Below are 72,089 nucleotides of genomic sequence, written 5' to 3'. Positions count from 1 at the left end.
TTCAGGTAGGCCTAGGCAGACTGAGCGGGGGTGTTCAGCAAAACAATCGCCAAGCCTTCTGAGCTTACAGGAAACGTCATCCATTCCTCCACTCCAGAGATGCTGCCTGTCCCGCTGAGTTACTCCAGCACTTTGTGTCCATCTTCGGTGTAAACCAGCATCTGCAGTTACTTCCTACACACCCTTGTTTCTCCACCAGGTGGAGCAAGCTGACTGCACTCATCTCATGATCAATTTCTAAATAATGCAAGTCGTTACTGAACAAGTAAGAAACAGTTGATTTTTTTAACAGTGGAAATGAGGCCACGTTGATGGCGGGGGAATAAAATACATGTATGTACCCCCTTGTGAAGCTGACCCAAGCTTCAGACTGTATCCCAAGGCAATGACTGTTTGGGACACATTTATTTGTACTGATCTCTGCGGCCACTCCTTCAAGATTGAGTAAAAGGAACATCAGCTCGGGTGACCTTATTCAATATTTGTTTGACCAAACCTGTTGCCTTTGGCAGATTTTGATTATTTGAAGGTACACAAAAATGCTGGAGAAACTCAGCGGGTGCAGCAGCATCTATGGAGCGAAGGAGATAGGCAACGTTTCGGGCCGAAACCCTTCTTCAGACATCTTTGATTATTTGAAATGTTTTGAGTAACCACAGCTATGAAGTGCCCAGCACTTTGTGTTTCACTTCTCAGTATTTACGTGGCACATGGGCAGAGTTGCTGCCTTACAGCATCAGAGACCCGGGTTCGGTCCTGACTACGGATGCTGTCTGTACGGAGTTTGTACGTTCTCCCTGTGACCTGCACGGGTTTCCCCCGGATGCTCCGGTTTCCTCCCGCACCCCAAAGATGGGAGGTTGCAGGTTAATTGGCTTCTGTAAATTGTCCCTAGTGTGTACGATAGAAAAAGTGTGTCGGCACAGACTCGGTGGGCTGAAGGGCCTGTTTCCACACTAAAAACTACAAACTAAACGACTTTCGTATTAAATGGCTTACTTTCTCTCTTTCTTTGAATGCATCATTGCTGACACATTTGCCCGCAGGCTTTATTATGGTGGCACGGCGGCGCAGTGGTAGAGTTGCTCCCTTACAGCCTTTTACAGCACCAGAAACCCGGGTTTGGCCCTGCCTAGGGATGCTGTCTGTACGGAGTTTGTACGTTCCTCCCGTGACGGTGTGGGTTTTCTCCGGGTGCTCCGGTTTTCCTCCCACATTCTAATGACGTGCAGGTTTGTAGCTTCGATAAATTGGCTTCGGTAAAAATTGAAAATTGTCCTTGGTGTGTAATGTGTGCTAGTGTATGGGGATCGCTGGTCGGTGCGGACTCGGTGGGCCGAAAGGCCTGTTTCTGTGCTGTTTCACTGAACTGAACCATATTACTAAATCTAGGAATGAGAATATCGTGCCCAAGGAGATCTTCAAAGGAGACTTTAAACTGGGACCTCATCTGCCCTTGCATATAGTTCCCATGGCACTGACAAAGAGCAGGATCATCCTCCCTATCTCCAGGAATAAGTTAATCCCTCAACTAATACACTGAAACAGTTTGTTTAAGAAGGAACTGCAGATGCTGAAAATCGAAGGTAGACAAAAATGCTGGAGAAACTCAGCGGGTCTGGCAGCATCTATGGAGAAAATACATAGGATTTTGGGTCAGGACCCTTCCTCAGACTGATTGTAGTGCGGGGTGGGGTGGGGTGGGGGGGGGGGGGATGAGGGGGGAGAAACTGGAAGCAAGATAAGACCACTAACAGTCGCTTACAACCCAGTGGTATGAATGTTGAATTCTATAATTTTAAGTAACTGCTACAAACACTCCCGCCCCTCCCTCTTCGCCCCACTTGCCCCCATTCCCCACTAAGGTTCGGTTAACCAGTTCCACGGTCGCAATGATACATCCCTCTTGGGATCACACTGTCTGGAACCAACAATTGGCCTATCAGGGAACCTCCCTGCCTGAGGTCATCTGTTGTTGGCCCTGATTTGCTCTGGTCTTTCCTTTCTTCCAATCCGCACCCCCCCCCCCCCACAATCAATCTGAATAAGGCTCCCAGCCCGAAACGTCACCTATGCATTTTCTCCAAAGATGCAGCCTGACCTACTGAGTTACTCCAGCATTTTGTGTCTATCTTTGTTACAAGCCAGTACCTGCAGGTCCTTTTTATTACATGTCACTGAAACAGAGCTTGAACGGAAGGTCATTGACCGGAGACATTACTACATTCACTCTCAACTATTTTCTGTCCTGCTGAGTTACTCCACTATTTTATATTTTTATTTTAGAATTCCAGAAGCAATTTTTTCCTGAAACAGATTGACTGAACAAGATCACATTTTTGTATCCATATGTTAACTCCTTTCATCAATAAACTGTTTCAAGATAATTTTAAATGCAATGATTTCCTTATTACTGTTTTTTAATGCCTGCTATGATATACTCTTTCACTTTCAATTTGCCTCACAGTTTTCTTTTCTATTTCTCTTCATTACATTTCGAATGTTAATAGTTCCTTCGGTGACTGGCACCTTTCCCAAGTAAACATAGGATTCGTCGATTGATCCACAACATACCTTTGCCTCTCTGAAAGCTAAGATACTAAAGAGCCTATCGCACGAGCATGCGACTGCATGCGGCAAGCGTGACTTAACGTGGTCGCTTGAGCCGTACGGCCTCGCGGGGCCGGTCCCACTTCGATCGCCGGAGCCGTATGGAGTTGTGCGGAGCTGGCCCCGACATCGCGCGGGGCTCCGAAAAACTGACACTGTCCAAAAATTCCGCGCGGCAACGGCCTGCCGGCCCGCAGCCGCATTGAGGCCGTACTCACCGCCTCGACGGGCGTGCGCAGCATCTCAACGCCGTACGCAGCGTCTTGATGCCGTACGCAGCGTCTTGATGCCGTACGCAGCGTATTGAGGCCGTACGTCACGCGCGAACTTCCCGCGGACTTCGCTCGAACTTCACGTCAACTCGTACCTCCGCGCAGCCCCCGCTTCCGGTTTGGTCGCGCTCGCTGCCTGCAGGTCGCATGCTGGTGGGACAGGCCCTGTACGGGGATATCTTGACCTCCGAGCGGCCCCCGCTTCCGGTTTGGTCGCGCTTGCCGCATGCGGTCGCATGCTCGTGGGACAGGCCCTTTAGAAAGCGAGATTGGTGAAATGCTAGATCAGTTAAATGCTGACGTTCATGTTTTAGGTGTGTAGTCTTCTTTGGAGAGCTTAAGGGTCTTCTTCTTGTTGTGTCCACACACAAGATTAGAAGTTGTTCGGCCAGAGCTGAACACACTTCTCGGCATCTGCACACAATGGTGTCTGTCTTGTCGCTTCCTGTGCTTCTTGTGCGTGTGGTGGAAAGATTGGTGGAAACAGGGCCGCGACGTGAACGCTCATTCCTTAAGAGTAATCTAAAGGGTAATGTTATACTATTTGGAAAAACTAAACATTTATGACTTGGGGGGGGGGGGGGGGGGGGGAAATATTAAGATAATTAACATGTCGATCATTTCAATTATGTTAATGCAATGTTTTCAGTGTAAGTGCACGGTGGCGCAGCGGTAGAGTTGCTGCCTTACAGCGTCAGAGATCCGGGTTCGATCCCGACTACAGGTGCTGTCTGTGCTGGAGAAACTCAGCGGGTGCGGCAGCATCTATGGAGTGAAGGAAATAGGCAACGTTTCGGGCCGAAACCCTTCTTCAGACTGATGTAGGGTGGGGGGGGGGGGGGGAAGAAGAAAGGAAGAGGAGGAGCCAGAGGGCTGAGGGAGAGCTGAGAAGGGGAGGAGACAATAAGGGCTACCGGAAATTGGAGGTCAATGTTCATGCCGCTGGGGGTACAAACTGCCCAAGCGGAATATGAGGTGCTACTGCTCTAATTTATGGTGGTGCTCACTTTGGCCATGGAGGAGGCCCAGGATTCGGAATGGGAGGTGGAGTTGAGGTATTAAGCCACCGGGAGATCAGATAGGTTATTGCGGTCCGAGCGGATGTGTTCGGCGAAACGATCGCCAAGCCTACACTTGGTGATAAATCTGTTAGTGGGTGATAATGGTGACGTTAACAATACAGGGCACCAGCTTTAAAACATTGTCACTAATTATAGTTCAATGTTTTTGGTGGAGATACACCTCATTTTTAGGTGAGGTTGGGGGGAGTTCCCCCCGCCACGGGTACCATGTAATCCCGTGCTACCTGCTCCATGGTCGGATAGTCTGCAACTAAACCGTCTTCACCACCTGGTTTGCCAGGTGAGGATGGGACTGTGGACCCTCAGCAGGACCAAAAACAAGACCTGTCAAAGGGCGGATGAGCTTCTAGCGAGCCAACAGCCATCCACACTTCAGTAGAAGTTGCGATCACTGTCGTACACAGCATTGTAAGCAATTATGATAAAGCACACACACCAAAACCCTATACTTCCAGCGGCGGAAGTCCGCAGGAACTGGAGGACAGAGATGTGTGGTGCATCCGTCACCGGTGTGGGCAAGTTGGGCCGAAGGGCCTGTTTCCACGCTGTATCACTCTATGACTCTATGACTCTTAAAAGACATTCAAAGAGTGTTTTCTGTCACCAAAATACTATTGAACTATGAAATTAATATTTTGGATGTACCTCACAACAGACCCTCTATTCTCAAGGCTGCTAAGGATAGGCTAGATCACCCACATCAGAACAACTGGTGACATCTTAGATTCAGTGATTAAAGCAAATCCACTGATTATTCCAAAATGTCACACCGATCCAAAAAAAACACAGTTAAATGGAATGATTCATTTAATGAAAACATTTCCTGGAGAGCTAAAAATATATATATATTTGATTGTGAGGAATATAATAATCTTGGTTTACTGTATCAAATAAAGAAGGGCTGGGCCAAGGGCAATTAGTGCTATAAATTCCACCCACACCCAATGAACCATAAAGCTTTAGATAAGCTGAAGGAAAATGTCACATTGCTGAACTGGCTATTTTATATGCCAACGTGTACTGTCTCTTCAAGGCAAAGTTTATAACTTAAAAATAACAAGTGGAACGAATGTGGATTGTAGCACCAGGGATGATGAGGAAGGCACATGCAAAAGTGGCATTAGAGAGGCTTTTACATAGTCAAATGGATAGTCAACGAATGGAGTGATCTGGATCACGTGTAAGCAGAGATTAGTTTAACGGCATCATGTTTAGCATGGACATAGCGGGCTGAAGGGCCTGTTCCTGTTCTTTACTGTTCCATGTTCTATGTGAATTCAAAGAGAATATCTCATTAGAGATGTAAGGTGCCCGACTCGATGACCCCATCTCCCCTCTCCAACACTCCTCCTCCTCTTGGACACCCCGGATGGCCTTCAACCCTCTCTGGACTTTTTAAAAAACTCTTAAGAGTCTGAAGAAGGGTTCTGACCCAAAACGTCACCTATTGCTTTTCTCCAGAGATGCTGCCTGACCCACTGAGATAATCCACTGTTTTGGGTCAGTAAATATTGGAATTTAGAAGTTAACATACAGTTGCGGCAACAGTGAGAAAAGCAAACAGATTGTAGCCAATTATAGGCAGGGATATGGAGCTTCTGAGTAAAGAAGTTGTTTTGCATTTATATGGGGCTTGGGTGAATGATGCTTACAGCTTTGGCCTCCTTATATTAGGAAGGAAATGCTTGCTTTAGAGCTTGCAGTAGATTGAATCCTAGAAAGAGAGTTTTGTTTAGAGATATAGCATGGAAACAGGCCCTTTGGCCCACCGAGGCCACGCCGACCAGCGATCACCCGTTCACACACACTAGGGACAATTTACCCAAAACAAATAAAGTGTGGGATGAAACTGGAAACCTACGTGGTCACAGGGAGAACGTACAAACTCCGTACAGACAGCATCCATAGTCAGGATCGAACCTGGGTGTCTGGCGCTGTAAGGCAGCAACTCTACTGCTGCGTCACTGACCCACCATAAAAGGTTGTACTACAGACATAACAGACAGCGTTAGAGCTGCTGCCTCACAGCATCGGACACCTAGGTTCTGCCAGGGTGGAGTTTGCAAGTTTTTCCCAGGACCACGTGGGTTTCCTCTTGATGCTGCAGTTTCCTCCCACATCCTAAAGACATGCAGGTTTGTTGGTTAGTTGGCCTCTTTAAAATTGTCCCTATTGGGTAGGAAATGGCAGCAAAAGCTGGATAACATAGAACTAGTGTGAATGTATCATGGATGATCAGTGTGGACTGGGTGGACTGAAGGGCCTGTTTCCATATGAATAAAAGACAAAGTACTGGAATAACTCAGTGGATCCGGCAGCATCTCTGGAGGACATGAATAGGTGATGTTTCGGGCCACAATCCTTCATCAGACTGTATAATTGTACTCACCCGAATTGTCACCTATCCATGTTCTCCGGAGATGTTGCCTGACCTGCCTTGGTTCTTGGTTTCTTGGTCCTCCAAAATATTCCAAAAGGAATTTAAACTGGAGGTGCCGAGTTATTCCGGTACTATACACCTTTCTTTTGTAAAGCAGCATCTGTAGTTCCTTGTGCCTTGACATGGCTATTCAACACCTGGACATTCCCAACCCCAAACATTGCCTATCCATGTTCTCCAGAGATGCTAACTGACCCACTGAGTCACTCCAACCTTCACCTGGTCTACCAGATTGCAACCTTCACCTGGTCTACCCTGTTTCAATTAAAGCAATCAACTCAATGTCACAAACAAGATCAAATAGAAAGTTCAAGTTCAAGTTCAAGTTACATTTATTGTCACATGCACCAATTGGTGCAATGAGATTTGAGTTACCATACACCAAGTTGGCCTACAACTTTAGGCTGTGCACGCCATATGCAAGAAGAAGACTCCAGTGTTTTGGGTCAGGACCCTCCTTCGGACCCTCCTTCAGACCCCTGTTTCTATGCTGCATCTTTTATTTGATCAATTGATAAATCAATCAATCAATTAATCAATCATTTCATTCTAATAAATGCAAGAGTCCATCGGTGAAAGAAAATCAGTTAGTGAATAGCCAGGCGCACATGATCTTTTCCCACTGCAGAATGTTAAAATTAAACTAATTAACAAGATTCATGTACTGTGGTCATGCTGAAATTCTCGGCAGCCCCAACTTCCCCACACCCTATGGATGTGAGCCAAGTGCAAGAGCTATTAACTGTGGGTTGGTGGATTTATTAGGGCTGAGAGAAGCCTTGTGCAACAGACCACTGTTTAGTTTATGAGTTTACTATTAGGTTGGATAATACTGCCTTTGCATAATATCTGATCTATTACTTGTAATCAAACTATGGTTATCAATCTTCAAAAATAGTTTTACAAAAGGAGTAAACAGAGCTCCTGGGTGTTTGGAAACCAAGCGGCTGACTGAGGTGTTTTAGAAACTTTCCTCCCACACATAATGTGTCGGCTGTGAGTCAGGACCTGAAACATATGATGAGCGTTTGATGGCTCCAGGCCTGTACTTGCTGCCGTTTTGAAGGATGAGGGGGGCCTCATTGAAACTCACCAAACAGTGACAGGCTCGGATAGAGTGGATGTGGAGAGGATGTTGCCACTAGTGGGAGAGTCACGGACGAGGCCATAACCTCAGAATAAAAGGACGTACCTTTAGAAAGATGAGGGGGAATTTCTTTAGTCAGAGGGTGGTGAATCTGTGGAATTAATTGCCACAGCCGGCTGTGGAGGCCAAGCCATTTTAAAGCGGAGATGAACAGATTCTTGATGAGTGTGGGTGTCAAATTGTTATGGGGAGAAGGAAGAATGGTGGAAAGAGTGATCGAATGGTGGAGTAATCCCGCTCCTATGCCTTATGAACTTATTCCATTAGAAGTTAGTAATTGACATGGTTTCCGCCCAAATCCCAAAGACAAGCAGGATTGCAGGTTCATTGGCCTCAGTGAAAATTGCACCTCGTGTGTAAGGAGTGGACAAGAAAGTGGGATAACATAGACCTGGTGTGAATGTGTGATCGCTGGTCAATGTGGACTCGGTGAGGCAAAAGCCCTGTTTCCATGTTGTATCTCTAAAATGAAAACTAAAGTTCAGTGTGGAATTATGCGGTTACACTGGTATCATCTTCCTGACCAAACCCATTGGTCCTCATCAGCAAGGCTCTGTCTGTGGTGGAGTCTATCGCACGGAAAGGCCATCACGTGCATGTGTGCTGTCTGTACGGAGTTGAAACGTTCTCTCTCTGTGACCGCATGGGTTTTCTCCAGGTGCTCTGGTTCCCTCCTATACACTTTAGTCAGAATCTGTGGAATTCATTGGTACAGATGTAGGCCAAGTCATTTTTAAGGCGGAGGTTGACAGGGGTTATGGGGCGAAGGCGGGAGAATGTGGTTGAGAGGGAAAGATACATCAGCCATTAGTGAATGGCGGAGTAGGCTTGATGGGCCAAATGGCCTAAGTCTGCACCTACAACTTATGAACATATGAACATATGAACTCCAAAGATGTACAGCTTTGTAGGCTAACAGGACAGCCCGATGGTGCAGTGGTAAAGTTGCAGCCTTAAAAAGCCAGAGACCTCGGTTCGATCCTGACTACGGGTCTGTCTGTACGGAGTTTGCACATTCTCCCTCTGACCTGCGTGTGTTTTCCCCGGGTGCCTGGTATCCTCCCACACTCCAAAGACATACAGGTTTGTAGATTAAATGGCTTGGTATAGTTGTAAATTGTCCCTAGCGTGTGTAGGATAGTGCAAGTGTGCAGGGAACACGGGTCGGTGTGAACTCGATGGGCCAAAGGGCCTGTTTCCGCACTGTATCTCTAAAGTCTAATCATCACTGTCCACAAAACTGCCAACAATTTTGCAGGCAAAATCAAACCCCATCCTGTCTAAATAAGGATTAAAAAAAACACAAAAATACGTAAAATAACTCGAACTGCCAAAGTCAATGGAAAGCCTTCAGCTAAATGCAACTAATTCAATAAATCTACCTATTACTTCACTTTCTCCATTCCCTGCCACTCAGATGAATGGAGGCACTGTTTCCAGGACAAGGATTTGGACGTGGCTCCTCATTGGAATACTGGGAACTTTCCACAAGATCGTGCTGTGGCACAGCTATCTATGGAGATTCCAAATCTGCAGTCAAGTCCGGATAAAGTTGATGGAAAGTGCCTGCAGGTTCCAGAATGAACTGCCAGTACCAAGCTACAATATCAGGGCTCATCCACTGTTATTTCAGCAATCTATGCAGTTTAGTTTAATTCAGAGATACAGTGTGAAAACAAACCCTTCAGCCCATCTAGTCCGCGCCGACCAGCGATCCCTGTACATGACCACTCTCCTACACACTAGGGATAATTTTACAATTCCACCCAAGCCAATTAACCTACAAACCTGTACGTCTGGAGTAGGGGAGGAAACCAGAGCACCTGGAGGAAACCCACACGGTCACAGGGAGAATGAACAGACTCCATGCAGACAGCACCTATGCATAGAAACATAGAAAATAGGTGCAGGAGTAGGCCATTCGGCCCTTCGAGCCTGCACCACCATTCGATATGATCATGGCTGATCATCCAACTCAGTATCCTGTACTTGCCTTCTCTCCATACCCCCTGATCCCTTTAGCCACAAGGGCCGCATCTAACTCCCTCTTAAATATAGCCAATGAACTGGCCTCAACTACCTTCTGTGGCAAAGAATTCTGCGTGAAAAATGTTTTTCTCACCTCGGTCCTAAAAGATTTCCCCCTTATCCTTAAACTGTGACCCCTTGTTCTGGACTTCCCCAACATCGGGAACAATCTTCCTGTATCTAGCCTGTCCAACCCCTTAAGAATTTTGTAAGTTTCTATAAGATCCCCCCTCAATCTTCTAAATTCTAGCGAGTACAAGCCGAGTCTATCCAGTCTTTCTTCATATGAAAGTCCTGACATCCCAGGAATCAGTCTGGTGAACCTTCTCTGATGCATGTGATGGCAGTTCTGTGTGTTCACACTGGTTCTATGTTACCCCACTTTCTCATTCATTCCTTGCACACTTGGGGCAATTTACAGGGAACAATTAACCAACAAACCTTTGGGATGTGGGAGTGAATCGGATCACCCGGAGGATGCCCACGTGGTCACAGGGTGAACGTGCAAACTCTTGACAAACAGCACCGGAGGTCTGGATCGAACCTGTGTCTCTGGCACTGCCAGGCAGCATCTCTACCAGCTGCGCCACCGTGCCGCCCTTATTGTGCCCCTAATGGGCCACTCGTATTTCATGCTATCAAATTCGTAAAAATAATTATGCAAAAATAACAAGTTTTTCATAACTAGAAAAGGATCAACATGAAAAGAAAATGTTTCTTCTGCAAGTTAATCATTCATTTTATCTGGACACTGATGGAAATGTTCGGAGAGAGAGAGAGAGAGGTGGTTTTTATTGCTCGTTGGAATGTATCGTCAGTGTAGGTTAAACAGCGCTCGGCCTTTCACTGCACGGAACTTAAGTTGAAAGTGATTCTTCTGAACTGCTTTTGTTTGATTTGATTTTAAAAAGAGCACCCGTTTTATCCAAATAAATGGATGTAAATAAAGTGTAAGACAAATTAATAACTTTTCTGTTATTGTAGATAGCCACGTTTACTGACGACATTGTGAAAAAATAAACTTAATTGGGTAATCATGTCATAAACAGTGGCTCCACCATTCCTGCCTATGTGGCATTTATTACAACAGATACTTCGTTCGAACCACGTCAGTTGGGTCATTGCCTTTTTTCTGCAAGTTTTAAAGATAAGACAACTGCATCAGTTATCAGGAGTATGATATTTCAAATCCCAGCCTGGTCATATGCCAATAGGTTGTAAGATATTATAAAGAGCAAAGTAAAACCATGCTGAAAGAATTATCGTACTTTAGTTTAGTTTAGAGACACAGCGCAGGAACAGGCCCTTCGGCCCTCCGAGTCTGCGATGACCAGCGATCCCCACATACTAGCACCATTCTACACACAAACTCGGGACAATTTACAATTTTACCAAGCCGCTTAGCTTATAGACCTGTACTTCTTTGGAGCGTGGGAGGAAACCAGAGATCCCGGAGAAAACCCACGCAGGTCACGGGGAGAACGGACAAACTCCGTACAGATAAGCACCCATAGTCAGAATCGAACCCGGGTCCCTGGCGCTGTAAGGCAGCAACACTTCTGCTGCGCCACCGTGCCACCCCTTATGATCATATGATCCTAGCTTCAAATTACAGGTGGGCTGACTTGGATTGCTTTCTCTGAGACATCAGAGGTTGAGGCGAGACCTTGTGGAATTATATAAAATTAGTTAAGGTAGACAGTCAAAACTTTTTTCCCCAGAGTGGAAATGTGAAAAATCAGAGGGCATAGCTTTAAGGTGAGAGGGTGTAGTTTAAAGGAGATGAGCGAGTCAGGTTTTTTTACACAGAGAGCGGTGGGTGCCTGGAACGCGCTGCCAGGGGTGGTGGTGGAGGTAGATACGATTGTGGTGTTATAGAGGCTTTTAGTTGGGCGCGGAGATATGCAGTGAATGGTGGGAAGTAGATCACGTGCAGTCAGAGGAGATGAGTTTAACTTGGTTATCATGTTCGGACATGGACATTAGGGACAATTCCTATGCTGTACTGTTTGATGGTCGATGTTCTATGAGTTCGAAATTTGTCATCACCACCCAATCAATAATCCGGTGGAATGGATCTTCAATGTTTCCAGCTCTTTCCATTTTAAACAAATTTGTTTAAATGGCAGTATGATAACACGATCAATAAAGGATGGTGATCCATACTGCAAGACCATTATTGTAGTCTTTAGACTTCAATACAATACAATACAATACAATTTATTGTCATTTGAGCCCCAGTGAGACTCAAACGAAATTTTGTTTCCACAGCCATACAAACAAAGACAATGTCCTACAGACATACACACAATTAAGTTCACACAAACATCCATCACAGTGAACCCACTGTGATGGAGGCAAAGTCTTTTCTCTCCCCTGTTCTCCATGTCTCTCCCGATGTCCAAGCCCCAGGCGGGTGATGATAAGTCCCACGGCCATTTTAGGCCGCGCGGGGCGATTTACTTGAGAGATACAGTGTGGAAACAGGCCTTTCGGCCCACCGAGTCCGCGCCGACCAGTGATCACCTGTACACTAAACCCCCTGTCCCACTTAGGAGACCTAAACAGCAACCTCTGGTGACCTTGTCCTCCACCCAAAAAAAAATCAAGGTCGAGGTGACCTGCAACTTCCTACCACCTCCCACACATATGTTGAAAACCTTCCTTGACTATGAAGAAAACCGGCTTCAACTAGACCTGCGACTAAAAAATGATCGATTTTTAAAACGGCAACCTATTTTTAGTCGAGACCGGTTTTAATCATGATGAAAAAATAGCAGCAACGTAGATGAATCCTCGACCACGCGGAAACCACTTTCGACCATTAGGGAGAGTGACCAAAACCTCCGGTGACCTCATGGAAACCTTGGGTGGCGGGGCAAGGTCACCAGAGGTTGCTGTTTAGGTCTCCTAAGTGGGACAGGGGCTTAACACTATTTTACTCGCTAGGGACAATTTACAATTTTTACTGGAGCCAATTGATGACGTGAAGCTTTTCTGTCTTTATGTTTTGCTCTACTTCTTTAAATCAGACTTGGGGAAAGTACTTGATTGAGGGGTATGTTGTGTCTTTGACAGATACATGGCAGACGGAAAGTAAATTATTTCTCAATTAAAATTATTAAACTACAATAATGCCAGTTTTTTATTCCAGGTTATTCAATTAACAGCAATTAAATTTTCTGGCTAACAAATACACAAGGACTCTTGTTAAAAAAGTGCTCTAAGCACTTTGTAATTGTCTAGTTCATGACTTTTCAATGGCGGAACGTACTAATTATGATATTGCCGCTCCAAGTGTTTTTTTTGTGGGAATGTTACACAATTTACTGAGTGGGATCTTTGTAACTAAAGGGCCTGTCCCACTTGGCCGTCATTTGCGGGTCACGCAGATGGCCCGCAAAGATTTTGTACATCACAAAATCCTGCGACGCTGTGTGTGGCCGCGTGTCATTGCCTATGTCATCACGAACCAAGCGCGCATCATGTGCGTGTCACGATGCGCCCATCGTGCGTTGTGATGCGTAAATGATGTCGGGTAAATTACGCGCAAATGACGGCCAAGTGGGACAGGCCCTTTAGAACATAGAACAGTACAGCCCAGGTACAGGACCTTTGTCCCACCAGGTCTGTGCCGAACATGATGCCAAGATATTTTCAAGTGGTATATGTCTACCCATTTCACCAATCTCGCTGTCCTCCAAGCCTGTCATTATTTCCTCACTATTTGCTACACTTTTGAATCTTCATCTGCAATTCTGAACTTATGCCCAGTGTGGGCAACTGCAAGTCATTAAAAGCCACAGTCAAGTTTAATTTAGAGTAAAGATACAGGGCCGGAACAGGCCCTTTGGCCCACCAACTCCACGCTGACCTGCTATCCCCGTACACTAGTATTATCCAACACACTGGGGCAATTTACAATTTTTACTGATGCCAATGAACCTGCAAACCTGTACGTTTTTGGAATGCACACAGTCTTTACAATAACCCTTGGTCTTTACAATAACCCTCGGCCTACACCATGGTACAATTCACTCCAGCTGAAATAAACATATTTTTTCCCAAGTTCTCTTTGTTTTTTATTCCTCAGTGAATTTAATATCCATGCTACCATTTCACCTTTAATCTTACACGCATTGATGATGTTATTATATCTATCAAAAGATATCACTAATGTATTTTCAACATCCGAATATACAATATAAACCACTTTTCCTTGATTAAACCTCCATTCAATTTAAATTAAGTTAATCAAGCATGATAGGGCTTCAACAAACCCACAATATTGAACGTGGTCACTTATTAATCTGTTTAATGCTATATGTATACATCAATGGGAGTCCTATGTGCAGGAAGGAACTGCAGATGCTGGTTTACACCAAAGATAGACACAAAATGCTGGAGTAACTCAGTGGGACAGGCAGCATCTCTGGAGAGAAGGAATGGGTGAAGAAGGGTCTCAACCCGAAACGTCACCCATTCCTTCTATCCAGAGATGCTGCCTGTCCTGCTAAGTTGCTCCATATTTTGTGTCTATCTTCAATGGGAATGTTATGATAGGTTATTTGTACCACTTGGACTAACTAGACACAAAGTTATGAGAATGTTGCCAGGACTGAAGGGCCTGAGCTATAGGGAGAGGTTGAGCAGGCTAGGACTTTATTCCTTGGTGCTCAGGAGAATGAGGGGTGATATTATAGAGGTGTGTATGATCAAGAGGGGGATCGATTAGGTGGATACACAGACTCCTTTATACAGAGTAGGGGTATCAAGAACCAGAGGTCATAGGTTTACTGTGAGAAGGGAATGCTTTAATAGGAACCTGAGGTTCAACTTATTCACACCGAGGGTGGTGTGCAGATGGAACCAAGTGCCAGCGGAGGTAGTTGAGGCAGGTACTATAACAAAGATTGCTGCTTTGCATTAGTTGGGCATATCACACTTGGAGACTCCTAGATCTTCCTCATCATACTTTAGTTTAGTTTAGTTGAGTGCAGAGATACAGCTTGGAAGCAGACTCTTCGGCCCACCGAGTCCACACCGACATCCGCATACTCGTTCTACGTTAACCCAATTTCATACCCTACACACGGTAGGGGCAATTTTACGGAAGTCAATTAACCTACAAACCTGCATGACTTCGGGATGTGGGAGGAAACCGGAGCATCCAGAGGAAACCCATTTGGTCTCAGGGAGAACGTGCAAACTCCGCATAGACAGCACCCAAGGTCAGGATCGATCCCAGGTCTCTGGCGCTGGGAGGCAGCGCCTCAACCAGCTGTACCACACTGCCGCCCCTATAATAGTAATACAGCAGGGAAACAGGCCTTTCAGTCCAACTTGCCCACACTGACCAAGATGCCCCATTTACACCAGTCCCACCTGCCCACATTTGACCCATATCCCTCTAACCCTTTTCTATATGTTAATTAATCTGCTTTCTTTATGCATGATGATTAACTTGATGTAAATCATCATCAATTTCTACATTTATTGCAGTTGCTAAACATTGTCGACATGGTGGAGCAGCGGTAGAGTTGCTGCCTTACAGCACCAGAGACCCGGGTTCGATCCTGACTACGGGTGCTGTCCGTGTGGAGTTTGCACGTTCTCCCGGAGACTGCCTGGGCTTCCTCTGGATGCTCTGGTTTTCTCTTACACTCCAAAGCAAAGAGGTTTGTAGGTAAATAGGCTTTGGTAAAAATTATAAATTGTCCCTAGTGTGCAGGATAGTGTTAAAGTAAGGGGTGATCGTTGGTCAGCACGGACTCGGTGGGCCGAAGGGCCTGTTTCCACACTGCATCTCTAAACTAAACACAGTCCTTATGCCAAAATGATACAAGCAGTCAAGAAACAGTTAAAAACATAGAAAATATCTTATTTATTATTTCTCTTTTTACATAGATTAAAAGAAATGGCAACAATACATTAATAATTACAGTAGTCAGCAATGAGGCAGTGTTCATCAAAGACTTAGCGCAACATTGTCATTTGCACGGATTTACCAGTGAAATAATACCTTATAAAATGAAATCCGCAAGAACATCAAATTGTAAAAAGTAGTTATGCTAAAGAAATATCATTGTCATAATTGTCAGCAATCATCAACATTGTTTATGAAAATAAGGTCACAGTTACATGAAAAATTACTTCCATATTACAATAAAGTAATTATCAATAATATTGGTTTTTATTTGTTATATACAAATGTATGCTACCTGAACACAGGTAGATGAAGGTCTATTTTCTTTCAAACATTTTAGAGCCACTGGCAGTTTTGACCATTCAAAAACTTCCATTTGCTGAAAGTACTAAGATAGTCGAAAATATGAAGTGCAAAATGTTGCCTGGTAATGATTAGCTATTGGCATGTGCATTACAAATAGATAAAGGCCAAAATGGATGTCACTAAACATCAACCCTTGATAACAGAATTGAATCGTGTAATACATGCATCGTATTTGCATCAGAGATGTTAAAAAGAAGCATTTCCACCCAACTCAGATGCAAAACAAAAGTACATCGAAAGACAAAACTAAATAGATTCACATATTTAAACTTATTACTTTTGCTTAAGTGTTGGCAAACTCTTGCCCTTGAGAAAAGTTTTGAAAACTGAGAAATCCTGAGGTAACTTAAGTTGGCAGTAAATACATGAAGAATTATGGTATCTGATCGGATGCGACAAAGACCCAAAGTGCTGGAGTAGCTCAGCGGGTCAGGCAGCAACTATAGAGGTCATGGATAGGTGACGTTTCGGTTTGCGATCCATCTGCAGTTCATTGTTTCTCTATCTGATTGGGTAGTCTGAATTGAATCGCTCGTCATCTAATAGTCATCAATAGGAGATAGAAACAAAAAGCTGGAGTAACTCAGCGGGACAGGCAGCATCTTTGGAGAGAAGGAATGGGTGACGTTTCGGGTCGAGGCCCTCCTTCAAGTCATGAATAGGAGAACATCTCTCCTCAGTATGACAAAGTGCATTGAGTTAAAAACGTTTCTTAAGATATTATTGAGCGGCGTATCATGGTACAGAATGCATGCCAGACTATATGTCTGCGCATGGTTCTGTTGGCATCTATTGATTGCCAAGACAGAAGGCACCTGGCAGTCATTTGCTTTGTTTGCTGTGGATTTAGGATCAAACGTTCGAGGCTTAGCATTAATGTGGATTTTAAGAATCTGTGAAAATAATTGATTTTGAGTGTGCCAAGTTTGTCCTGAATCCTAGATTCAACACACTCCAACACTTCTGTAATCAAACGTATTTGACAGCGTTTGCTCAATGTACCAAAGCCACTCCCATGACAACATCTCATCAGATTGTCTAGCTCTTGAAATAATATTTTAAATGCTGCGTCAAATCCACACTGGACCATCAATGCATAGAACGTGTTGGGGTAAAACACAAAGTGCTGGAGGATCTCAGTGGGTCAGGCAGCGTCTGTGGAGAGAATGGGACAGTGGTCATTTCGAGTCGGGATCCTTCTTCTGACTGAGGCTGGAGAAGAGTTCTGACTAAAAATGTCGCCTGTCTATTCCCTCCACAGATGCTGCCTGACCCGCTGAGTTCCTCCAGTACTTTTTGTTTTGCTCATGATTTCAGCATCTGCAGTTCCCTGCATCTGCATTGTAGTAAGATTGCTTTAAAAACTTTCAGTACCCGTTCGAGATAGGTAAAACCAATCAAATGACCTCACGAATCTTTGAGAAACTGATCGGTGTTGCAGGAATTAACATGGAGAATGCTTTAAATGCTCTATTCATTAGTACCGAATGATCTATGTATTTAAGCATGCTCTTTACAATCCAGTGAAGTTTTTTCACATTGGGATATGTCTTCTGTTTATTAATAAAGGTCAGATATTATTCTGGAAGAAACAAGGACATGTTACATTGGGCATGTAACTTCAAGTGCATTTGAGGACTTCAGAAAAGGGTTAAATAAAACACTTTGGTATAAAAACGGTATGCAATAAATATGTTAGAGCACAGAAAGTTTGATTATAGATGAAGGAATTTACAGGGATATTTGGCTGGACAATCATATCAAAAATAACATTTGCTGGCTTTTAATCAGTAAAATAACAATATTTGGACATATTTATAATTCTGGCCTCAGATAAAACAAAGAACTTGTGTGAAATGTTACGATTTATAGCACTAATAAAGACAGAATATATTTTAATTGATACATCCCAACAAACTGAAATTAAAATATGAACACATTGTCACTGGGTCATTATTAATAGATGGAAAGAAACAATTCTTGTTTAAAAATTGTAAGGCAGGGAAAGGAGAAAATATGCTTAACGTGAATGATGTGGGTCTATTTTAAGTGAAATATACCTGAGGTAGTGCACCCTGAATTGAATGACTTTTACAGTAGATGAAGCCAAGTTGGCAGAGACAGTCCACTCTGTTATACAAATCTATGCTGGCTTACGAGATCAATGTACACAGATCCAAATGATAAACTTGCTGGAGGATGTGTTACAAGGCTTCTCATATTTCTCTAAAAATATATTTATGGGCATTAAAAAAAATTTGCATTTGCTCAGAAAGGATTGTATGGATTTATATTGCTTTTAGTTTTTAGAGATGCAGGCTCCTTGGCCCACTGAGTCCATGCCCACCATTGATCACCCGTCCACACTAGTTCTATGTTATCCCACTTTTGCATTCTCTCTCTACAAAGGGCAACTTTACAGAGGCCAATTAACCTACAAACCCACTTGCCTTTGCGTTGTGAGTGGAAGCTGGAGCACCCGGACATAACCCACGTGGTCACAGCGAGAACGTGCAAACTCCACACAGTCAGCACCCGGGGTCAGCATTGAACCCGGGACTTTAGCGCTGTAAGGCAGCAGCTCTATCACTGCACCACCATGCCACCCTACTGAGGCATAAAGTCCACTTAATATTCATTTGCACAGCAGCAAACTTTGCATCTATAGAAAACCTACTTGAACTATGAAGCTAATGTTGGAACAATTATTGAGTGTTTGAGTGCCTTGATAAAGATTCCCTCAAAACAACATGAAAAGGGAAATAAATGCTAACAGCTGTTGGGGACTTTCTGCAAAGACAGGACATTCCAAAGTTGGAATTGGGGTTCTGAAGTACTTCTGTAGGTTAGTCATTGTTATACTCTTGGAGGCATTGGGCAATAGTCTATTGGTACAGTATTTGGTGCATGTGTGATCCCTTTAGCAATCTGTTATAAATGCTTTGCAGTTAGACCATGATGAAGCGCATGTTTTAAGACAAGTCAAGTTGTTAGCACTTAGCTGGTTGTTCAGTTAAGTCCAGCTGATATAACAGGGATGTGAGTGCCAAATTGCTCACAAGTTGTGTACATTATACATATTTTGGAATCATGTTATGCCCATGGAAGTGAGCTATTCCTTGTTTTAATAAAATGGAGTTTACATTAAACATTTTTGATAGAATTATCATTACCATAGCCAGCAAAAATAAATTCTTCTTCAAATACTTTAAATCTATTAAATAATTTTCATGAGATCCATTTTCCGATATGTACACCTACTCAAATTTGACTTACAGAAATACTCTGAAGGTCAATCTAAAAATATGGCACATGAAGAAAAGAAAAATAGTGGAATCATACAACATCTCCGAATATTATAAAAGCATAAATATTAGGTTTGATAAACATTCAGAGAAGGAGGTTCTCCACTAAAGAGGAAAAAAAAACATTCAGAACCAAAACCTTGCTAATTCATCCTGGGTCCACGTCAAAACCCAGTTCACATCCTGATTGTGGTGACTGATCACATTTGATTTCTTAAGTGTGTTGAGAAATGAAACTGCAGATCCACCACCGATTGTCCAGCAAGCTAGTGGTTCGGCACCTCCTTTAATCCGGATAAAATCACGAGAGCGCACTTGAAATCCCCACCCGGAAGACCCCCCGAAGATATGGCACCTCGGCCGGGTGAGACATCCGCGCCGATCGATGGGTCGAATTTGCCCCCTGGGGCCGGCGCTCTGGAACTCCGGCCTGGCCGGAGCGGTCAAATCCGTTCCCATATCCCACTTCTGAGGCCGACTTTGTTGGCCGGTATCTGTGTCTCCCCCCGCAGGCCGTGACCTCTTTTGGACCGGCAAAACGGATAACACGGTAAAAAGCTCTGGAACCAAGGGTGCTGGATAATCAGTGGTGGACCTGTATCTGTATAACAAAAACAAACATTTCTGGAAGTACTTGGCAGGATGCCAGCATCTATGAGAGAGAATGACAGTGAACATTCCAAGTTGACTTTTCACCAGAATGAAAAAACACTTTGAAAACAACGGCTTATTAATCACCGACTAGAAATTGCAGTTCATCTTTATCGATGACAGATAAATAGGAACATTCTCTAATTTCTGATTTCCGAGCTGTATTGATTGGTGTGTCACAGTTTCAGGAGTGTTTTGTATCCTCCGTTTTCTGTTCATCTCTCTCTTTTACATCACCTCCAGAGAGATGGGTGGTCATCACCATGTCTGCACCAGCCATCTCCATCACCACTTTTGTCATTCAGCCTCTCTCGCTCTCCACCAATGAGTATAGTTGGTGTATGTGTATATGTGTACGTTTGTGTATGTGTTTGTGTATGTACAGTATATGTATATGTGCAGGTGTATGTGTTTGTGTTTGCGTAGGTGTATATGTAAATGTGCATGTGTATGTATAATAATAATAATAATAATGGATGGGATATATATAGCGCCTTTCTAATACTCAAGGCGCTTTACATCGCATTATTCATTCACTCCTCAGTCACACTCGGTGGTGGTAAGCTACTTCTGTAGCCACAGCAGCCCTGGGGCAGACTGACGGAAGCGTGGCTGCCAATCTGCGCCTACGGCCCCTCCGACCACCACCAATCACTCACACACATGTGTCTATGTCTATGTGTACACATTTACTTGTATTTGACTTGGTTGTATAGGATGTACATTATTATCTCATTGAAATGGATAGCAGGCAAACAAAAGCTTTTCACTGCATCTTGGTGAATGTGACAATAATAACCAATGTTTTCTCTATTTCTCCCCCTTTTCTCCAACATGTAAATCGTTTGTTCCCGACTTTTCCTTCTTTTTGTTCTGATGAAAACTCATCGATTTGGAATGTCAACAATATTTCTCTCTTCACAGACGCTGGTTGCTTGGCCTGTTGAGTATTTCCAGCATTTTCGCTGTTTTTAGTTCAAGTTCTAGGCGTCGTGATTACCACATACAATACTACAACTTGAATTTGTACAATCACGTTCAATTGTAAAAGTAAAAGGATGATTTTAGCCTGGACTGTGGGTGGAGCGCAGGAGATGTTATACGGGGTTCGATGAATGTGGAAGGGTGCTCCATCAGCAGGTTAGGCTTTGAACCACCAAGTTCTCGAAAGAATATTTCAGGACTGAGCTATGTCAAAGACCAGTGGAAGTGAGGACTGAGCTGACAGCTGAGACCAGCAAGAGAGGGGTCTGGGGAAATGATTCAGGGTTGGTGATAATTGAAGGTATGGACACTGAGCTGGGTTGGCAAAGTGTAGGAGGGTTTAGTTTAGTTCACAGCTACAGCATGGAAACAGGCCCTTCATCTCACCGAGTCCAAGCTGAGCATCGATCACCCGTGCACTAGCTCTAGCCCACACACCAGGCACAATTTACAGAAGCCAATTTACCTACAAACCTGTACGTCTTTGGACTGTGGGAAGAAACCGGAGCACCCGGAGATACCCCACGCGGTCACAGGGAGAATGTGCAAACTGCGTACAGACAGCACCTGTAGTCAGGATCGAACCCGGGTAGCTGGCACTGTGAGGCATCAAATCTACTGCTGCACCAAAGAGGTTCAATTTTGAAACCTGTCTCATCCAAGCTACCTCACTGCCCATTGCACTCTTAAGTTGTCAGTTAAATTAGCATTCAGTCCATGATCTTTGAATATGATGCCCTCATCTGCCTTCAAATGAACACTAATCCACACTGTTCTAGGTCAGCCTACGTATGGCTGGAACATTAGGAACTTGGGGTGAACACTATGCCATTAATAATATTATTTAAATTTATAATTCATCGAAAGTCTGCTCCACTTTATCCACTTGGTGGACAGAGTTAAAATCAACCCTTAAGAAGCAAGAAATAGTTGGCAATACACATGTGGAATCCTAAATAATTGAATGAATCGAGCCAATGTTTCCACATTAGTCTTTTGAATACACAGGGATACAATATATATCTGACAGCCAGTTAAACATCTACCTTTGCTTAATGTTGGATTTAATTGCTTCATCGAGTAAAAATAGAACATTGTCCTCATTGAAATAACATTCTCATCGAGCAGTCCTCTTGGTGTAGAAAATCTACAGAGTTATTTATTTCTTAATTTTGCCTTTCGATGTTTCCCACCAGTGCAGGCGAGATGTTAAATAATTTCCTGTTTCGGAATGGGCACTGGTGGTTTTGATACTGATGGGAGAGAACCTGATACCAGTTTGTACGGCTCTGAAGCTGAACCTCCGGGAGGAGATGGCAAAGGTGTTTCCGGTGTCGCTGTGATATACAAATAAAAGAAAGAAAAATATTTCAATTCAGTTTAGTTTATTGTCACTTGTACAGTGAAAAGCTTTCGCTGCGTGCTGACCAGTCAGCAGAAAGACAATACATGATTACAAAGGATGCATTTACAGTGTATAGATACATGATAAGGGAATAACATTTAGTGCAAGGTGAAGCCAGCAAAGTCCGATCAAGGATAGTCCAAGGGTCATCAAAGAGGTAGATAGTAGTTCAGCACTGCTCTCTGGTTGTGGTAGGATGATTCAGTTGCCTGATAACAGCTGGGAAGAAACTGTCCCCGAATCTGGTGGTGTGCGTTTTCATACTTCTATACCTTTTGCCTGATGGGAGAGGGGAGAAGAGGGAGTGGCTAGGGTGCGACTCGTCCTTGATTATGCTGCTGGCCTTGCCGAGGCAGCGTGAGGTGTAAATGGAGTCACTTATTATTAAGTTTTCAGAGGAAAAACTGAGAATGAGAGGACGTACTTAAAACAAGTCACAGTAATTAAAATGAACCCAGCTAAAAAACATTGGGAATAAATATGAATGGTCCCATCGGTACATTCCTCCTGCTCTTCCTGTGTAAATGAGAATCAAGGGCAGGACATTAGCCCTCTATCTACCTCTTACATAGGCAATGAGAGAGAGTCCAATGTCAGAAACCAAAACCTCAAACAAGCCACATACATGGTGGCATGGTGACAGCTAACTTCTGAGTTACGCTAAAATCTGAATTCAGTTAAAATCTGAATTCAACTAAAATCTGGATTCAGCTAACATCTGAATTCAGCTAAAATGTGAATTCAGCTAAAATCCGAATTCAGCTAAAATATGAATATGGCTAAAATCTGAATTCAGCTCAAATCCGAGTTCAGCTAAAATCTGAGTATAACTATCATGAGGCATGGAATGGTGGTTCTCCCATTAATGAGAGGTACAAATCTGATCGATTTAGCTGCTGGTGGACTTACTGCAAATCCTACATATTTGGCAATATCAATAAAGATATTGGCACAAGATGAGGATTTACTTTTTTTCTATTTGTAAGTGTCTTGTCAAAATTAAAAGTAAGACAATGTGACATTAAAACAGGTAATCAATGACAATAAAAGGCAGATTTTTTGCCATGAGTGATTTGCGCTGTTGGGTTAATACTCACAGATCTGCCCATTGTGCACAGGGGCCGGCATTGTGCTGGTCACTATTACGTTACTTGCTAGATGTTCCTGGACCAGGTGAGGATGTAGTGAGTGGTGTGTATGTGGTGTCTCGTTTGCTGTACCTGAAGAACAAAGAATGCAAATGAATCTGGCAAGAGAGGCCAAGAAGGGTAGCTTCCACAAATTAACTTAGCTTAGAGATACAGCGTGAAAACAGGCCCTTCGGCCCAAAGATCATAGAACACTGCTCTAAGATCCTTGCTTCGGCCTACCGAGTCCACGCCCACCATCGATCACACGATCACATTAGTTCTATCCTACATGCTCGGGACAACCACAGAAGCAGATTAATCTACAAATCTGCATGTCTTTGGAATGTGGGAGAAAACCAGAGCAGCAGGAGAAAGCCCACGTGGTCACGTGGAGAACATGCAAACTCCGTACAGACAGCACCCAAGGTCAGAATCAAACCCAGGTTTCTGGTGCTGGTCGGCAGCAACCCCATCATTGCGCCACCATGCAGTCCCAGTATTCAGTGTTGTTTTATTAAAGGGCAGCCTTTTATTTGATTGAAAAGTTATTTGGATACAGAACTTCAACAAAACTGTCAAAAGCAAAGATTCTAGAGGAGCTATATCTATATATATAATCTTTGGTCAAAAGTACAGAAAAGCAGTGTTAACTTGCAGGCTGTAAATGAGATAGTAAGGTATCTCCAGAACCAAGTAGAAAACAACCCATGGATTCTCTGAACACAACACAAAGTGCCGGAGGCACTCAGATGGCCAGGCAGCGTCTGTGTAAGGAATGGACAGATGATGATTCCAGTTGGGGTCTTTGTGCAATCTTTCACACGTCATCTCCTTCTACCAGCTATCTCCCCCTCCACTCCAATCATGAAGAAAGATCCTGATCCAAAATGTCCTCTGTCCATTTTCCTCCTCAGATGCTGCCTGACAGCTGAGTTTCCCCATCGTTTTGTTGCCTGCTCAAGATTCCAGCATCTGCAGTCTCTTTTGTCTCGATGCTTCCACTGTTTGTATTAAATACTGAAACCTGTTTAAAATCTGTTTCACCGAAATGGTTGCAAATAGCTCTGGATTAAAGAAGTCGTAACAAGAAAACACAGGTGGTGGTTTACAACAGAAGACACAAAAAGCTGGAATGCAGGTCAGCAGGCATCTCTGGAGAACATGGATAAGTGATGTATCTGGTCGGGACTCTTCTTCAGACTGGAAAACTTCAGACCAGTTCTGACTTCAGAAGGACGATCCCAACCTCAAACGCCGCCTAGCCATGTTCTCCTACCCGACCCACTGAGCTATTCCAGCACTCTGTGTCTTGAAGCTCTGGATTAAACATTGCTCGAAAGAGAATATTAATTTAGCTTGAGTTTTGTAATCTATTGCATTGGGACTATCCTCATGATGTGTTGGGTTTAGCATTGATTCTCACCTCCCAGAAGCATCTCTTGAAGCAGGTTGTCAATTTTAGCCATTCCAAAGAGTTTGACAAACTGGATCTGCTCGATCATTTGCCAGGTGATACTCTGTAGAGTGGGCAGCAATAGCAGCAACTCTCCAAATCGTCCTCGGGAGTCATATTGTCTGTCATTGATATAGTCCTCCAAGCTGACCTGTACCTGGAACCGCATGCGCTTGATCTTGGCTGGGTTACTGAGACCCTTGGCATCTATGGAGAGAAAGTAATTCATCATTTTAATGCTGCAACATCCCACTCTATCGCACGGAGTCATAGAGTCGTACAGCGTGGAAATAGGCCCTTCAGCCCAACTCGCCCACGCCAACCAACATGCCCCATCAACACTAGTCCCACCTGCCTGTGTTTAGCCCATATCCCTCTACACCTATCCTACCACCTATCTAAATGTTTCTTAGAAACAGGCCCTGTGGCCCAACGCCCACGCCGACCAACATGCCCCATCTGTACTAGGCCCACCTGCCTGTGCTTGGCCCCTATCCTTCGAAACCTAACCTATCCATGTACCTAGCCAAATGTCTCTTAAACATTGCAATAGTACCTGCCTCAACTACCTCCTCCGGCTGCTTGTTCCATACACTTACCACCCCTTGTATAAAAAAAGCTTCCCCTCAGGTTCCTAATAAAATGGGCGGTACAGCGGTAGAGTTACTGCCTCACAGCACCAGAGATCCGGGTTGGATCCTGACTACGGGTGGTGTCAGTACAGAGTTTGTGCGTTCTCCCTGTGACTGAGTGTGTTTTCTCCAGTTCCTTCCCACACTCCAAAGACGTACAGGTTTGTAGGTTAATTGGCTTTGGCAAAATTGTAAAATTGTCCCTAGTGGAGGATATTGTCAGTGTACCTGTGCCGGGCGATCGCTGGTCAGTGTAGATTCAGTGGGCCGATGGCCGCGTTTCCACACTGTATCGCCAAATTCTAAGGGCAAGGTGTAAAGTGAATCTTCCCCCCATCTTAAACCTATGTCCTCTGGTTTTCGACTCCCTTACTGTGGGTAAAAGCGAAGGGGAATCGAGAACCTTGCCTGTAGTCTACTGCCAAAAAGGAGCGATCATTTGATTTATAGGGAGTTGAATCACATTTGATTTAAGGTTGAATCACATTTGATTTAAGGTAAGCTGAAGCAGCACAAGATGACATTGGGTCTGTTGTATTTGCTGAAACAATGCTAGATTAATCACACAGAATGGATGTTGACACTTAAAGCATTGCTAGAAAGATTACAAAAACATTAGCAGCAGAATTTCATCTCCCTGGCCACAACTTCCCCACTAAGAATACAAATCTGAAACAAATGAATGGGGTTGGTATTGATTAAACACGTCGACTCTGATTTAAATTCAGAATCTTTAAAAAAACATTTAAGAATTGGCTGAGAATTTCCTTGGAACTGATACAGTTCTGTCAGCTGTGACCTAGCTAACAGAGAACATCGAAGAGTAAAGCCCCTGTCCCACTTTTCCGAGTAACTCACAAAGTCTCCCGAGTTTTCCCCTTGATTCAAACTCGGAGAATGTCCGTAGCGAGTCCGTAGGAGTCCTTAGATATATCGTAGCGGCTCGTTATTCCAGCCGTAGGTACTCGGGGCATCAGGTAAGTCAGGACGTTTTTTCCAGCGTGTCAAAAAAGTCCACGAGTAAAAAGATAGTCGAGAGGAGGTGTCCGTAGATCACAAAAATCTTGATTTTTTTTCTTAAGGTCCTTTCAACTTGGAAGAGGACTCAGGAAAGTGGGACAGGCCCTTAAATCTTCTCTGCATCCTTTCCACCTTGACAACATCTTTCCTATAACATGGTGGCCAGAACTGAACCCAATACTCTAAATACGTCCTCACCAATGTGTTATACAACTGCAACATGACCTCCCAGTTTCCATACCAATACGCTGACTGATGAAGACCAATGTGCCAAAAGCCATATTGACCACCCTATCTACCTGTGCTGCAACTTTCCACAAACTATGTACCTGTACTCCTAGATCCCTCTGCTCTACTACATTCCCCTGAGCCCGACCATTCGCTGTGTAGGTCCTGCCCTCCAGTAATTTGTGACGATCTTCGGTTTAAACCCAGCATCTGCAGATCCTTCCTACACCTTCCACCATCCTTCCATGAAGCCAATTTTCTATACATTCAGCCACCTTGAATAATGGATGGGATTTATATAGCGCCTTTCTAATACTCAAGGCGCTTTACATCGCATTATTCATTCACTCCTCAGTCACACTCGGTGGTGGTAAGCTACTTCTGTAGCCACAGCTGCCCTGGGGCAGACTGACGGAAGCGTGGCTGCCAATCTGCGCCTACGGCCCCTCCGACCACCACCAATCACTCACACACATTCACACACATTCACACACAGGCAAAGGTGGGTGAAGTGTCTTGCCCAAGGACACAACGACAGTATGCACTCCAAGCGGGATTCGAACCGGCTACCTTCCGGTTGCCAGCCGAGCACTTAGCCCATTGAATGCCATGGGATCTAACCTTCCATTGACACAAATTAGTTTGGTGCATGTTTCTGTAACCTACCTGGATCAAAGAAAACAATGGCCTTTAAACAAGCATATTCGTTGTCATCTATCTGGATCTCCTGAAACGTCTGGACTAGTTCGTCGAGAATTCTAGTTGCCACACGGTTTATTTCCAGCTCTGGGCAATTGCGTGGAATGATGTAGTCGTTCCCTTCAGAGTTAAAAGAAAACCGCACGGATTAAAATTATATTATGAGAATGTTTTAAACAGACGTTTTATTTCACAAGTGAACCGTGCATGAGAGTAATTTTAAAAAGTTATAAATTTACCTAAGAGCAGAACATCTTTGTACATCATAGAACGCTTTGCAGCTCCAAGTAGTAAATGTTCCCCAGCGTGGGCTCGTAATAAAGCAACCTGCTCGATAAATACATAAATATTAATCATACATTGAGATTTTTGATTGGAGAAAGGCTAACTTTGAGGAGATGCGAAAGGATTTAAAAGGAGTAAATTGGGACAGTTTGTTTTATGGGAAAGATGTGGAAGAGAAATGGAGTACATTCAAAGGTGAAATTTTAAGAGTACAGAATCTTTATGTCCCTGTTCGGTTGAAAGGAAATCGTAAAAATTGTAAAGAGCCATGGTTTTCAAGGGAAATTGGACACTTGGTTCCGAAAAAGAGGGATATCTACAATAGTTATAGGCAGCATGGAGTAAATGAGGTGCTTGAGGAGTATAAAGAATGTAAAAAGAATCTTAAGAAAGAAATTAGAAAAGCTAAAAGAAGATATGAGGTTGCTTTGGCAAGTAAGGTAAAAGTAAATCCGAAGGGTTTCTACCGCTATATTAATAGCAAAAGGATAACTAGGGATAAAATTGGTCCATTAGAGAGTCAGAGTGGCCAACTATCTGCAGAGCCAAAAGAGATGGGGGAGATATTGAACAGTTTCTTTTCTTCGGTATTCACCAAGGAAAAGGATATTGAATTATGTGAGGTAAGGGAAACAAGTAGAGTAGCTATGGAAACTATGAGGATCAAAGAAGAGGAAGTACTGACACTTTTGAGAAATATAAAAGTGGATAAGTCTCCAGGTCCGGACAGGATATTCCCTAGGACATTGAGGGAAGTTAGTGTAGAAATAGCAGGGGCTATGGCAGAAATATTTCAAATGTCATTAGAAACGGGAATAGTGCCGGAGGATTGGCGTACTGCGCATGTTGTTCCATTGTTTAAAAAGGGGTCTAAGAGTAAACCTAGCAATTATAGACCTATTAGTTTGACGTCAGTGGTGGGCAAATTAATGGAAAGAATACTTAGAGATAATATATATAAGCATCTGGATAAACAGGGTCTGATTAGGAACAGTCAACATGGATTTGTGCCTGGAAGGTCATGTTTAACTAATCTTCTTGAATTTTTTGAAGATGTTACTCGGGAAATTGATGAGGGTAAAGCAGTGGATGTTGTGTATATGGACTTCAGTAAGGCCTTTGACAAGGTTCCTCATGGAAGGTTGGTTAAGAAGGTTCAATGGTTGGGTATTAATGGTGGAGTAGCAAGATGGATTCAACAGTGGCTGAATGGGAGATGCCAGAGAGTAATGGTGGATGGTTGTTTGTCAGGTTGGAGGCCAGTGACGAGTGGGGTGCCACAGGGATCTGTGTTGGGTCCACTGTTGTTTGTCATGTACATCAATGATCTGGACGATGGTGTGGTAAATTGGATTAGTAAGTATGCAGATGATACTAAGATAGGTGGGGTTGCGGGTAATGAAGAAGAGTTTCAAAGTCTACAGAGAGATTTATGCCAGTTGGAAGAGTGGGCTGAAAGATGGCAGATGGAGTTTAATGCTGATAAGTGTGAGGTGCTACATCTTGGCAGGACAAATCAAAATAGGACGTACATGGTAAATGGTAGGGAATTGAAGAATGTAGGTGAACAGAGGGATCTGGGAATAACTGTGCACAGTTCCATGAAAGTGGAATCTCATGTAGATAGGGTGGTAAAGAAAGCTTTTGGTGTGCTGGCCTTTATAAATCAGAGCATTGAGTATAGAAGTTGGGATGTAATGTTAAAATTGTACAAGGCATTGGTGAGGCCAATTCTGGAGTATGGTGTACAATTTTGGTCGCCTAATTATAGGAAGGATGTCAACAAAATAGAGAGAGTACAGAGGAGATTTACTAGAATGTTGCCTGGGTTTCAGCAACTAAGTTACAGAGAAAGGTTGAACAAGTTAGGGCTTTATTCTTTGGAGCGCAGAAGGTTAAGGGGGGACTTGATAGAGGTTTTTAAAATGATGAGAGGGATAGACAGAGTTGACGTGGAAAAGCTTTTCCCACTGAGAGTAGGGGAGATTCAAACAAGGGGACATGACTTGAGAATTAAGGGACTGAAGTTTAGGGGTAACATGAGGGGGAACTTCTTTACGCAGAGAGTGGTAGCTGTGTGGAATGAGCTTCCAGTGAAGGTGGTGGAGGCAGGTTCGTTTTTATCATTTAAAAATAAATTGGATAGTTATATGGATGGGAAAGGAATGGAGGGTTATGGTCTGAGCGCAGGTATATGGGACTAGGGGAGACTATGTGTTCGGCACGGACTAGAGGGGTCGAGATGGCCTGTTTCCGTGCTGTAATTGTTATATGGTTATATGGTTATTGTCAACTTTGTCACATTGTGACTTAATATCCCGTAACGTCATTTTAAGCTGTACAGTTAAAGCCCTGTCCCACTGTACGAGTTCATTCAAGAGCTCTCCCGAGTTAAAAAAAAAAATCAAACTCGTGGTAAGCACGGAGAATGAACGTAATGGGTACCTCGGAGCTCGGGGACTTCTCTTAGCGGCTCGTAACGCTAACGGCAGGTACTCGGGAAGGCTCGCTAACGGCAGGTAAGCTCAGGAACACTCGTGAAGATTTTTCAACATGTTGAAAAATGTCCACGAGAGCCCCGAGTACCTACGAGCGGCCATTACCGTAAATCTCCGAGTTCGAATCAGGGTAAACTCGGGAGAACTCTTGGAATGAACTCGTACAGTGGGACAGGGCTTTTACATAGATATGTTTTTTAGTGGAAATATATAAATTAATACAACATGACTTGGCGCGAAATATTTCGGATAATTCAGACGGAAAGTGCAAGAGCTTATGACTGGAACGCAGACTAGAATGTCCACCAGGTGTTCGTTTGGAACTAGTATCCTTGCTTTATATTGGACGGGCATGATCTTGCCCTTCACAATAGCAATGCTGAGGTATTCGATAAATCATATGCCTAACAATAAGTGACTCGATACTTTATTTGTCCAGTGTTAATGTTTCTCGCAAATGTATAAAACGTAACGTGAAAATGGTTAAAAAAAGGTTGCGAACTACAACAAAATGTTTAAATATTAACTTCAAAGAACAATGTCAATGGGACTGGTTTTGCTTCTGTGGTTGGTTTTATGTTCACGGTGCAATAGACTGATTTATTGTCACCTGAAGCCACTCTTTTGTTTTTTCCCTAAATCTTCCTTCTGATTATTTTGTCAGTGCACAATGTTTTTATGCACTGCACAACAGAATTTCACTTCATAGCTGATAGCTGATCAGCCCAAAGCTGATAGCTGATAGTCAGGGACGTCACGGTGGGGCAGCGCTGGAGTTGCTGACTTACGGCGCCAGAGACCTGGGTTTGATTCTGACTATGGGTGCTAGCCTGTACGGAGTTTGTACATTCTTCCCATGACCTGCGTGGGTTTTCCCCGAGATCTCCAAAGACACACAGGTATGTAGGTTAATCGGCTTGGTGTACGTGTAAATTGTCACTAGTGTATGCAGGATAGTGTTAATGTGCGGGGATCGCTGGTCGGTGTGGACTCGGTGGGCCGAAGGGCCTGTTTCCGCGCTGTGTCTCAAAACTAAACTAAACCTGCTCCTCCTTTCATTGACCTTCCCTACTCTCCACACTCTCCAGGATCATCATCCGTCTCATTTAAGGTCAGTAGTACGGTAACCAGCAAATATGGTTAAAACTAGGTTTGAACTTTAAGTGAAGCCAGATACTGATCTCCCATTATTCTTCGGGTAAAATAATTATTTCGTACAGTGCTGCAGTTATCCATTCCACAAGCACATTGTTCAGCATCTTTTAAGAGTTACTCATATATTTATTGCAGGGAGCATGTCCAACCCTATGAAGATCAACATCATCAATCTCATCTACAAGCAGAAGGGGGAGAAGGGTGACATCAGGAATTGGAGATCCAACTCGCTGCTAAATGTCGACTCCAAGATCCTGTCCTAAGCTATCGTAAATCAGGTAGTCTGCTCTGGAACAGGTGGAGCAAGCCAGTGCTGTAGAAACATACAACTGCAGATGCTGGCTTATACCAAAGGTATACAAAGTGCTGGAGTCACTCAGCGGGTCAGGTAGCCTCTCTGGAGAAAAAGGATGGGTGACCTTTCGGGTCGGGACCCTTCTACAGAATGAAAGTAAGGGGGGATGGGGGGGGGGGGGGGGGGGGGGGGGGGGGTGCGTGGTGAAGAGCTGGAGATGAAAAAGACCAGGACAGATCAGGGCCAGCCACAAATGAGCACAGGCAGGGCATTGCCTGGTAGGTCCATTGTTGGCCAGTGAAGGTGGGATCTCAAGAGAAACAATGTGGAGAACGGTGAAACTGGTAAAGGAGGAAGGAGGAGGATGGGGGAGGGGAGTATGAGATGACGTGTTTTGGTGAAATCAGAGGTAATCCTGCAGATAATGGCCTGCTGCTTCTCTGTGGAGTCATGGTCAAGGGGTAGGTAAGAGGAGGCACCTGTTTTGTTGAAATCAGAATTAGTTTAGTTTAGTTCAGAGATGTGGCGTGAAAACGGGCCCTTCAGCCCACCGAAACCGCGCCGACCAGCAATCCCCGCACACTAACACTATCCTGCACACCAGTGACAATTTACCATTTTTACCGAAGCCAATTAACCTACAAACCTGTACGTCTTTGGAGAGCGGGAGGAAACCGGAGCACCCGGAGAAAACCCACGCAGGTCACGGGGAGAATGTACAAACTCTGTACAGACAGCACCCGTAGTCAGGATCGAACCCGGGTCATTGGGGCTGTAAGGCAGCAACTCTAACGCTGCGCCACCGTGCAGATAGTGCAGAGATAATTCAGAAACCAGTGCTGTTCCTGGCAGGAAAACCTCTGGCAGACCCACGCTGCTCAAGGATGGCATCGCCTACATGCTGGACAGAGGGGCCTACATACATACGTCTGGTATCACAATAAATGTTACGAACCTGGTCATCCAGCGCAAGCTCACAGAAAGCTGGGATGTATTTGGCCCACTCCACCAGCACCAACAGTTGCTGTTTCATAGACTCACACACGTCACTTATCACTGCAATCTTCTTAGATCGGATGTCACTGTTTATAACTGATGCAGGCGAAGAAATCTGAAACAACATCAGAGAAAATAGATGGTTATTTAAAATCCTAACACTCAATTTATTCATTTTCATTCGACTTTAGAAATACAGCGCGGAAACAGGCCCCTTCGGCCCAGCAAGTCCTCGCCGACCAGCGATCCCCACACACTATTCCCCTGTCCCACTTAGGAAACCTGAACGGAAACCTCTGGAGACTTTGCGCCCCACCCAAGGTTTCCGTACGGTTCCCGGAGGTTGCAGGTGGTTGCCGGAGGTTGCAGGTAGTGGAAGCAGGTAGGGAGACTGACAAAAACCTCCGGGAACCGCACGGAAACCTTGGGTGGGGCGCAAAGTCTCCAGAGGTTTCCGTTCAGGTTTCCTAAGTGGGACAGGGGTATTATTACACTATCTTATACACTAAGGACAACTTCTAATTTTACCAAACCCACTAACCTACAAACCTGTATGTCTTTGGAGTGTGGGAGGAAACTGGAGATCCAGGAGAAACCCCACGTGGTAATGGGGAGAACGTGCAAACTCGATATAGACAGCACCCGTAGACAGGATCAAACCTGGTCTCTGGTGCTGTAAGGCAGCAACTCTCCTGCTGAGCCACCGTGCTGCACTTCAAGTAAACAAAATATCTTTGTGCAACCTAACTAATTGGGGCTATTTCATATGACAATTTTCTGGGCACCTTGAAGCTAATCTCTAGCACCCGCTGATATCCCTCGCTTCAAGTTGGTTGAATATGGTCGCAGAGAAAATTACAGCTAGTTCTAGGTTATCACGGCAGTTGCGTTCCTAAGAAACATGTGCTAGAAAATCGCTTTATGAAAGGCACTGTGTCAAGGGGGCAAAAGGGGTTAAGATCTGGAGAGTTTCAGACTCACAACAAAATTATTTTGCTGTCTAGGTCTTTTTAATAACTAAGGTTTGTTTTTTTACTGTCAGCTAAAAATATAAAAGGCTGCCTGTTACATTATTGCACAAGTATCAATAGAAGCGAAGATAGACACAAAATGCTGGAGGAGTAACTCAGCGGGCCAGGCAGCATCTCTGGAGAGAGGGAATGGGTGACGTTTCGGGTCGAGACCCTTCTTCAGACAGGGTCTCGACCCCAAACGTCACCCATCCCTTCACTCCAGAGATGCTGTTTGTCCCGCTGAGTTAAGGGCCTGTCCCACTTGGCGGTTTTTTCGGCGACTGCCAGCATCATTGACTGATGCACCGTGATGACGTAAGACGTGATGGTGACACGGCGTGATGATGTATGAAGGGATTCAAAGTAACATTAGCAAATTTGCAGATGACACAAAGCTGGTTGGCAGTGTGAACTGTGAGGAGGATGCTATGAGAATACAGGGTGACTTGGACAGGTTGGGAGAGTGGGCAGATGCATGGCAGATGCAATTTAATGTGGATAAATGTGAGGTTATCCACTTTGGTAGCAAAAACAGGAAGGCAGATTACTATCTAAATGGCGTCAAGTTGGGAAAAGGGGAAGTAGAACAGGATCTGGGGGTCCTTGTTCATCAGTCAATGAAAGTAAGCATGCAGGTACAGCAGGCAGTGAAGAAAGCGAATGGCATGTTGGCCTTTATAACAAGTGGAGTTGAGTATAGGAGCAAAGAGGTCCTTCTGCAATTGTATAGGGCCCTAGTGAAACCACACCTGAAGTATTGTGTGCAGTTTTGGTCCCCTAATTTGATAAAGGACATTCTTGCTATTGAGGGAGTGCAAGGTTAATTCCTGGGATGGCGGGACTGTCATATGCTAAGAGAATGGAGCGGCTGGGCTTGTATACTCTGCAGTTTAGAAGGATGAGAGTGGATCTTATTGAAACATATAAGATTATTAAGGGTTTGGACACGCTAGAGGTACGTGTTCCCGATGTTGGGGGAGTCCAGAACCAGGGGCCACAGTTTAAGATAAGAGCCATTTAGAACGGAGACGAGGAAACACTTTTTCTCACGGAGAGTTGTGAGTCTGTGGAATTCTCTGCCTCAGAGGGCAGTGGAGGCCGGTTCTCTGGATACTTTCAAGAGAGAGCTAGATAGGGCTCTTAAAGATTGCGGAGTCAGGGGATATGGGGAGAAGGCAGGAACGGGGTACTAATTGGGGATTGGGGATTAGTACATGAAGCCACATGAAGCTGCTCCGATTATACTGTATCTACCTCCTTGATGTCCCTCGGACTATCCTTGACCGGACTCCGCTGGCTTTACCTTGCACTAAACGTCCCCTTATCATGTATTTATACACTGCAAATGGATTGATTGTAATCATGCATTGTCTTTCTGCTGACTGGTTAGCACGCAACAAAAAAAAAACTGAGCTGAACTGAACTGTTTTCGCTGCTTCAGGGAAGCTTTTACATTTACAAGATTGTGGCTGATGTAAGGTAAAACAGATTAGTGCATTAAACCCAACAAATTAAAACCATGTTGCACAACTCGACACAACCACATTCACCAAAAGGTCAGCCCTTTTAATTTTTTATTAAAGTTTTCAAATGGCACGAGTTAACTATTTGGAGTATATGAACTACTCAGGCAAAACGTTGTCTTCAGAAGATAACCTGGTGACTAAGCAATCAGTCATTTGAAGTTAAATGTAAATGTATCTCATGCAAAAGGTCTTAAAATGAATCACATATCTGTGATCTCAGGAAATCATTTAATGTATTAATTATCTGCATGAGTGCTTTGGGTGCTCGAAAGTAGTGGAAAGTAATTCATCGTGATAGGTTCAACTAAAATTGTTCATTTATATTTACTGTTAAGGGCCTGTCCCAATTAGGCGATTTTTTAGGCGACTGCCAGTGACTGTCATAGTCGTAGCAGGTCGCCAAAAAAACGGCGACTGGACCCCCCCCCCCCCCCCCCACGACATTGTCTACGACAAACTACCACCTAGCCGACATAAAGCTACGGCAAGCTACCGACAACCGGCGACCAATTAGGACGTCCACCTTCGACCACACCTACGACAACCTACGACCACACAGGCGACAACCTACGACAACCAGAGTCAACCTACGTCCAACCCGCGACGATCTACGACAATCTACAACCCTGTCGGCGACAGCTGAAGACATCTGAAGACAATTCAGTCGCCGGTTGACGTAGGTAGTCGCCAATAGAATTCACCAAAGTCAGCACCAGCGACAACCTACGTCACCTGGCCACAACCTACCACAGCACCTACGTCAGGAGAAGTCAAGCTACGCTCATTGGCGTCAACTCACTGTCGCCGGAAATCTTTGAACGTGTTGAAAATCCAGCGGCGACCAGAAAAACGCTATGTCACTTTCCAGCTAGTTGAAAGTGTACCTGTTTATATAAATTTAAAAATGTGGCTTATTTGGTCAGCATCTTCCAGTCACGGTAGAACCAATAAATGACTATGAGAACTACAACTTTTGTCTACCTACAATTTTCCAGCATCTGCAGTTCCTTCTTAAACACTTCGACTATATGGAGTTTGGACGTTCTCTCCGTGACCTGCATGGGTTTGCTCCGAGATCTTCGGTTTCCTCCCACACTCCAAAAACGTACAGGTTTGTAGGTTAATTGGCTTGGTATAAGTGTAAATTGTCCCTAGTGTGTGTAGGATAATGTTAATGTGCGGGGATCGCTGGTTGTTGCAGACTCGGTGGGCCGAAGGGTCTGTTTCCGCGCTGTATCTCTAAACTAAACTGAAACAGACTCGAGACAAGTGACTGGATATTGCCTGACAGAAGAGTCAAGATCAGAGGTTAGCTGATAACCTACAGAAAGATCCTGGGTGCTGGTACCTAGTGGAGGATGTGGATATCTTAAAGGATCTATATAATGCAGTGAGATATTAGAGTAAGCACAATTTGTAATCTATGGCCATGGTAATAAATTCCAGCTATTCAAATGCTTGTTACAATTTAGTCTAATTTACTCAAAGTGCTCTGAAACTGAATGTTGCTGTTTCATGTTGATATGATGTTTCTCAATGGAAAGAGATAAAGATGAATATAGATGTTAATGTATAAAAGGGAAATAATTAAAAGGTCATCACATGCACAAAGAAAGCAAAATAGCAATAGATTATATCCTATAGATGTTTAACAATTGCAACTAAACCCAATTACATTTGGATTTGGTACAATTACAGTAGCTTTTTCTGTATTTTATCACTCGTTCAGTTTAGAGATACAGCATGGAAACAGGCCCTTCGGCCCACTGAGTCCATGCCAACCAACAATCATCCATACACTAGCACTATCTTACACAAATTACAGAAGCCAATTAACTTACAAACCTGCACGTTGTTGGAGTGTGGGAGGAAACCGGAGCGCCGGAGAAAACCCACGCAGTCACAGGGTGAACATGCAAACTCCGTACAGACAGCACCCGTAGTCAGGATCAAACCTGGGTCTCCGGCGCTGTAAGGCAGCAACTCTACCGCTGCACCACTGTGAGCCCCAGTATTCAATATTGCTCTATTAGAGGACAGCCTTTTATTTGATTTAAATAAAATTCTTATGATCTAGGTTTTTGAAGCAAAGATACGATAACGTGAAACTACACCTTGGTTAACAATTTATCGGATAAAAGCTTTGTTTAGAGATACAACGCGGAAACATCGAGAAACGCCGAAACCTCCGACCCACCGAGTCCGCACAACCAGTGATTCCTGCACACTATCCTACACACACTAGGGCCAATTTGCACTTATACCAAACCAATTCACCTACAAGCATGTACATCTTTGGAGTGTGGAAGGAAACTGAAGATCGCGGGGGAAACCCATAGTCAGGATCGAACCCGGGTCTCCGGCGCTGCAAGCGCTGTAAGGCAGCAACTCTACCGCTGCGCCACCGTGCTGCTTTGGCCAGATGTACCACCTATTTGCTAAAAGCATGGTAGCATGTGTAAAGATCCTGTTTTTACCTGTCGAGATAGAACCTCTGCTTGTATGAGTGCGTTTATTGAAGGCAGGCTGTTGTCGTCGTAGCTTGACCTTCTCGTGCTTATTCTGTCTCTTTCATTCTGCACAGCTGGAATGAAGATCATACGTTTAAAATGTTTGCATTTTCCAGATGTAGATTCTAAACTTGAAAGAATTTATAGCATCAAGCATTAAACTGACATTTAATGTTTAGATATACAGTATAGAAACTGCCCCATCGAGTTTAAACGCCTGTTCGCATAGTTCTGTAATCTCACTTTCCCATTCATATTCTACACACCAGGGGCAATTTACAGAGGCCAATTAATCTCCAAACAAGCATATTTTTGGGATAAGGGAGGTAACAGGGAGTCACGGGGTGAACGTGCAAACTCCACACAGACAACACCCGAGGTCAGGGGTGAACCTGGACCTCTGACGCTGTGAGGCAGCAGCAGCAGCAGCTCTATTTAGTGTATTATTTAGTATACAAATAGATCAAATTATGCGTTACAATAAACATCATAATTAAATATTTGAATGTTGCTCGCAAGCTACAATGAAGCGGGCATGGACGCACAAGTAACTGCAGATGCTGGAATCTTGAGCAGAACACAAAGTGCTGGAGGAACTCCGCGGGTCAGGTAGCATCTCTAAAGGAAATGAACAGATGACATTTCAGGTCGGGACCCTTCTACAGTCTGAAGCAAAGATCCAATAGCGAGCAAGATAGACCGACAAGCTCGACGAAAAAGACGTAGTACGGTCGTGGGCAGATTCATGGGTAATTTTCGGCCCCATTTCCGTAACCGGCTTCCGTCTCCGCACAAAAGATCCCATAGCGGAGCAAAGATACTAGTGCGGAGACGGAAGCCGGTTACGGAAACATCCTCGTAAAAATCAAAGTTCTTTGGTAAAAATCTTCTCCTCATTTTCAGAATTATGATTTATTAACACAAACTGTCCCCCCGCAACGTTGATTACACTGCGAGAAGGATACCTAAAGTCGGGTCGGGTTACTGAAATGGATGAAAAAAAGGCCCACGTTCCGCTCCGTTGCGTACTACACGTCAGCCCATTGCATTTAGCAGGAGTTGTCTATCTTGCTCCGCTATAGGATCTTTGGTCTGAAGGGTCCCGACCCGAAACACTGGTTGATGGCATGGTGACACAGTGGTAGAGCTACTGCCTTGCGGCGCCAGGGACCCGGGTTTGATCCTGACCATAGGAGCTAATCTGTACAGAGTTTGTATGTTCTCCCCATGACCCGCGTGGGTTTTCTCTGAGATCTTCGGTTTCCTCCCACACTCCAACAATGTACAGGTTTGTAATTTAATTGGCTTGGTATAAATGTAAATTGTCCCTGGTGTGTGTAGGATAGTGTTAGTCTGCGGGGATCGCTGGTTGGTGCGGACTTGTTTGGCCGAAGGGCCAGTTTTCATGCTATATCTCTAAACTAAACTAAACTAAACTAATAATACTGTAAATGCAGCCAACCTGGAAATGGAACACATCTATATGGTGCACATAAAATTTAAACAGTTGGCTACAATGAATAATTTTTATGAGGGGAAAAAAGCAGGAATGCAGTCAACTGTCGTGAGAGTACTCAAGGTTATGCATAGGTTTATCAGTGGAGGCACCGTGTTCAGTCACAGAGTGCGGCTTCGAAATGTTTGCTCAGCACTAACTGGTCATGGGCCTCAAGTGAAATCTATTGAATATTAACAGATTTGGGAAAAGATTTGAGCTGGGGAACTCTACTTTCATTTTTTCTCGTTTCAATTAGGCTTCCCAAGCGGTTTTATTGCAAAGAGCTAGAAATTGGTTTCCTTAGGACAAAGCAGACTAATTAAAGGAAGAGGCACTGCTGTTGAAACATCTGTGGAATTCATTGCCGCAGACGGCTGTGGAGACCAAGTCAATGGGTATTTTAAAAGCGGACATTGGCAGATTCTTGATTAGTACGGGTGTCAGGTGTTATGGGGAGAAGGCAGGAGAATGAGGTTGAAAGGGAGAGATAGATAAGCCGTGATTGAATAGTGGAATAGACCTCATGGGCTGAATGGTCTAATTCTGCTCCTATAACATCTGAACTTCTGATCTTGTATGCATCTGAAGCCTCCCTTATAAGCAAGTTAAGAGCATTGCCTGAATAAACAGCCTTCCAGCTATCTTCTTCCAACATTTGTGACATTCTGATGCAATGTATATGTCTCATTATCAACAGACTTTACTTCATGCATCTTCTGAGGCTCCTTACCTTCCTTTTTCATCCCTGCACGAAAGCACTTTTTTAATCTGCAGTATCTACATTGGTTCCGTTTGTCCTTGTCTACAATGCATTGTCTGTTAAACCTTGAAGAGAACACACATAAAAAAAAAAAATCACATTGTTAACAAATATCAGTTACCCTTAACACAGTTAAGTACACTCAAAGGAATGCGGGCCTGGTGTGTTTTGTACATGCCACCATGTACATGGTACAATTTGCCATAAATGTATAAATCATGTATAAAGCACTGTGCGGCACAGTGGCGCAGCGGTAGAGTTGCTGCTTTACAGAGCCTGAGACCCGGGCTCGATCCTGGCCTCGGGTGCTGTCTGTACAGGGTTTGCACGTTTGCACGTTCTCCCGGTGACCACGTGGGTTTTCTCCAGGTGCTCCAGTTTCCTCCAACATTCCAAAGAGGTGCCGGTTTGTTGGTTAATTGGCTTCTGTAAATTGTCCCGAGAGTGTCGGATAGAACTAGTCTACGGGGTGATTGGTGGACAGTGTGGACTGGGTGAGTCAAAAGGCCTGTTTCTACGCTGTATCTACAAAACTAAAAATAATCTAACAATCTCCAATACTTTTATAAACACAAATAAACTCTCCTCAATCAATAGGAAGGAAACAGAGAGGGAACATTTTTATTACTTTAATTCTCATTTATTTTCCCAAGAAAATGAAATTATAATGTCCTTTAAATATTTATGTCACAGAAACAACTGCGGAATTCCGAACATTTTGATGATAAATGTTCAGTGTTTGAGTATATCCTGTTCAATTAAAATAATTAGTTGTTCGTTACAAATAAATTATCCTATTGTTTCCGATAAGTTTTGTATTTGATGTAGCACCCAATTAAAACCATTCAACTAGTCATATTCTAAATCATTGAAACTTGATTTTAATGCTTGGCATATATTGCAGGTTATGTTTTCAAGCTGAGAGTATTCTTGTCTGTAATCATACGTTGTGATTATGGGTGAGTTAACTAATGTCTTGAGAGGAAATTAAATTTAAACGCGATTATTCTTTGGGAGCTGAGATACAGGGAAAGGAACGTGACTGAACAAATAGTGTCGGTCAACAAGATAGAGCTGCTGCCTCACAGCGCCTGAGACCCCGGTTCGATCCTGACCTCGGGTGCTGTCTGTATGGAGTTTGTACGTTCTCCCCGTGACCTGTGTGGGTTTACTCCAGGAGCTCTGGTTTCCTTCCATATTCCAAAGACGTACAGGTTTGTAGGTTAATTGGCATGGTATACTTGTAAATTGCCCCTATTGTGTGTAGAACCAGCGTTAATGTGCGAGGATCGCTGGTCGGCACGGACTCGGTGGGCCGAAGGGCCTGTTTCCACGCTATGTCTCTAAACTAAACTAAACTAAACTAAATTAATTATTTAAAAACAGAGGCTAATCTTTTTTAAATTCTTGGTTGCCTTGTATATACAGTTCGGTTATTGGAATCATCCACTGTTATATTTCATGGACGTATCATAAAGATGTTATCAATGGAAACATAACAAAGTGTTCATCTTTGCCTGGTACTAAATACTAAAACGGCTCCACTTAGGTCACGAACATCTCCACACAAACATCCTCTTAAATTGGAGCCTCCTTATGTTTGTTTCTCATTTGGCAGCGAGGTTTTATGAGCAGATGGGTTAATGGATGTCATACAAGTTCATGTTAACCAAGGTTATTCACATTACAGTGAATGAAAGCTTCTTTCTCAAGTGACCATTTTTGAGGGGAAGTAATGATTCCCTGTTTCAGGTGCCTTAACTCCTAATTCACCTTTGGTTTCGGTAATTAGTATAAGTTGCTCAAAGAAGAGTTAATGGTGAGAATAATTCATTTTTATATTGGAATTAACATATATGTCTTTATTGATACTATCACTTGTAGTAGTGTTATTAACAATACATATTGTGGTTTTTCATTTTATTTATTTATTTATTTTTTCGTTTCTCTTTTCTTTCTTATATATAATCAAATTATTATTTAATCATTCTCTTAATGATTTATAACTGTTCTATTCTTTTTCTATCATTATTTCTAAAAAAAAAAATAGTAGATAAGTATTATTAGTGTTTTACTTAATGCAAATTGAATTAATTTGATATAAAGTTGTTTGAAGCATTGTAATTGATTACCTTTAATAAAAAAAGATATTACAAAAAAGAAGAGTTAATGGATAAGGGGCGGCACGGTGGTGCAGGGGGCAGCAAGATGGCGCAGCGGTAGAGTTGCTAATTTACAGCACCAGGGCCCCGGGTTCGATCCTGACTATGGGTGCTGTCTGTGCGGAGTTTGTACGTTCTCCCTGTGGCTGTCTTGGTTTTCTACGGGAGCTCTGGTTTTGTTCCACATTCCAAAGACGTACAGGTTTGGAGGTTAATTGGCTTCGGTAAAGTTGTAAATTGTCACTAGTGTGTAGGATAGAGTGCTAGTGTGGGGGGATTGCTGGTTGGGCTGAAGGGTATGTTCCCGTGCTGTACCTCTAAACTAAAAAAATTAATTATTAAGGAAAGTCGAAAATAATCAAACTTGGTTTTATGAAACATAAACCATGCCGGACCGATTTGCCTGAGGTTTTTCAGGACGTGATAGGGAAAGTTCATGTAGGGGGGGCCTGGAGAAGTAGTGTATTCAGATTTCCAAAAGGCATTTGACAAGGTGCCACATAAAGGGCATGTCCCACTTACGCAATTTTTTCGCCGACTGCCGGCACCCGTCATAGTCGCAGCAGGTCGCCGAAAATTTTCAACATGTTGAAAATCCAGTGACGACCAGAAAAAGGTACGACTCTTTGGGCAACTACTCACGACCATACAGGCGTCACCCCGCGATATGTCGACACGTGACGCCTGTATGGTCGTGAATAGTCGCCCAAAGAGTTGTACCTTTTTCTGGTCGCCGCTGGATTTTCAACATGTTGACCATTTTCGGCGACCTGCTGCGACTATGGCAGGTGCCGGCAGTCGCCGAGAAAATCGCGTTAGTGGGACAGGCCCTAAAGAGACTGGTGTATGGATTGAAGGTAAGTCCAAGGTAAAGGAAGAAAAGTGTTATCACTTATTAGAAAATGGTTCTCACGTAAAAAAACAAAGAGTTGGAATACATGGGTCCTCCTCAGGTTGGAAGGATGCAACTGAAGAGTGCCCGAGGGGTTGGTTCCTGCTCCTCAGTTGTTTACGATTCACACTAATGACCGATAGGATGGAATGAAATGTAAGGTTTCTCAGCTTGCTAATGTAGTGTGAAGAAAGGTCTCAACCCGAAACGTCATCCCTTCCTTTTCTATCGAGGTGCTGTCTGTCACTCCAGCATTTTTTGCCTTTATTTAGTTTAAATTTGCATCTGCAGTTCCTTCCTACACATACAAACAATCTCAACTCTCTTGACTCTTGACAATGGTGCGTCAATCAGGCAAGAGGGCCCTGAAAATCATCGGACTGGCTGCACGGCCACAAATGGGCCCCGACCTCGGGTGTTTCACAGAGGAAGAGGACTTAACTTTCTGGTGCCTTTCCCCACAGTGGATATGTTTGATTCTGCTGTGGGGGGACGTTTGTGTTGAACTCTATAATGTGCTGTGTCCATTTTCTTTATTTTTTTAACCTCTTTCTCTGGTTTGTATGGAAACTTATTATCTATTTTATGTAAAGCACTTTGGTGTCAATACGAGTTGACTTAAAAGGTGCTATATAAATAAAACTTACTTACTCTGCTGCAGGGGAAAGAGCATGCAATGCGCTTGGAGTAATGCCAAGATGTGGTTGCAAGCCCTTTGTGTAGTTTAACGAGCATGAACGTTGCAACCTACTGTGCTAGTCTGAGACACTTTACCTGCAAGTGTACATGTGGTTTTTTCGGACACTTCGTCGGAAGAAGCCCTTGCAGCCGTCACAGCTGGAAGCTCCGTAATGCTTCCCTGTAGCTCGGTCACCGCAGATCGCGCAAAGAGCACCAACACCGAGGCTGTTGGACACGTTCATGTTGGTGACTTCAGATGGAGATGTCTCTGAGAACAACAGAAAGAAATACTTTCAAAGGGAGTTCAGCTACACTTAACAATGGAAGAAAAATGTAGTTGAAATGTCCCGAACTTGGACATTTTGATGGTTACTATCCATGCCAGTCTAATCTGGATAATATTTGGAAGTCAAATAAGGGTGAGTTATACACAGTAAATATATAAGGACACTGAAAACCTGATGTTCAAATTTTATTTTATTTCACCAATTTACTGAAATAGTTTGCAACTTGCACTGACATGGTTCATTGTGCACATACTGTAAAAATGGAATCTAGTTTACAATAAATGCAGGGTTACATCTCTACATCTAGAGTGGGGATCTTATGCATGAATTGTAGTATCGAAGTTGGGAGATCACGTTACACTTATACAAGAGATTGGTGAGGCCACATTTAGAGTATTGTGTTCAATGTTGACCACCCGGTTGGGGGAAATATATTGTTAAACTGGAAAGGATGCAGAGAATGGTGTTGCCAGGACTAGCGGGCCCAAGCTCTAGGGGAGGTTGAGCAGGCTAGGACTTTAATCATGTTGGAAGGAACTACAGATGCTGGTTTAAACTGAAGATAGACACAAAAAACTGGAGTAACTTAATCTGTAGATGGGTCTCGACCTGAAAGGTCACCAGTTCCTTTTATCCAGAGATGCTGTCTGACCCATTGAATTACTCCAGCTTTTTGTGTCTGTCTTAGTTGAAGTGTAGTAGTATGAGGTGTGACCTTATAGTGGCGTATTAGACCGTGAGAGGAGTAAATAGGGTAAACGCACAAGTCTTTTATCCAGAGTAGGGGAGTCAAGAACCAGTCTATTAACTTAATAAACACCATCACTCTAGATATAGAGAAAGGTCAAACCCTGACCAAAATTAAAGGATAATGAGTTAAATGTGAGAAGCCCTGAAAAATAACTCACCTATATTCCCATTAGGTATATTACAAAATAATTATTGTAGAGCTGTAAGTGAACTCCAAAGACTTGGGGGGGAAATATTTAAATGTTGGTAATAGACACAAATCTGGCTAAAATGTGAGAAGCAATCAACTCTGTCAAGGGCTACGGAAGTATTGAATGGAGTACCTGGGTTTCTGCCAGGCATGTTTCTATTAATGTCTTAACTCAGTGCAAACTATGCTAACAATTATAAACCAAAAGTAACAGAACTGGAGAAAGATACTGAGGCGTCACAGTGAGAAGTGCAAATGCAGCGGCATAACATGCAAACTGATACACATTGCATAGAATAACAAGCTATAACAAGCCACCAGTGGATCATACTGCATTGAAACAGGCCCTTCAGCCCAACTTGTCCATATTTATCTATTTATTTATCTATTTATTTATCTGTCTATTTATTTATTTATTTATTTATTTATTTGTTGTTTAACAGTGGTAGAACTGCTGCCTCACAGCATCAGAGACCCGGGTTCGATCCTGACCATGGGTGCTGTCTGCATGGAGTTTGCACGTTCTCCCTGTGTCTGTGTGGGTTTTCTCCGGGCGCTCCGGTTTCCTCCCACATTCCAAAGATGTTTGTAGGTTAATTGGCTTCTGTAAAATTGCCCCTAACGTGTGTAGGGTATGAAATTGGGTTAACGTAGAACGAGTATACGGATGGTCGGTGTGGACTCGGTGGGCCGAAGAGTCTGCTTCCAAGCTGTATCTCTGCACTCAACTAAACTAAACTAAAGTATGATGAGGAAGATCTAGGAGTCTCCAAGTGTGATATGCCCAACTCATGCAAAGCAGCAATCAATAAAACCAATGGAAAGAATGTCTCGGGATATGTACAACATTACTGAGGAGCAGACAATCTCAGTGGCGTAATGATCACCATATGTAGTGCCTTGCTCAGAGTATCACTTGTGTATTAAGTTCAGTTCACATTGCCAAAACACAAGGTAGACATTCAAATGCTGAGAACAAACTAATGTCCAAATGTTTTTTAAATGTTGTTATAGTACCTGCCTCAACTACCTCCGCTGGCACCTGGTTCCATCTACACACCACCCTCGGTGTGAATAAGTTGAACCTCAGGTTCCTATTAAAGCATTCCCTTCTCACAGTAAACCTATGACCTCTGGTTCTTGATACCCCTACCCTGTGTAAACGACTCTGTGCATCCACCTTATTGATCCCCCTCTTGATCATACACACCTCTATAAGATCACCCCTCATTCTCCTGAGCACCAAGGAACAAAGTCCTAGCCTGCTCAACCTCTCCTTATAGCTCAGGCCCTTCAGTCCTGGCAACATTCTCATAACTTTGTGTCTAGTTAGTCCAAGCGGTACAAATAACCTATCATAAGATTCCCATTGAAGATAGACACAAAATGTGGAGCAACTCAGCGGGACAGGCATCATCTCTGGATAGAAGGAATGGGTGACGTTTCAGGTTGAGATCCTTCTTCACCCACTCCTTCTCTCCAGAGATGCTGCCTCTCCCACTGAGTTACTCCAGCATCTTTGGTGTAAACCAGCATCTGCAGTTCCTTCCTGCACATACAATTCCCATTGATGTATACATATAGCATTAAACAGATTAATAAGTGACCACGTTCAATATTGTGGGTTTGTTGAAGCCCTATCATGCTTGATTAACTTAATTTAAATTGAATGGAGGTTTGATTAAGGAAATGTGGTTAATATTGTATATTCGGATGTTGAAAATACATTAGTTGTGATATCTTTTGATAGATATTACAGCATCATCAATGCGCATAAGATTAAAGGTGAAATGGTAGCATGGATATTAAATTCACTGAAGAATAAAAAACAAAGAGAACTTGGGAAAAAATATGTTTTTTCCAGCTGGAGTGAATGGTACCATGGTGTAGGCCGAGGGTTATTGTAAAGACTGTGTGCGTTCCAAAGACGTACAGGTTTGCAGGTTCATTGGCGTCAGTAAAAATTGTAAATTGCCCCAGTGTGTTGGATAATACTAGTGTACGGGGATCGCAGTTCAGCGTGGAGTTGGTGGGACAAACGGCCTGTTTCCGCCCTGTATCTTTACTCTAAATTAAACTTGACTGTGGCTTTTAATGACTTGCAGTTGACTACACTGGGCAGAAGTTCAGAATTGCAGATGAAGATTCAAAAGTGTAGTAAACAGCGAGGAAATAATGACAGGTTTGGAGGACAGCGAGATTGGTGAAATGGGAAGACATATACCACTTGAAAATTAACGCAGTGATACGGTTTATTAGGAAGACTGAGGGGAGGTAGCATAAAGTAAATAAACGATTTCTAAAAGGGAGACAGAAAGAGACTGCTCTGGGGATGTTCAAACACAGACCGGCAATGTGGAAAGGAACTGCAGATGCTGAATTCTTGAGCAAAACACAAAGTTACTCCAACTTAAAGGGTCAGGCAGCATCTGTGGAGGGAATGGATCAGCGACGTTTCAGGTTGGGACCTTCCTACAGACTGATTCCCTGTACAGATGGTGCCTGACCTGCTGAGTTACTCTGGCTTTTTGTGTTTTTCTCACTGTCCAGGAAAAGCTGAAATGTTTATTACAAAAGAATATGGAACCTTGACATTTTGACCAAGAGCATGGTGAACAAAAGCAAAATCCTGCCAGCTCTTTATAAGAGGGTAGAAGCACTAAAACTGAGTTTGAGCGCCATATTTGAGATTGGATGTGGGGTGGGAGATTGCAACCTTCATGTGGTCCGCCCTGTTTCAACGAATGCAATCAACCTGGCGTGCACAATCAAATAAGATCAAATAGAGCAAGATGTCCTACAACTTTAGGCTGTGCACGCCGTACGCAAGAAGAAGAAGAAGAAGAAGAGAGGAATGGATGTAAAAAGTCTTAGAGAGTGTACAGAGGTATATCAGAATTACTCGATATGGTATGTTGATTTATTTGGCACACGTACCGAGGTACAGTGAAATTAATTTTTGTATACTGTTCAGTACATGTATCACTATACATAAGCACTTAGATACATATTAGGTAAGTATTTCAGATACAGTTCAAATGCATAGCAGTAGTACACTAATACAGTATACAGAGTCGCCAGTTTGGCACCATTTACAGGGATCTTGAACAGACCATATTCCAGGGCTGCAACTGATGTGTTATATCAAAAATTACCAGCACCTTTACACAGACTAGTGAGGGGGAAGATAGGAAAAAATAGATGTGACTTCACCAGATGAATTTCACAACCTCAGGAAACTTCAAATTGATTTACAGTCAATTTAGTAAATGTTAAAGAGCAGTTAGCATTATTAAATGGCAAACGCAGATGTCAGTTTTTACACAGCAAACTCCCAGACACTGCAATTAATAACCTGGGGATTATGGGGAGATATCAGCCCGGTGGCGCAGTGGTAGCGTTGCTGTCTGACAGCACCATAGACCCAGGTTCGATCCTGAACACGGGTGCTGTCTGTACGGAGTTTGTACGTTCTCCCTGTGACTGCGTGGGTTTTCTCCAGGTGCTCCAGTTTCCTCCTACACTCTAAAGGTAGATTTTATTGGACATTCCTTTTTCCTGCCCCACCTTAAGCCAACCAAGGCTTCTGGGCGAAAGTGTTGGTAAGGTGAGAAATGTTTATTGTGGAACCATTACAGGGATCTTACAATAATTTTATATAGAGCTCTTACAAAGGGAAGATGAGAACTTGATTATTTTATTAATCTGGGCTGAATTGGAGAAAATGTTAGTCACAACACTGAACACCCAGTAGAATAATGACCAGATATCAGGAGGGCAGATCAAAACATAAACAATATTCCAGTGTCCATTCATGCGTGAGACCAAAGATAACTTTCCAGTTCTACGTAAATGCTGGATGTGAAAAGAATGTGTTCACCAGTCAGCCTGTTCATTCCTGATATCTTAGTTGTTTTAGTTTAGTTTAGAGATACAGTGCCCTTTGGCCCACCGAGTCCGCACCGACCAGCGATCCCCGCACATTAACACTATCCTACACTAGCGACATTTTTTACATTTATACCAAGCCAATTAATTTATAAACCTATGCGTCTTTGGAGTGTGGGAGGAAACACGAAGGTCCCGGAGAAAACCCGCGCAGGTCACGGGGAGAACGTACAAAATCCGTACAGACAGCACCCATAGCCAGGATTGAACCCGGGTCTCTGGCACTGGAAACGCTGTCAGGCAGCAACTCTACCCCTGCGCCACCATGCCGCCCCTGATTCAAGCGCCCTTGTCAGTCTTGTTGACTGACTCACAAATCAATAGAATTAATATGGATAAAATAAGGTATTCAAACACCCTAATACATAAACACTGACTCTCCCCAAAGTGCATTTTATTATTCGTGAAGAAAGGAACTGCAGATGCTGGTTTATTCTGAGGATAGACACAACGTACTGGAGTAACACAGTCTGAAGACCCTAAATGTCACCCATCCCTTTTCTCCAGACACGCTGTCGAGCGAGACCCACTGCGCTACTCCAGCACTTTGTATCTATCTTCAAGCCTCTTGCTATTCCTTTGGAGCTCTCTGAGAATTCATGCCTCTACTCTGTAATGAAGAAATATTTCCTGAAATCACTTCGCAAAGTACCTTAGACTAGAATATCCTTCTATTTCTTGTTTCATTTTAGGCAGCCTTCCATGTTCACCTTCCACCTTTAGCAACAATATATCATTCAGATGCATCCTCTTCAGCTGATAAAATGTCAATGATTCAACTGAAGGCACAGCATGCTGGAATAACTCAGCAAGTCAGGCAGAACATGGATAGGTGACGTTTCAGGTGGGGACCCTTCTTCAGACTCTCAGCAGCATCCGGCATCTGCAGTTCTTTGTTCAATGACTCATCTGCTCACTTCTCATAACTTGGCCTTGATATATAATGGTTCCCCTGATTTCACTATTTGAATGCCTCATTTTTAATGAGCTGAACAGAGTGGATTCTGCTGTTGACAATACTGTTTGATTATCACTTTCTCTGACTTTTATGGCTTTCTAATTAAACATGCTATTAGTTTTGTTACCTGTAGTTTTACATTGCTTGGACATTGCCAGTGTTAAGTGCACAATACAATCTAGATATCGTGTGTAGGAAAGAACTGCAGATGCTGGGTTAAACCGAAGATAGACACAAAATAAGAAGGGTCTCGACCCGAAACGTCACCCATTTCTTCTCTCCAGAGATGCTGCCTGTCCCGGACAATCTAGATATCCTTCCACTTCATATGTGGCTAACATGACACCACTCATGGGACATGGCCTTATGTGCAACATTTAACAGAATTGTAATATCCAAAGGAACACCATTCAAAATTCTATCTTTGTACTTCTTTCCCATTTGTCTCTTTTGGGTCACAAATGTCTGCTGATTTACTTTTCAACTTTAGAGATACAGCGTGAAAACAAGCCCTTCGGCCCACAGAGTCCAAGCCGACCATCAATCACTCCATACACTAACACGATCCGACACACACTTCAACAATCAACAATCAGTTTTATTCGTCACATTGCACATAAAGTGCAAGTGAAATGAATTTGCCAGCAGTTGTACAATGAAAAAGAACACACAAAAACACACTAAACATTTAACACAAACATCCACCACAGCATTCACCAGGAGGTGGAAGGCACAAAATTTGGCCAGTTTCCCCTCCATTTTCCCCCGTGGTCGGGACCTCAACCCTCCACAGCCATCGCTGTGGGCGTCCAGATGTGCAGACAAGGTAAAAAGCCCAGGTAAGTCCTGAAACGGTGCCTCCCCCACCGGAGACAATTTACAATTTTACTGAAGCCAATTAACCTGAGGAAACCAGAGCACCTGGAGAAAACCCACACGGTTACAAGGAGAATGTACAAACTCCGTACAGGCAGCACCTGTAATCAGGATCGACCCCGGGTCTCTGGCGCTGTAAGGCAGCAACTCCACCACTGCACCACTGTGCCGCCCTAATCTATGCAGTAAAATGCAACATATTTGTGCAATTTGTTGAGAAAGACTCAGCCACAATCAATCTTCCAAGAGAAATTACAACTCAGACTGTCCATGACCTCTGTACAAAGCAGGAGCCATTATTAAGAAGAAATCTGTCCATTTATCTTCATAGGAACAGCTCTTGTCGCTAAAATCTACTTTCTGCCTTATTCACAAGTATGTTACATTTGTGTTAATGATCGGTATTGGTTTACTACTGTTATGAGTATAGAAATACAGTGAAAAATCTTCTGTGTGCTATCCGTTCAAGTCATACTACAAATGAGTACAATTATGTCTCCAGTTTCTATTATCGCCAAACTTACAGCTGCAACTCGAGGGAAGAAATATTCTGAGTAACAGGGCAACATGTGTCTTTGAATTGCAACTCTTAAAACACTAAATGGTTGGAGTAGCTAAATGTGACTGACACAGCCTGGGAAATAGTCTGGGAAACAGTAGATGCTCAGACAGAAGGCCTGTCTTCAGATAACAATAACAAAGGCCAGAAAAACACTTAGATCCAAGTCTCCCAAGCTTTAGGAAATGCAAGGTTTTAAGTAAAACCGATAATGAAGATGTCAAAAGATGTGTGAAATAAAGTAGGTAAATCTGACGTGGTTTTGTTATATTTGTATTCTTTTTATTTAGTCAGTCCAACCTTTGGCACTGCTGATGAGACTAGGATAATATGCTCGATCCTTAACTCCCTTCTTACTATATCTGTCTGTGGAGAGTTTGTATGTTCTCCCAGTGACTATGTGAGTTTCCTCAGGGTGCTCCTGTTTCCTCCCACATCCTAAAGACGTACGGCTAATTGGAGTCTGAAAACTGCCCCTCATTGTGTAGGAGTGGGATAACTTAGTGGGATAACTTAGAACTCGTGTTCAGTTTAGTTTGTTGTCACGTGCACAGTGGTACAGTGAAAAGCTTTTGTTGCGTGCTAACCAATCAGTGGAAAGACAATACATGATTACAATCGAGCCATTTACAGTGTACAGACACATAATAAGGGAATAACGTTTAGTGCAAGGTAAAGCCGGTGAAGTCCGATCAAACTTAGTACGAAGGTCACCAATGAGGTAGATGGTAGTTCTATCTAGTATTTCTATAGTATTGTGAACGGGTGATCGATGGTCAGCATGGACTTGGTGGACCGAAAGGTCTGTTTCTATGCTGTATCTCTAAACTAAACTAAACCATTTCAGAGGCATAAGTCTAACCAAAGATAGCAGATTTCTTTCCCAGAGGGAAATTAATAAACCAGATGGGTTATTAAGGATAGTTTCAAGGTATCAGTTATGATTTTAGCTCAGTTTAATTAACTGAATTTAAATACTCCAGTTACCATGACAATTAAGTATGTATTCGCATCATTAGCGTTCTAGTGATGAATTATTAAATAATTGTAACCATTTCACTGCTACAAGTATGACTCAATTTGACATAACTTAAAATCTGATGGGAAAAAACTTTAGGCGATATGAAGGAGACAATTAAAAGAAGTTCAAGCCATATACAAAGTTGAAGTGTATATCGAAACATAGAAAATAGGTGCAGGAGTAGCCAGCTTCGAGCCAGCACCGCCATTCAATATGATCATGGCTGATCATCCCCAATCAGCACCCCGTTCCTGCTTTCCTAATATTGTAATTCTAATATTAACGTTAAACATTTTTCCTATGTGTCCACCAGTTTTTAATAATGTCCAAATATTTAATCATCGCTTTGGTATCATTCATCGTAAGAAAGACATAAAGTTTAAGTGCAAATGAGGAAAAAAGTTATTGATTGCTATTTGTGTTGTTTTATTAACCCACGTGTAACAAACCTCTACAGTGTTCAAGGCAGCGTTTTGAAGTATTTGGCTCTGCCTGTTGCAGGATTCAATTTCTGTTGGTTTGTTAGGAAAGAATAAAGATGTGCTGTTTCTAATGACACTATGATCCCACAGTCTCAAATAGGGTACAGGGCAATGACACAAAGCACCACTAAAGTACAAATAAGTGAACACAAGTATCAATACTGAAGATTACGCAGAGAACTATACATTACTCATTAAAAGTAGCCGGCTAACTGTGACTTCCCAAACTTGCCAGATTTCGGTTATATTGAAAGATCTCAATTTGGAGAGAGAGCATTTTATTTCAAGGTGCTGGAAGTGAAACATGATATAGATTGAATGTTTCAAATCCAATTCAATATTGTCAAAGCAAATAGAGGAATTTCAAAATGTAACAGTGCTAGGGAGATAGACACAAAAAGCTGGAGTAACTCAACGGGTCAGACAGCATCTCTGGGGAAAAGGAATAGGTGACGTTTCGGGTCGAGACCCTTCTTCAGACTCTTCTTCTGAAGTTACTCCAGCTTTTTGTGTATACTGTATTTTTGTTTTAAACCAGCATCTGCAGTTCCTTCCTACATAAAGCAAGGGAGTCTGCCTAACTTTATATTAAACACTGGCAATTTCCATCCATTTTATCCATTTCCTCTTTTATTGATTGCCTGGACAACCCTGGCATTCTATTGAAGATATCCTTCCTCCCTCAATAGTCTCTGCAATGTATTAACAATTTGTGTTCTCCCTTTTCCAGTTTTGATGAAGACTCAGTGGCCGGAGACATTAACTCTGTCCCTCTTTCCACAGATGCTGCCTGAGTGTTTCAAGCTTTTTCTGTTTGTTTTACAGATTTCCAACATCTGCAGTTTTGGGATTTTCTATCACTGCACGGATATGAAGATTAACTTGGGAAGTCTGTCTCCGAAGCAAATAAGGGGCAGGTTAAGGGATGGTCGATATTAAACAGCAGTGTAAAACATCAAAAGGGTGTTGTGAATATGTTTTATAAATGCTATCCTGGAAAATTGCAGTACTTCGAAAATAATTCCATGAGTTCACCTACATAAAAAGTAAAAGACACAGAGTGCTGCAGTAACTCAGCGGGTCAAGCAGCATCTCTGGAGAACATGGAGAGGTGACATTTTGGGTCCCGACCTGACCCGCCGAATAACTCCAGCACTTTGTGTCTTTTTTGTAAACCAGCATCTGCAGTTGCCTATTTCTACAAAAACAATAATCTAATTCAACTGGTAAATTTTATTTCATCTGATTTCAAAGACAAATCAAGGGAGCTATAGCGATTGTTGGGATTTGTAAAAAAATAGGTGAAATCTGAGTCATTAAAGAGCAGTTGAAAATACTACTTGAAATCTTAATCAACTAAATACTATTCTTGAATGTGTCTTAAAAACGACTTACACCCCCTCCCCCCCATGGCCAAATCTAATATACAAGCCCAGATACAAATAAAATGTAATTGACTGTAATTATTCACAGAATTGAAATGGTTGCAGAAATTGTCCATAAAAAACGCATAGCCTGACAATTTTATCACACAATAAATCCTGATTAAGATCTTTAAAAAAAGTTTGTCTGATCGGAATCCACTCTTAACATGATGTTATAGGCGACACTCAGCATTGACAATAGGCACAGATATCACATAAATAGCAAGATCATCATTTGGTAAAGTAAATAAACACACTGAAGGTTAATTTATTACCTCAGATAACGCACAAAGATTCGGGCACACAGTTAGCCATTGCCTGATGGAGATTTTTAGATGTTGGGATCTTATCACAAGCATTTAAAGTTAACATTTTCCTTCTTTCCCAAGTTGTCGAATGCATTGCAACTAACAACTTGTGTGAAGGAGAAGATAAAATCTCGAACACTGTAGGGCACTTCTTCTAATAATATGGTTACTGAATATTATATGGATGATTAATAAAGTAGACTTTTACATGAAAGTATTTATTTAATTCAAAACGGAGATACAAGGAACTGCAGATAAAAGGACACAAAGTGCTGGAGTAACTCAGGGGGGTCAGACAGTATCTCTTGAGAAAAAGGATGGGTGATGTTGCCGGTTGGAAACCTTCTTCAAACTCAAGAAGAAATTATCCAGAGATACTGCCGGAACCGCTGAGTTACTCCAGCACTTTGGTGTCTATCTTCTGGATAAACCAGCATCTGCAGTTTATTTGTACACATCACTGGTGGATGTTGATAGCTGATGATTTGGGTTGAGACCCTTCTTCAGACCTGCAAGATGTTGGTATATTAAAAAATAACACAAAGTGCTGGAGTACCTCAACAGGGGTCAGGCAGCATTAGAGATGCTGTCTGACCCACTGAGTTACTCCAGCACTTTGTGTTTTATTCCTTTAACTCAAAATCTTTGTACTTCCACTTTCATAATTTTGTTTAAAAAATTGGACTGGAAAAATATATTTTGCAAGTTGTCTTGCATTATCGGAGGGAAGCATGTTTGGGCTAGATGCAGCATTGTTCAGGCTTAGATACAACATTTACATTGCTTAATATCTTCCTTTAATCTCGGGGTCAGTGTCCACTAGAACACTTCCATTAGCAATTCCCGAAATCTTTTGAATGAGGCAATCTCTGTCAATTTACGAAAATGTCAGTGTGGGATTTCCTAATCTCCTGGAAGGGAAATAAATTGTTCGCATTTTGTTGTGGTCCGACCTTATCTCAACACATGCATATTTTTCTTGCTTATCCCCGTAAATTTCATCCATGAAAACACATCTGAGAAGATATTAGACTTTACTGATACAGCGCGGAAACAGGCCCTTCGGCCCACTGACTCCACGCCGACCAACAATCACCCGGTACATGAGCACTATACTACACAATAGGGATAATTTACAATCATTTTACCCAAGCCAATTAACCTACAAACCTGTACGTCTTTGGAGTGTGGGAGGAAACCGGAGCACCCAGAGAAAACCCACGTGGTCACGGGAAGAATGGACAAACTCTGTACAGGATTGCACCCGGGTCTCTGGCGCTGTTAGGCAGTAGCTCTAAGGCTGCTTGACTTGGCCTCCACAGCCCTCTGTGGCTATGAGTTCCACAGATTAACTACCCTCTGACTAAAGAAGTTCCTCCTCACCTCCATTATAAAAAAGCGCCCTTTAAATCTGAAGCTATGACCTCTGGTCCAAGACTTTCCCACCAGTGGAAACATCCTCTCCACATCCATTCTATCTATGCCTTTCATTATTCTGTAAGTTTCAATGAGGTCCCCCCTCAACCTTCTAAACTCCAGCGAGTAGAGGCCCAGTGCTGTCAAACGCTCATCATATGTTAACCCACTCATTCCTGGAATCATTTTACCACCTTACAGAAACAAAGTTTGGGACGGGACCAAAATATTAGTGCTGAAACTGGAGAATCAGAGCACAAATTAATAAAATATATGTAAAAAATGTAACATTTTGATTTGTTCTAAAGGTATGTTAATTCACAAATGTAAAATCTGTTTTTAGGAGCAGAATGCTAAGTATGCCATTAAAACTCTGTTATGCAATATTCAAGAGGAAACAAGGTTTTGTTGTTTTCTTACTGTGTTTAATTTGTCAATGTTTTAAATTTTCAAGGATAAATTGACTTTTACCGCTTATGCTGGAGAGGATGCTGCAGCAAACTTTGTGGGGCTGTAGCAAAACTTAAAGAGCAACAGACGGGTGCTGTCTGTACGGAGTTTGTACGTTCTCCCCGTGACACGCGTGGGTTTTCTCCGAGATCTTCGATTTCCTTCCTCACTCCAAAGACGTACAGGTTTGTAGGTTAATTGACTTGGTATCATAGTAAATTGACCCTAGTGTGTGTAGATGGTGTTGATGGTGCCATAGAGGGAGTACAGAGAAGGTTCACCAGACTGATTCCTGGGATGTCAGGACTTTCATATGAAGAAAGACTGGATAGACTCGGCTTGTACTCGCTAGAATTTAGAAGATTGAGGGGGGATCTTATAGAAACGTACAACATTCTTAAGGGGTTGGACAGGCTAGATGCAGGAAGATTGTTCCCGATGTTGGGGAAGTCCAGAACAAGGGGTCACAGTTTAAGGATAAGGGGGAAATCTTTTAGGACCGAGATGAGGAAAACATTTTTTCACACAGAGAGTGGTGAATCTCTGGAATTCTCTGCCACAGAAGGTAGTTGAGGCCAGTTCATTGGCTATATTTAAGAGGGAGTTAGATGTGGGCCTTGTGGCTAAAGGGATCAGGGGGTATGGAGAGAAGGCAGGTACAGGATACTGAGTTGGATGATCAGCCATGATCATATTGAATGACGGTGCAGGCTCGAAGGGCCGAATGGCCTACTCCTGCACCTATTTTCTATGTTTCTATGATGCACGGGGATCGCTGGTCGGTGCAGACCTGGTGGGCCGAAGGGCCTGCTTCCGCGCTGTATCTCTAAAACAAACTAAACTAAATTATATCGGGATTGCCATATGGACCACTAGTTCCACACACTACAAAAACAGCTGTCTAGTTTAGTTTGGTTTAGTTTAGAGATACAGCGTGGAAACAGGCCCTTCGGCCCAACGGGTCTGAGCTGACCAGCAATCCCCGTACACTAACACTATCCAACACACAAGGGACAATTTACAATTTGTACTGAAACCAATTAACTTACAAACCAATATGTCTTAGGAGTGTGGAAGGAAACCGGAGCACCCAGAGGAAACCACGCGGTCACGGGGAGAACATACAAACTCCATACAGACAGCATCCGTAGTCAGGATTGAACCCAAGGTCTCTGGCGTTGTAAGGCAGCAACTCTACTGCTGCGCCACTGTGACGCCCCTTTCAGTATAATGACAAAAACAGCTAATCATTCCAAAGATTTGCAGAAGTTTGTGGTGCATAACTTGACCGATTGCATTTGTGTCAGATTCATTTTTTAATCTTACGACCTTTTCCACTTCTTTCATTTTTATCGCATGTCCAACCATGTCTTGAGTTTGATGAAGGTTTCTATATTTACCACACTTCTCGACAGAAAGTTTCAAAACCATATTTCACTCTGGGAGCAAAAGATATATCCTCACCTCCTGTCACATTCGTTTACGAATCATACTAAATCTGTCAGCCATTACTGCTATAACTGTTCAACACAACCATATCATTTTGGGTAGTTTCCCAACCTTATTGGGTATTTTTAAAGCAGAGATTTACAGGTTCTTGATCAATAAGGATGTCAAAGGTTACAGGTAGAAGGCAGGAAAATGGGGTTGAAAGGGGAAGATAGATCAACCATATTCTGTTGTGTGGTATTCCCAGCCACAGGGGGCAGTGGATGCCAAATCAATGGATGGAATTAAGAGAGAGTTAAGGGCCTGTCCCACTGTATGAGCTAATTCTCCCGTGTTTCCCCTGATTCGAACTTGGAGAATTACGGTAATAGCCGTTCGTGGGTACTCGGGGCTCTCGTGGACACTCTCCGCACTGTTGAAAAAACTTCACGAGCATTTCTGTATTTCCCGAGTACCTGCCGTTAGCGTTACGAGCCGCTAAGAGACGTCCCGAGCTCCGACGTACCCGGTACGTACATTCTACGTACTTACCACGAGTTTGATTTCTTTTAAAACTCGGGAGAGCTCTTGGGTAAACTCGTATAGTGGGACAGGCCTTTTAGATAGAGCTCTAGGAGCTAGTGGAATCAAGGGATATGGGGAGAAGGCAAGCACGGGTTATTGATTGGGGACGATCAGCCATGATCACAATGAATGGCGGTGCCGGCTCGAAGGGCCGAATGGCCTCCTCCTGCACCTATTTTCTATGTTGCTATGTTTCTGTAATTGAATACCAGAGTAGACTCGATGGACTGAATGGCATATTTCTGCTCCTAAGACTTTTAAACTTATGAACTTATTTACTTTTCTACTAACGGAAATATATCTTTCATATCTCGTGTAGGTAACTTGCTTATATTTGGTAAATTGACATAATCTTCGGTTTTTTTCCTCGTAATCAGTCAACTTGGTCTCTCTGATCAGATGAGCGTGATCTCCCATCTGAAGATTGCTCCCCAAGATTATCGACCAAGACTGCACGCGCAAGACCGCACTAAGTACACAGTTTTGCCTCTCAACAGGTGACTGGTGTTCTCAGGATCAGGGGATGGAAATGCAACGATATAGTAGACAAATGATTAGATTTATCTATGTCAATTAATTCATTTCTCCACTGTTTATAACTGCAGCCTGAGCCACGTCTTTCAAACCAAAGTGACTTTACTCAACTATAGAATCCAAGACTAAAACCACACTGTTCTTTCCAAATTCTTTGTGGGCAAAAAATAGTCAAGATACTCCAAAGCATCATCTGAAGAAGGGTTTCAACCCGAAACGTCACCCATTCCTTCTCTCCAGAGATGCTGCCTGTCCCGCCGAGTTACTCCAGCTTTTTGTGTCTATAAAGCATTTAAACTTTGGGGTAAGATGTCATTCATACACTTGCATATAACCATATAATAAATGAGAAAAAGAAAAGTTCAGTGCGTATATATACACACACACACACACACACACACACACACACACACACACACACACACACACACACACACACACACACACGCATACATACACATCAAAAATAAACAATAGTGGTGCAATAATAATAATAATAGTCGATGTAGTTCAGAGCTTATTTGAGGTTGTAGTGTTTAATAGCCTAATGGCTGTAGGGAAGAAGCTGTTCCTGAACCTGGGCATTACAGTTTTCAGGTTCCTGTACCTCCTTCCCAATGGCAGGGGTGAAATGAGTGTGTGGCCAGGGTGGTGTGGGTCCCTGACGATGCTCGTTGCCTTTCTGAGGCAGCGACTCCGGTAAAGCCCTTTAATGGCGGGGATGTCAGAACTCGTGATGGACTGGGCAGTGTTCACAACTTTTTGCAGTCTTCTTCGCCCCTGGGCATTCAAGTTGCCGAACCAGGCTGATGCAGCAACGACTTTGCGAAAGGCAGATTTATGCCGCTGTGTTTGAACCATCCGATCAACAACTAGAGAGCGATCCTGAGCTACTATCTACCTCACCAAAGACCCTCGGATTATCTTTAATCAGACTGTACTGGACTTTATCTTGCAGTAAACGTTATTCCCTTATCCTGTACCAAACCCTATAGATGGCTCGATTGTCATCGTGTACAGTCTTTCCGCTGTCTGGTTAGCAGGCAACAAAAGCTTTTCACTGTACCTCGGTACACGTGACAATAAACTAAAGTATGCATCAAGGATATCTATTCAATGTATTTAAGTATATCAGTATCTTGAAAGCACAAGAGGTTTGGGATTATATTTTTAATTGAGATGATTCAATGGATATTAGCTGCAGTGCCTGTGGTATGTCTGCAGCAGGGGTTCTCTGATTTAATTGTTGGGCCAAAGCTAGAAAGAGCTGTGCAACAGTTAAGAGAAGGGTTTAGAGTCTTCGAAGTATGAATGGTTAATATAGCAAAACAGTTACTGTATATGGGTTGGAAAATTAAGAAATTATCGCATGCGTCTGCCATGGAGGGTCCATAATATATAGGAGCAGAATTAGGCCATTGGCCCATCAACTCCACCATTCAATCATTCCCTCTCAACCCCATTCTCCTGCCTTCTCTCCGTAACCTTCAACACCCTTACTAATCAAGAACCTGTCAATCTCCACTTTAAAAACACCCAATGACTTGGCCTCCAAAGCTGTCTGTGGCGTTGAATTCCACAGATTCACTCCTGAATCTCTCAAGACATTCCTCTTCATCGCCATTCTGAAGGTACATCCTTTTATTCTGTGCCCTCTGGTTCTAGCCTCTCTCACTAGTGGACACATACTTTCCATGTCCTCTCTCACTCTGTGTCATCTTAATGGCTCAGGGGTGCACATAAAGTGTTAGAATCAAGCTAAAAAATAAAGTTAATAGATGTCATTTACTGACTGAGAATGAAGCGTGCCTGTGAAGGAACTTGGTGCCACTAATTCACCTAAATGAGTAAACACGAGCCCTGATCTCAAAACTACCCAATGGTCAAACAAACATTTTGAAATGTTATGGAAACTTGCAAAGCAGATTTTTTTTTTCCAATAGATTTATATATCTTTAACTCACTCCATTGTATATCAGCTGGTATTGCTATCAGCATGAAGCAATTTATCTTATTGACAAGCTTATAAGTAGACAGAGCTATCTCATGCAAAGATTTGTGCTATCTAAAAACATCAACGGACAGTGAAAACTTAAAGACACACTTGGCTACCAAACATCCAAATTAAGACGGAAGATTCAATTATACTAACAACAATGAGGTAAATAACTAATACAATTAATGCTTGGTAAAATCTACTGTCAACTCTAACTTCAAACAATAGCTGTTGTCCTCGATTTAAGGCGTGGAACCATTTTTCGTTCCAATGTGCTTCCACATCAAGCTCTATTGTGGCAGCTACTGATCAATGATCATTCTGTTGCCTTTTATTCAGCTATTTGAAGACTTTCAGCGGAATTTGTAGAGCATTATTTAAAGAGGGTAATTTAGGCAGACAAGATTGTACATCAATGAAAAGGGTCTGAAATTGATGTGTTATGATTTGAATTTTGTTTAATCGGTGAAGATAGCTTCGTCATTAGTGCAGTATCTGGTAGTGACTGATGTATTATGTTATAATCACTGCTTCATTACATGGAATCAGGAAGAATGTGTCAGTTGAAATGATCATATAAATATTATTTATGTAGAGGCATTTCTAAGCACGTTTTAGGTTTAAATTTATACATTTCTCTTTAATGTCTGAAACATATTTCATTTACAGCTTTTAAGTGAACTGCTAAATAATCAGTGGAGCCTGTAAAATATGGATTTTCCTGCAGATCATCCTGTACAACACATGGATCATCCCAAATTTATTTTGCTCACTGAACTAAACTAAACTAAACTAAAACTTAACTAATAAACTAAATTAAATGGTAGTTAAATCGAAGTTAGAGAGTTTTCTATGTGGATTTTCAGACCACAGCTAACACGTTTTTAACTTTTAATTATTCTTGGTGGTTCAGACATAATGCATACCCATCACGGGTGGCACGTTAGCGCAGCGGTAGAGTTGCTGCCTTACAGCGCTTGCAGCGCCAGAGACCCAGGTTCGATCCCGACTACGGGGTGCTGTCTGTACGGAGTTTGTACCTTCTCCCCGTGACAGCGAGGGTTTTCTCTGAGATCTTTGGTTTCCTCCTGCACTCCAAAGACATACTGGTTAATTGGCTTTGTATAAGTTAATTGTCCCGAGTGAGTGTAGGATAGTGTTAATGTGCTGGGATCGCTAGTCGGTGCGGACTCGGTGGGCCGAATCGCCTGTTTCTGCGCTGTATCTCTAAACTAAACTAAATGTATTCAAGGTGCCCTCATTCTGAAGGGATAACAAATTAATTAGTAATCTATAAAAGGTAATTTCAGTGGAAAACACACCGTACCGTCCCTGATACTGAGGCCATCCCTTTGGAAGTAAACTCTTGACAGGTTTTGTGTGAGAAAATCTAATTTCAGATAAAATATTTGTATCAATGAACTAGACAGGTTAGAAATAAGGTGGGAGGTCGTAACAAACTTAATGAAATAGATGTATGAAGGAACTGGAGATGCTGGTTTACACCGAAGATAGACACAAAATGCTGGAGTAACCCAGCTCAGTTACTCCAAGAATTTTGTGTCTATATTTAATGATATAAGTGTCCAGCTTACAATTTAGTTGGACAGTCATTATGAAAATTGGTGGTCAAGTAATTTTAATATGACTTTTTTTAATACATTCACAGCCACTTGAAAGTATAAATATCGGAATTATTTTGTTAAAAACATCAAAATACTAATGACTTTCTAAGCAAATGAAACCCTGCGAAAGTGTCAACAGATTTTTTCAATTATTTTGCAGTAGGCCAACAAAGTGTGAAATCAACTTTTCAGTGCACGAAGCAGATGAGAATCCGCCCGACTGCTGCTTAACCGCTCCCTGGGTTGATTTTTCAACTTTGCTGATTACTCAGGAACAAACAGAAAAGGCCACGCTTTGGAGCGTCGCACACTTTATCAGTCAAATATAATCCCGCAAACTGCTAGTAAAACATGAGGAACTCACCATTACCCATTGCCAGCACTTGCATGCTCTCAAACTCCAGAGTTGTATAAGCAGGATCCAAGGCAGCGGTGTAATCTGGCAAATCCATTTCTATCAGAGCTTTCGACAAGCGCATTGTGACGAAAACTCCACAATCCCACCTTCAGTGAACGACTCCGATGTGTCAGGCTTACATTGACCGAGTCTCAGTCAGCAATGATGTTTAACAAACATTTTACTGAAATGAAGCACAGACTACTAGTATATATGCTGATGAGGGGTGGAGGGATTTCATGTTAATATTTAATCTCTACTTCTATCAATATGTTGTTTTAAAGGCACTGATTTCTGAAGCAGCTTATTATTTAATGGCATGGAGTTTGCTGATCTCAGCTACTGTTTGATTAATAATTGTTAACAAAATATGATTGGACGAAGCAGAAATTATATTCTAGTTTCTTTCCCTACTGTCATCTTTCTGCCATTGGTAAACAACACCAGGAAAGAAAATGAAAGGAGGATAAAGCGAGTTTCTATGTGGAATAGAGCAAAGATTTTTTTCGGATAAGGGAGAAACTTTACGTGGAAAGACCGACAGGCTAAAAAAACCCAAATTATCTTTTTATTATTAAAATAAAACAAGTTGTGTTAAAATACTTTCAGCCCAGAGTTAGTAATGAACATGTGTAGCATTCAGTCTCAAAATGGTGCAAAGTGAAATAAAGCTCATAGCACTGTTGCTTATTGTCAAAAGACTCCTATCTAACCACAGTTCATCGTTAAATGATTTGGCTATCTTCCCCTGAGGTTGTTTTCAGTGATATGAGACTTTTTAAAAAGTTTTACACAATAAAACACAAAATTGGTTGTGAAAAGCCCCTTATCTAAGTTTTGTAATAGGTAAGTCAGTGTGAGGTAAGTTCTGGGACAATGCCTTTAATTGCACATCTCCCTTTTATACACTAATCATTAATGGTTCAATCTTGATCCCCATTCTAGTGCCTGTTTGCTCCTGTTAACTCACTGAACATTCTCACCCTGAAGCATTCACTTGCCCACTTGGTTTCTTGCTTAGAATCGCTGATTTTTATTTCTATCAACTCACTAATGGCATTTTTCGAAATGCTAAAATATATTTTCACCATGTATATTGTTGCAATTTTACTCATAGTTTATTAAGAATAACAGTGGATGTTTAGTATTTTTCACAGATGAATCTGTGGAATTCTCTACCAAAGAAGGTAGTTGAGGCCAGTTCATTGGCTATATTTAAGAGGGAGTTAGATGTGGCCCTTGTGGCTAAAGGTATCAGGGGGTATGGAGAGAAGGTAGGTACAGGATACTGAGTTGGATGATCAGCCATGATCATATTGAATGGCGGTGCAGGCTCGAAGGGCCGAATGGCCTACTCCTGCACCTATTTTCTATGTTTCTATGTTTCTAGTGTAGTTTAACTTAGAGAAACAGCATGGAACCAGGTCCTTCGGCCCAACGAGTCCACACTGACCATCAATCAGCCATTCACACCAGTCTATGCTACCCCATTTTCTCATCCACTTCCTACACACTAGGGGCAATTAACCTATCATTTTGGGGATATGGGAGGAAACCGGAGCACCCGGAGGAAACCCACATGGTCATAGAAAGAATGTGCAAACTCCACAAAGACAGCACCCGAGGTCAGGATCAAAGCCGGATCTCTTTAGCTGTGAGGCAGCAGCTCTACCAGCTGCACTACCAGGTGCTAACCCTATAAGATTGAATTTTTAATATTTAAGATTGGATTGATTTGATCACAATTCCTGGAACAAATCACATCCTGATGAGAGGAGAAGCACAATATTACACTGAAAATTAATATTTTTCAGGTGCTAAAATTGTTTGTTTTGACAGGGCAAAAAATAAAGACAAGTGCATCTTCTGTTGCTAACTCCCCCAAATATGACTGCATTTACCAGCAGTGTTGTTTAATGATATGTTCATTGCCAACGATCAAGTGAATTATTTTTCTCTACTAAATAAAATATAATATAGCTCTTTGGGTTAATGGAATCAAGGGATATAGGGAGAAAGCAGGAACGGGGTACCGATTTTGAATGATCATATTGAATGGCCATGCTGGCTCGAAGGGCCAAATGGCCTACTCCTGCAGCTATTTTCTATGTTTCTATGCACCATTAAAAATATACCTGATATAGCAAGTCTACTTTTGTTTCTTTTTATTTCTAATTATTTTAAATGTAAAATACTAAATTGATTACAAATATTTATCATTAACATCAGATGGAAGCATCCTTCCACCACCACGCACAAGAAGCACAAGAAGCGACAAGACAGACACCATTGTGTGCAGATGCCGAGAAGTGTGTTCAGCTCTGGCTGAACAGCTTCAAATCTTGTGTGTGGAATCAATAAGAAGAGTGTAGAGTGGATCGCACAACTGTTGTAGAATGGTTTTCATTTCAATGAGAACATAGCACATAGAAACCTGCTGTACAGGAACAGGCCCATCGGCCCACAATGTCTGTGCCGAACTTGGTGCGAAGGTAAACCAATCTCATCTACCTGCAAGTGATACATATCCCGCCATTCTCTGCAAATCCATGAGCCTATCTAAAAGCCTCTTAAACACCACTATTGTTTTTGCCTCCACCACCATCCCTGACAGTATGTTCCAGGCACCCATTTACCTCTGTGTAAAAAATAAATGCCCCACACACCTCATTTAAATGTTGCCCTTCTCACCTTAAAGCTATGCCCACTAGTCTTTGACATTTCCACCTTGGATAAAAGGTTCTGACTATCTATCCTAACTATACCTGACATAACCTTATATAGTTCTATCAGGTCTCAGTTCAAACTTTGGTGCTCCCGAGAAAGCAATCCAGGTCTATCCAACTTCTCCTCGTAGCTAATGTCTCCTAACCCTGACAGCGTTCTGGTTAAATTGATCTGCTCCTCCAGTTTATCAATCAAGAGGTAAGTAAGTAAGTAAATAAGTACGTTTATTGGCCAAGTATTCACATACAAGGAATTTGCCTTGGTGCTCCGCCCACACGTAACAACATGACATACAGTGACAATGACTCAGAAAACACTAAACATTAATAATAATAAAACATTAATGATAAAACACCATTGATCAAGCATGTGAACCAACAAAATACCAGATCAATACCACCGCCTAGGAGAAGCTAAGATACACTTTTGCGACAAATAAGAACAAAACCCTAAGCAGATACATTTGTTAATTTATTGTGAAATCACATATGTGAATGTCGATCAAATTATAGAAATCCAGAACTTTTTTGCCGGCACGTTGTGCAGCAGTAGAGTTGCTGCTTTTCAGTGCCAGAGGTCCAGGTTTGATCCTGCCTACGGTTCCCGTCTGTTCGGAGTTTGCACGTTCTCCCCGTGACCATGTTGGTTTTCCCTGGGTGCTCCGGATTCCACCTACAGATTTGTCGGCTAATTGGTTCTGGTAAAAATTGTAAATTGTCCATAGCAAAGATCTTATAGCGGAGCAAGATAGGCTACTCCTGCTAAATACAATGGGCTGACATGTAGTACGCTACGGAGGGGATCCTGGGCATTTTTCCCCGCCCAACTTAGTAACCGGAGCCTACCTGACCCGACTCGCAGTGTAATCAATGAACAGTTTGTGTGTGTGATATAGGGTTAGATTCATCATTCTGTCAGTTCATACTTCTTGTCAAGAATAAAATTTGACTCTGGTAATTGTCTTTTTTAATATATTTTAAATCATTTCTTTTTAAATGGCTCACAAGCAGTGTTTGAGTTGATTTTGTAGTAACCGGAACCGACCCGACTCGCAGGGTAATTGACATTGCGGGGGAAGTGTTTGTGTGTGATATAGGGTTAGATTCATAATTCTGTTAGTTCATAATTCTGTTAATTCTTGTTAAAGAATAAAATGTTTATAAACACACATACATGAATGTGATATAAATGTATATAATCATATAACACACACAATTATATTTCTTCTGATCCAATGATGAACTTTATTTCGGACTAGACAAGGGACATTAAATAAGAAACATTGTAAACCTCCCCGCAACTTCACACACACTAGGCCTTATCCCCGGGCCCCACACTCCCTCTCCCGCTGTCCCGGGCCGCGCACCCCTCTCCCGCTGCCCCGGGCCGCGCACTCCCTCTCCCGCTGCCCCGGGCCGCGCACTCCCTCTCCAGCACTCCCTCTCCCCGAGCCCCACACTCCCTCTCCCCGGGCCCCACACTCCCTCTCCCTATCCCCGGGCCGCGCACTCCCTCTCCCCGCTGCGGAAACAAAGATCCGATCTTTGACCGGAAGCAAGATGGCGGAACAAGATGGCGGAGCAAGATGGCGGAGCAAGATGGCAGGGGCTGGTTGCTAAAATGGGTCATATAATCACCCATGAATCCGCCCATGAGCGTACTACACGTTTGCGTGAGAGTAACCCATCTTGCTCCGCTATAAGATCTTTGGTCCATAGTGTGTAGGATAGTGCTAGTGTACGGGGATCGCTGGTCGATGCGGACTGGTGGGCCGAAGGGCCTGTTTTCTCGCTGTATCTCTATACTAAACTAAGCTAAACTTGAATCATTGGAGATCTGAGGGGCCTGTCCCACTTTCACGACTTAATTCAAAACCTCTACCGAGTTTAAAGGACCTAAAAAATAAATCAAGATTGTGGTAATTTACGAACTCCTACGACCTTCCACGACTATGTTCACAAACTCCTACGAACTCCTACGAGTATGTCTACGAATTCCCACGACTATTTCGATGCCCTCCTTACGAGTACAAAGTTACAATTTCTTTCATCCCGAACATTTTTTTACTCGTGGACATTTTTTATCGGGCTGGAAAAAACGTCCCGACTCACCTGATGCCACGAGTAGGTACGGCTGGCATAATGAGCCGCTACGATATATCTACGAACTCCTACGACCTCCTACGGACTCATTACGAACATTCTGCGAGTTTGAATCAAGGGGAAAACTCGGGAGAATTTGTGAATTACCTCGTGAAAGTGGGACAGGCCCTTAAATGCGCTACGTTAACAAATCACTAATATTTAACAATAGCAACTTAGTTGGAGGTCTACAAAGTTATCGGCCTGTCCCACTTAGGTGATTTTTTTAGGCGACTAGTTTGCCACCACATGGTCGCTGGGAGTAGCCTCCTCAGTTGCCCAAAAAGACGCAACATCTTTCTGGGTGAAAATTTTTCGGCGACAGTGGGTTTGGCGCCCATGAACGTAGCTTGACATCTCCTGATGTAAGTGCTGACATAGGTTGTCGCCGGTTTTTTGGCGACCTGCTACGACTATGACAGTCGCCGGCAGTTGCCGACAGGCCCACTAGGTTTTGTTTGTAATAATGGATAAAGTCCTGCCGTTCTCACCTAAGAAGGATGGACCGGCATTCGAATCAGTGAAACAATGATTCACTGGAATATTGTAACTCCATTCTGGAGTATGGTGTACAATTATGCTCGCCAAATTATAGGAAAGATGTCAACAAAATAGAGCGAGTGCAGAGGAGATTTACTAAAATGTTGCCTGGGTTTCAGCAACTAAGTTACAGAGAAAGGTTGAACAAGTTAGGTCTTTATTCTTTGGAGCGCAGAAGGTTAAGGGGGGACCTTGGTCTTTAAAATGATGAGAGGGATAGACAGAGTTGACGTGTATAAGCTTTTTCCATTGAGAGTAGGGAAGATTCAAACAAGAGGACATGATTTGAGAATTAAGGGACAGAAGTTTAGGGGTAACATGAGGGGGAACTTCTTTACTCAAAGAGTGATAGCTGTGTGGAATGAGCCTGTCTAAATGTTTCTTAAACTATGTGATAGTACCTGCCTCAACTACCAGTGGAAGTGGTGGGGGCAGGTTCGATTTTATCATTTAAAAATAAATTGGATAGGTAAAGGAATGGAGGGTTATGTTCTGAGTGCAGGTAGATGGGACTAGGTGAGAATACGTGTTCGGCACGGACTAGAAGGGCCGAGATGGCCTGTTTCCGTGCTGTAATTGTTATATGGTTATATGGTTATATGGTGAATAGGGCAGCACACTGGTGCAGCTGGTAGAGTTGCTGCCTCACAGCGCCAGAAACCCAGGTTCTATCCTCACCCATATCAGTGTCAGAGAGACTCAGTAACTCCTGATTATATAGAGCAGACCAACGTGTGGATATTTTGGAGACACATGAAACTACAAATACTGGAATCTTGAGCAAAAAAACTAACTGCTGAAGGAACTCGGTGCACACTCGGTGGGCCGAAGGGCCTGTTCCTGCACTGTATCTCTAAACTAAACTAAGCTAAATTACAAAAGCTGTAACTTGAGAATGACTTACTCCCTCTCTTGGTCCTGCAGACACAGCTGGGAATCTGCTGATATGACTCATACACTTCGCATGCGGAGTAATACCAATACGTTTATCCCGGCACATTCAACAAACAGAGTGCAATGAGCGTGGAAGTTGAGAGGTCATGTTACTGTTGTACAAGAAATGGGTGAGGCCACATTTAGAGTATTGTGTTCAGTTTTGGTCACCCTGCTAGAGGAAAGATGATGTTAAGCTGGAAAGGATGCAGAAAAGATTTACAAGGATGTTGCCATGACTCGAGGGCCTGAGCTGTAGGAAGAGGTTGAGCAGGTTAGTACTTTATTCCTTGGTGCGTAGGAGGATAGGGGGTGATCTTATAGAGGTGTATAAAGCCATGAGAGGCATTGATAAGGTAAATGCACAATCTATTACCCAGGGTAGGAGAATCGAAAACCATAGGATATAGGTTCAAGGTGAGGGGGGAAAGATTTCATAGGGTAACTGGTGGTAGGTGTATGAAACATAGGGGAATCGATAACCAGAGGACATAGGTTTAAAGTGAGGGGGGAAAATTTAAATAGGAACCTGAGGGATACATTTTTTGCACAAAGTGTGGTGGGTGCATGGAACGAGCTGCCGGAGGAGGTAGTTGAGGCAGGTACTATCACGTCGTTTAAGAAACATTTGGACAGGCAAATAGATAGGATAGATTTAGAGGGAATATGGGCCGAACGCAGGCAGATAGGACCGTGTAGATGGGTTAATGTTGGTTAGTGTGGGAAAGTTGTGCTGAAGGCCTATTTCCACACTATATGACTGTATGACTAAATCAGCAGAGGACCATAGTTTTCTGACATTATTTTGGAGCAGGTGGAATCTGTACAAGATGCATGGGTTTCCCATAACTAGAACAAGACCAATGGGATGTTTGCTCAGCCTATGAATCAGCAAGGCATATAAGACTTGATCGGTGTTAGGTATAGAGGGATATGAGCCAAATGCAGGCAGGTGGGTCTAGTGTAGATGGGACGTTAGTCGGTGTGGGCTAGTTGGGCCGAAGGACCTCTTTCCATGTTGTATGACTAAGACTCATATAATAAAAGTGTAAGAGGCATAGATAGTGTCGATAGTCTGAATCTTTTATCCAGGGTAGGTATCAAAAACAAGAGCATAGATTGAAGGTGAGAGGAAGACATTATTAAAAGTTTTTTTACACAATGGTCGAGATCTGGAACTCACTGTCAGAGGAGGTTGTGAAATCAGATACAATCACTTTATCTGTTTATCAGAGATTTAAGGGCCTGTCCCACTGTATGAGGTAATTCAAGAGTTCTCCCGAGTTTTCCCCTGATTCGAACTCGGAGAATGTCTGTAGCGGGTCCGTAGGAGTTTGTGGATGTCTCGTAGCGGCTCGTACGAGCAACGGTAGGTACTCGAGAAATCCGGTAAACTCGTGACATTTTTTTTAACACTGTGAAAAATGTCCACGAGTAAAAAAAATACTCGTGATGAAAAAAATTGTTACTTTTCAGTCGTACGAGCCGCTACAAGACATCCACGAACTCCTACGGACCCGCTACGGACATTCTCCGAGTTCGAATCGGGGGAAAACTCGGGAAAACTCTTGAATTACCTCGCACAGTGGGACAGACCCTTTAGATAGGCACTTGAATAGACAGGGCACAGATTAATATAGACCTCAAGCAGGCAAATGGGATTAGTGTAGATGGGGGAAAAAGACTGGCATGACTGTGATAGGCTGAAGGGTCTGTTTCTCTGCTGTACAACTCCAAGACTCTATAAAGTTTGAGAGATGAGCAAAGGCTTGGTTGCAGAACTGTTTGTAATAAAGATTTTTAAATGTTTCAGGAAAGTGGAGCCAGAAGGATTTAGGGCAAGAACTTCAATGCGTCTGAAGAAAGGCCCCAACAGGGCCTGTTTCCACACTGTATCTTGAAACTAAAACCAAAGTAAACTGAACTAAGGCGGCTGAACCCTGTTCATTTGCAGAGGGAGGTCACATTTGGAAGACCACAGAATGAGTTGGGGTTGTAGGCATGAATCAAATTGTAAATGAGATAAGAGTGAAGCCAAACATGAGGGAGAATATTATATCTGTGGGGATTTCAAGAAAAATTGTGCACAAAGAGCAACTATTTTTAAATTATTTCTCAAAAAGTAAAAACTAGAAAAGTTTGGAAAAATACTACGTCTTTTCAACCTTGAGGTAAAATACACCATTAACTTAGAATCATAGAATCATACGGATGGAAACAAGCCATTCAGCCCAACTCGGCCATGTTGACCAACATGTTCCATCTACACTAGTCCCACCTGCCTGTGTTTGGTCCATATCCCTCTAAACCTCTCCTATCCATGTACCTGTCTAAATGTTTCTTAACTGTTGTGATAGTCCCTGCCTCAACCTCCGGCAGCTCGTTCCGTGCACCCACCACCCTTTGTGCAAAAATGTTATCGCTCAGGTTCCTATTAAATTGTTCCCCCCTCACCTTAAACCTATGTCCTCTGGTCCTCGATTCCCCTACTCTGGGCAAGAGACTCTGTACATCTACCTGATCTATTCCTCTCATGATTTTACATACCTCTATAAGATCACCCCCTCATCCTCCTGCTCTCCCAGAAATAGTCCCAGCCTGCTCAACCTCTCCCTGTAGCTCAGGCTCTCGTGTCCTGGCAACAACCTCCTAAATCTTCTCTGCACACTTTCCAAATTTTCAGCCCAAGATTTTCTGCAACTTACTCAAAATCAGTTTTAACTAAAAAAAATAATCCCTTTGTGACTTTTCAGCCACCGGACTTTTCAAGACTTGTCCAACCCTCCATGTTTGTCTAAGGAAACAGCAGAATCTGTTCATCATATGTATGTTTGTGATCTATAGATTTTTTCCCTTTTGATGTGC

At 42.8% G+C, this 72,089-nt stretch overlaps 1 protein-coding gene across 2 annotated transcripts; it reads right to left on the bottom strand.

Annotated features, from left to right (window-relative positions):
- Positions 1 to 20,497: 20,497 nt before the first annotated feature.
- Positions 20,498 to 63,066, bottom strand: hnf4a (hepatocyte nuclear factor 4 alpha). Of its 2 annotated transcripts, XM_033041473.1 has the most exons (10): positions 62,851 to 63,066; positions 43,743 to 43,917; positions 39,885 to 39,979; positions 37,624 to 37,730; positions 32,567 to 32,722; positions 27,618 to 27,705; positions 27,346 to 27,498; positions 24,770 to 25,006; positions 23,314 to 23,436; positions 20,498 to 22,148 (listed from the first exon to the last, which is right to left on the bottom strand). In XM_033041473.1, the coding sequence occupies exons 1-10, from the start codon at positions 62,963 to 62,965 to the stop codon at positions 22,021 to 22,023; spliced, it is 1,377 nt and encodes a 458-aa protein (XP_032897364.1). In that variant the 5' UTR covers positions 62,966 to 63,066; the 3' UTR covers positions 20,498 to 22,020. The 2 variants fall into 2 exon arrangements, with proteins under 2 accessions (XP_032897364.1, XP_032897365.1); XM_033041474.1 differs by lacking the exon at positions 23,314 to 23,436.
- Positions 63,067 to 72,089: the final 9,023 nt, after the last annotated feature.

Source organism: Amblyraja radiata, chromosome 23 (assembly GCF_010909765.2).
Source record: "Amblyraja radiata isolate CabotCenter1 chromosome 23, sAmbRad1.1.pri, whole genome shotgun sequence".
NCBI lineage: Eukaryota > Metazoa > Chordata > Chondrichthyes > Rajiformes > Rajidae > Amblyraja > Amblyraja radiata.
Note: the sequence above shows the minus strand (reverse complement) of the source record. Positions and strands in the feature narration are given on the sequence as shown.

What these genes read in the sequence shown, in the direction of transcription:
- hnf4a (XM_033041473.1), bottom strand. Translation starts at nt 62,965, where the DNA reads ATGCGCTTGTCGAAAGCTCTGATAGAAATGGATTTGCCAGATTACACC. An exon ending in AGTGCTGGCAATGGGTAATG is followed by an intron (nt 43,918 to 62,850) that starts GTGAGTTCCTCA and finishes TGTTGTTCTCAG; the next exon opens with AGACATCTCCATCTGAAGTC. An exon ending in AACCACATGTACACTTGCAG is followed by an intron (nt 39,980 to 43,742) that starts GTAAAGTGTCTC and finishes GTTCTCTTCAAG; the next exon opens with GTTTAACAGACAATGCATTG.